Raw genomic sequence first — 72,089 nt, 5'->3', positions numbered from 1 at the left:
TTGGGATGTGTGTGCATAATTTCAGGCCATTCGGACGAGATTTGATAGACGTTTTGATCGGAAGCATAATTTAAGAGTTCTTGGAGTTCTTAGGCTTGAATCCTATGTTAAATTGGTGATTTGATGTTGTTGTGAGCGCTCCGAAGTTTTGAGAAAGTTTGAACGATGTCATGGGATGTGTTGGTGCAATTGGTTCGAAGTTCTGGGAGTTCCGGGTAGGTTCCGGGATGTTTTAGTGCAAAAATCATAGTTGTAGTAGGTCTACAGGGGTTGCAGGCCCCGGAACTCACTCATGCGGTCCGCACAAAAATAAGTGCGCCCGCGTTGAGTGCTGTGCGGACTGCACAAAAGCGGGCACGGCTGCGGTAGGCGTCGCGCGGACCGCACAAAAATGGGCGCGACCGCGGTAGCTGGAACCTGAGGGGTACCTATAAATACGAGGTCTTGGGTTTTATTTAATATTTTAACCTAGAGAGCTCGGATTTTGGCGATATTTCGAAGGTTTTTCAAGAAATTCATCGGGGTAAGTGATTTTAACTCAGATTTGGCTAGAATACATGAATTTATCACTAAATTCATGATTTAATTCGTGATTTGAGATGAAATTTGGGAAGAAAATTGTGAAACCTTTCAAAAATGTAAAATGATGATTTGAAGGACCAAATGGTATCAGAATTGGATAATTTTGGTATGGTTAGACTCGTGAGGGTATGAGGATTCTGAAAATGTAAATTTTACCCGATTTCGAGACGTGGGCCCGGGGCTCGGGTTTTGCTAATTTCGAGATTTTTGATATTTTTCGAATGTTTTCGCTTGGGCTTTGTTCCCTTAGCATATTGTGACGTATTCATTATGATTTTGGATATATTCGACGCGCGTGGAGGCCAATTCGAGGGGCAAAGGCATCGCGAGCTAGAGAATTAGCCAGTTCGAGGTGAGTAATGGTTGTAAATGATGTCCTGAGGGTTTGAAACCCCGGATTGCACAACGTAGTGCTATATTGAGGCAATATACGCGCTGGATGATGAGCGTGGGGTCTTTCACTACTAGGGATTGTGACTTGGTCCATCCCGATTGATGATTTTACCGAATATTTGATTGAAATTCGTTTGTTATCATCATGATTTGGGCCGATTGCCATATTTGGGCTTCATGCCAACTATTTGAACCCTTCGGGGATTTTTATCACTGTTTTCCTCACTGCTTGACTTATTATTTGAACTCAGTCCTATTGATATCTACTGTTTTACAAACTCAGCCACTTTTACTCAGATTTGAAACTTAAATGATATTTCTACATCATGTTTTGGGCTGAGAACTACTGTTTTACTAATGCCCAAGGGGGCTTGTGATGATTTTGGACTAAGTGAGGCCGAGGGCCATATGTGAGGATATGCTGAGTGATATGAGGCCGAGGGCCTGAGATACTTTATATGCCACGAGGTGGCTTGATATAGCGCTTGGGCCGTAAGGGGCCCCTCCGGAGTCTGCATACCCACAGTGAACGCGGGTACCCATTGTTCTGAGTGATTGATGTTATGCCCGAAGGGCTGATATGAGTGATTGTGAGGTAGCCCGAGGGGCTAATACTATTCCGAGAGCGAGTCCGAAGGGCTGAGATTGCACTGAGAGTGAGCCCGAGGGGCTGATACTATGCTGAGCGATTGATACTGTACCCGAGGGGCGGATTTCTACTAGTTATTTACATGTTAAATTACCTGTTTGACTTGTTTTAAAAGGGAATATCATTTGATTCTTCACTGATTTACTGCTTTAAGCGATTTTACTGCTTAATATGGAATTGCTTTGTGTCTTTACGTATTTTCATACTTTCAGCCATTATTTATAATTGTTACTCACTGAGGCGGAGTACTCACATTACTCCCTGCACCATGTGTGCAGATTCAGATATCGCAGAGTCCGCTCCTGAATGCTGATTTCTCCCAGTCCAGGCAGTGATTTGGAGACTACGAGGTAGTTGTTGGCGTTCGCAGCCCCGTGCCTCCCTTATCCTATCATTTTCATGTTTTTTCTGAACTATTGTATCGGATTTTGTGTTAAGTAGACTTGTATCTGGACTTCTTAGTTGCTCATGACTTGTGACACCCCGGTTTGGGCTGTGTCGGGATGGTTTCTGCTGTTGTTAATGTTAAAATTCCGCAATTTATGAGTGTTATATTATATGTTATTACTGTTTATGATGATTAATTGTTCAAAAGAGGTGTTCCGTTTTGGTCTAGCTGGCCTTGTCTTCACGAGAGGCGCCATCACGATCGGGTTCGGGGATTAGGTCGTGACATTCAATTTTTTTAGTTTTTGATTTTAACTATTAGACTTGAGTTATGTGGACTTATATTATGACTTTTCTTAGTATAATATAAAAAACTTTCTCATCTCAAATTTAAATAAGTTTTACCCTTTTTCCTATGATAAAAAATCTGAATTTTTATTTTTTCTCTATTTATTCTTTATTTTTAATTTTATATTATTCAATACCTAATATTTATACATTGTCATATGAATTTTTATTAGCCTGTTTGAATTTAGTATTTATTTTTACCACACTCATTCTAATATAATATAGATAAAAATTTAAAAACTTTCTCATCTCAAATTCAAATAATTTTTATCATTCTATTTTCTTAATTGGACTATATTTTCAAAAAATTATGTTATGCTTTCAAATTTAAGCTAACTGAACTTAATTCAAATATAATCATAGAAAAATATTTTCTTATTTGTTCGAACACATTATATCTAAATGTTTTAGTAATATTTACGTATAAAATATTCGTTTGCACGATTTATCAGTATTAATATGAATTTATTATTCTTGTTATTAAAATATCTTTTGTTAATTATTTAATTTTTCTCTTACCTTATAAATAATTTGTATACTTTATGTAAGATCTTATTTTGCTGCTTGAAATTATTTATTTTTTAAACTCAATAAATCCTTAATATCTTAAGTAAATTTATTTTTATTTTATATTTTAACTTACTCCAAAGTATAAATAGTTATAGGTTATCTCAATTTACGTCTTTATATATTTTCTATTATTTTCTATTATAGTTTTTAATTAATATGTTTGGTGTTTCTTCCATCAATCATCCGGATCTACGCCGTATATCAACAGATTATGGTTTCGAGGGTCATCCATTACGAAAAGACCTTCCTCTGAGTGGATATGTGGAAGTACGCTATGATGATCCAGAGAAACGTGTGGTTTCTGAACCCATTGAGATGACCCAAGAATTTCGCTATTTCGATTTTGCTAGTCCTTGGGAACAGCGTAGCGACGGATAATTCAGAATCAGAATAGGTCCAGTCCAGGGGACAAATCAATAGGAAATGCTATTTGCTTCGTAAGAATAAGAATTCACTTCTATGAAATGAAAGAGTTTCACGGGAATTGTCTTGATCGTCGGATATCATTGAGAAAGAAATAGGAAGAAGTGTTATCGAACGATTTCCTGCAATTCTTCCCAGTATGGAATGAGTAAAGAATCAAGCTACAAGTCTCGATCTATACGAAACGCACTGGTTTTTTTTCTTTCTTTCGGTTTCATTGATAACAGAATAAATTTTAGTTAATTGCTTTATAAGATATTCTTAAACATTTTTACTTATAAGTGCAATACTACATTCATAATTTTAGAAGAACATTACGTTTATTAATTGAATTTTTTGTTTAAAATAATATCTTTTACCATTATTATTCATGCTTTTCATAAAATTGTTTATCTTTCAATTTAAAATAATTCTTTTTATATTCCCGTACAAATTCAAAAACTTTATATATAGAAAGTGTTAAGTTTACTAATTGAAAACTTTTGTTTAAATAATATCTTCAACATTATTCTCATGGTTTTTTAAGAAGATGTTTATCTTTTAATTCAACATAATTATTTTTATATTTCAAGTGTAACCACCCGACCGGTCGTTTTGAGCTTTGGCCTGTCTTTGGCGGTTTGAGGCCATGAACAACTTCACTTAAGGTATTATGACTTGTACGCATCGTCAGAATTGGACTTCGGGAAGTTCAGAGTTGATTTGGAAAGAAAATTCTCATTTTAGAAGCCTTAAATTGAAAGAATTAGCTAAGATCAGATTTGTGAGTAAACGACCTCGGAATCAGGATTCGAAGGTTCCAGAAGGTTCGTATGATGATTTCGGACTTGGGCGTATGTCTAGGTCGGGTTTTGGATAACCCAGGAACGTTTTGGCGCCTATTGTGGAAGTTAGCATTTTGAAGAAATTTCTTAAGTGTGGGTCGAAGCGCATTTCAGTGTTATCGATGTCCGTTTGTGATTCCGAGTTTGGGAATAGCTCCGTATGGTGATTTTGGAGTTGGGAGTGCGATCGGAAGTGAATTCGGAGGTCCGTAGGTCATTTTGAAGTCATTTGGATAAAGACAGAAATTTGAAGGTTTTTGAGAAGTTTGACCGGAAGTGGACTTTTTGATATCGGGGTCGGATTTCGGAAGTTGGAGTAGGTCCGTAGTATCAAATATGACTTGTGTGCAAAATTTGGGGTCAATCGGACGTGATTTGATAGATTTAAACATCAAAAGTTGAAGTTTGAAATTCTAAAGTTCATAAAGCTTGGATTGGAGGTCGATTCATGATTTTAGCGTTGTTTGATATGATTTGAGGCCTCGAGCAAGTCCGTAATGTGTTTTGAGACTGGGTGGTATGATTGGTTGGGGATCTCGAGGGCCTCGGGTGGATTCCAGGTGGTTAACGGATCGAAAATGGAATTTTTGGAAGGCTTAACTTGCTGGTTGCTGTCATAACCGCACCTGCGAGAATTGGGCCGCAGGTGCGGAGCCGCAGAAGTGGCCAGAAGAGCCGCATATGAGGTTTTGAACTGGAAGTGAAGGGACCGCAGATGCGGGACCGCACCTGCGGTGGAGAAGACGCAGAAGCGGAAGAGGGGCAGCCTGGGAAGGACCACAGATGCGGTAGTTTGGCCGCACCTGCGGAACCGCAGAAGCGGTCGATGGACCGCATGTGCGGAAAGTGCGGGAGGCAGAGAGGTGTTTTAAAAATCGGTATTTGGCCATTTTCTCTCATATTTTCTTGGCTTGGGCGATTTTTGGGAGAGCTTCAAGCGGGATTTTTCATCATCAACGATAAGGTAAGCTAATCACATCCATCTTGAGTTAAATACATCGATTATGTATGGATTTTAGCATGTAAATTGGTAGAAATTTGGGGTTTTGGTAAAAAGACCTAGAAATTTATATTCTTGGAATTTGACCACGATTTTGGGTATGGAATTGCGAGTAAATTATATATTTGAGTTCGTGGAATTATGGGTAAGCTTAATCTTCGAAATATTTTGGAATTCGGCACGTGGGCTCGAGGGCAATTTTGTCAACTTTTCGATCGGGGTTAGAAATTGTTATAAATTGGATTGTAATGATTAATTGAGCGTATATTAATGGATTTGCATAATTATTGACTAGTTTTGGAGCATTGTGCATCAATTTGAGTCTTCGGAAGAGTGTGGAATGTCGGTTATGGATCTTCGGAGTGAGGTGAGTCTCCTTTCTAACCTTGTAAGAGGGAATTGTCCCCATAGGTGAGTTAATTGGTTATGTGCTCCTATTTGTGGGGCCTACATATGCACGAGGTGACGAGAGTCCGTGCGTAGCTACTATTATGCTATTGTCCGGGTAGTTTAGGACCCAAGAGCATGTTATACTTGGATTATTTGTGAACTTATTGACAGCTTGAATTACTTAAATCACATTGAATTAGTAAATGAATTTCTAAACTGATTAAACTTCATTTTTCTTAAATGGTTAAAAGAGGATTGGCTTTCTTTGAAAAATTTCTCCGTGTGGACTTCTTGGTTGTCAGTCTGTATGTGTTTATTTTGGAGTGGGCCGAACGCCTCGGCAGATTAAATAGATGCATCTATGGTTCGCGTCGTTCGACCCTCGGTAGTGCACAATTTAAATTTTGTTAGATTGGGCCGTTCGACCTCGGCATGATTTGCGCATGCTTGTATTGTTTGCCTTGAAACTCATTGAAGTCGTTGTTGCCTTCTCCCCGGCTTATGAAATTATGTTTAAATGATGAAGAGAAATTTGGAAATTTTCTATAAAATAAAGAATTGCTTACTTGCTTCATTCCATTGAATTTTAATCATGTCTATAAAAGTTCCAGATTTACTATATTATCGATATAACATTATTGGACCACTAGTAAGTGTCGAAGTCGACCTCTCATCTCTACTTCTTCGAGATTAGATAGGATACTCATTGGGTACACGTTGTTTTCGTACTCATACTACACTTGCTGTGCATTTTTGTTGCACAGGTTCATATGTGGCTAGTGGCCTAGTGGCATAGCGGCTTTGGTTGATATGGAGACTTAGGCGAGCTGCATTCCTCAAGGCGGCCCGCAACCAGTACAGTCTCTTTCAGTGTATTGTAATTACTTTATGTCCAATTTGCATTCCGAATAGTTGTTGTGCTTTCTTCGATTCCTTAGTAATTGCTCATGCACTTGTGACACCGGGTTCTAGGATGATCACGGGATTTTATTTCAGTAGTTAAATTTTGTAAAGACATCCTCATTTATTCAGTGGAGATTATCAATTATTATTTATTTGTTTAAAGGAAATTATTTCAAAATAATTAGATAAAATGAGAATTTATTAATACTTCTACGGTGGCTTGCCTAACAGTGGTGTCTAACGCCATCACGAACCTTAGTGGATTTTGGATCGTGACAACATGTTATTGGAGCACTAGGTTCCCTTAGGTCTCATGAGTCATGAGCAAGTCTAGTAGAGTCTCGTGGATCGGTACGGAGACGTCTGTACTTATTCTCGGGAGGCTGCAGGGCTGTTAGGAGTACTTCCTTCTTGATTCCTCGTCGTGCGATTTGATTCCTTGAGGCTTAGGTCGTTGTTTCCTTCCTACTCAATCTTACACGACCTGAATCGTTTGTTGTAAATTGAGAATTTAAGAATCATAATGGTACTACGAATGTAGTGCGGGTGTTTCTCCCTGCGTGGTTATTTGAGCTATTATCGTCGCCTTGTGGAAGGATATTCTATTATTCCGGCTCAGTAGTGGTACTTCTGAGAGCTCTGAGGCTAGGCAGAAATTGCCATGATGCTTATGAACGATTATTCCACCGTATTGATATGATGGTAGGATGTTTGCCTACGTGTAGAGGCAGTGAATGACTTGAAGGTAGGTTTACTCAGTGCATGATCTAGAGATTCGATATTTTATTCCCAGAAGGGGAAAGACAATCGGGCTGAGAATGTCCAGGTTTGGGTTGATGGGGTAACAAGATTTGGTGATTGCGGGCGTGGTGGAGTTTTCTTCTATAATGAGGTGTCGTTGTCCTTATTGAATGTAATAAATTCGCCGCTGATATGATCTTCTACAATTCACCTTTGGAGCAGAATATTGCGAGACAGTATTGAAGAAGCGACGATCACAGATCACGGGGTGCGGTGGTTCATGATTGAGTCGGTGTTTCTAATGTCGACGACTCGAGAAAGATAATCTTCGGAAAGGTTTAGAGTTAGTAGCGACTTGTAGGTTCAAGTTCTACGAAGGTAGATTTTATTTGAGGCAACAATTGAATAGCAAAGTATGAGGAAGGACATGTGGGAAGTGTCAGGCGGCGACTAAAATTTTTGGAAGGCCAGGTATAAGAAGCGCAGGTCAAGTAGTTGATTAAAGAAGCGAGTTTGCCCAAAGTGGGAGAGTGGTGAAGTTGCATATGGATTTTGTGGTAGGATGACTACGCACTTTAAGGAGAGTTCAGAACGACTTAGGGATTTTAGTGATTGGTGATTGGGGTCTATGGAGTTAATCTAAAGTATGGGCTATTATGCGGCAGAATATTTGATATAACGGGAAGGAGCTGCTTGAAATGAAGAAGGATACCACATAACTTCGAATCGGAAGGTTGTTACCGCACATTTAAGTGATGTCCACGAGGGATGAATGGATTTGTGCAGCTAGAGAGTGAGCTCAGACTTAGGATGGGTTATTGACATCTTAGTGGTTGTACTCCGTGCAATATCGTTGGAAGAAGTCGGGAAGTGATTTCCACAGGTGGGTTATTCCCTGTAAGCAGGCTAGCGGTCGCATAGTTGACGAAGTTTCTGCAAAGAATTCTATGGGTTAATCAGCAAAGAGATCGGTCGTGCAAATGTGGTTGATGATTCAGAGTAAAAAGGTGGTTTTTACAGAAGGATTCCGAGAATTTTGGCGGTTGATTGCGTAAGGTTATGTCAACAAGAGAAAAAGAGTTCTGGTGAGTTCCAGAGTTGTGTAATAGTGGCTTCAAGCTAAGTGGGAGAGTCCCACCACCTAATATTGGGTTGCATGGTTAACTACTTGCGAGGTTTCCAGTTATTAGCACATCGATGGGTTATTTCAGCTCTGGGAAAAGACCATAAGTGGTGATTTGAGCAAGGAATGGTTAAAGGTGTGCTATGATTGGCCTTATTGGCTCATGTTCAAACTTGGGGAAGGATTTAGGATTTATGCCTTGTATAGATGCAGGTTTTAAGGGAAGTAATTATGTTGGGTGCTTCGTCGAGAGGGTATTTGTGTGCTATTAGATTCATGGAGTTGATTATATTCGGGGCCAAGTCAGAGCGAGCGGCTCTCAGCAACGGTCCTAGTGAATTCAAAGGTTAAAGTGTGATGCTTAATGATTTCGAGCCTATAGGTATGGCTAAGAATCAAGCTTGGTAGCAGCCTATGAGAAGAGGCCCAGAATGATCTATGATGTGTTGGCTTGTAGTGTAGCACTTGGGAGGTATGAAATGGTTTGTGGAATTTGAGACAACATGGTCTCGTGATTCAAGGCCACTCGGGACGAGTGCGGATGGAGTGTGTTATGTGTTGAATGGAGTTATTATTATTACTAAGGCAATTAGGGTAAATCGAAGGAAGATAAATTGGTTAGCCACAGTTGAGTTGGCATATTAGTGGTAAAGATCAGTTCCTTCAGCGTGATCAAGTTATGCATGTGAATTGTGGCGGTACGTCTGAGGCTTGTCGGCCGCCGTAATTGATGTTATTCAGAAGCATTCTATGGTTATGGCCTATTATGTGTAGGCGGATCCCGGAAGGGCTATGGTGGCTTATACTACTACTTTGAGATATGCATATTCTACATCTATGAGAATTCTCTTGTGTGTTACTATGGTTCTTCTGAAGTGAGTTAAGTGAAAAGTTTTTATACGAGGAGGTGTTAACCTATTAGTGGTTCCGGAGTTATGATAAAAAGCGTGTTCTATTGTATAGTGGCATGTTAGGTGCATCGAGTAGTATGGAATTTGAAGTGAGGATCAAAGTTGCAGTTCGGTATTGACAAGGATGTCACGAGCTCGGATGAGAAGGAAAGGAGTTTCGATGTTTCAGGTAAGTTGGTATTGTCTTCAGCATCACCTGAGATCGGTGTTTCGCGGAAAAGGCCTTGCATCCTGGTTAAGGATTCTTGATTGCTTTTCAGCGTTAGTACGACCGGTGTTTTGGATGTACGGACCTGTTGTTTGTTATGGTAGGTTGTGGGAGCGTGTCCCACAGGAAGATTGTATAAGTGTGGCATGTAGTCACTTGATTGATTAAAGATTTAAACCAAGTATGAAGAATTTGGTGGTATCATTAATTTGAGAACTTATGCCTGAATGGCAGTCGGTTTATTGAGTTGTGGACTATGGAGGGTTTCTCCAGTTATGACGGTTGATCTTGTGTGTTACGAAAAAAAAGGGGTTATTATGGACCCATGAAAGGTCATTAGCCTAGTTGGTGCAATTAGAAATCGACTTGAGGCATGTGGATGGATTTAGTGTGAATATGGGCTCTATATCAGGTTAGATGTGTTCAATTCAGCAATGCACTGCTTATGGGAGAGTAGTCGGGGTGTTATTTCGTCGTCAGCTATTCCATGCTATGATGCATTGCGCTGTGTGAGTTGAGAGATGGCTTGGTAAATTGCTTATGTGTCAAGTTTCCGCATTGAGATGATGTTATTCGAGCAAAATGGCTCTTGAGATTCAAATCGTATATCGCACTTCAGTTATGCTTGAGTTTTGTAGCTTATAGCGCGATATGTCCCCTCAGGGATGGTATTATGCACTTAGCGTGCCCGTGACCGAATTTCGGTATTTTATTGTAATAAGCAATTTAGCTCGATGTGCATCTCCTTATGTGAGTTCTATGTGTGAATCGGGTGGCACACTGCCATGGGTATGTTATTTGGATCGGATGACATGCCGCCATGGTTGTGTTGTGTGGATCGGGTGGCATGCCCCCATGGTTACGCTGTTTGGATCGGGTTGCGCGCCGCAATAGTGTGATGTTCAATAAAGTTCCCCATATATGTTTTTATATGTTTTGTTTCCTATTTTCTGAGGAAAACTCGTATTAGCTATGAGCCCGCATCGCATGTATGATTCGCGAGCGGGGTGACTGTTTAGTATGTTGCCCGCCTCACATGTTTGATTCGCGAGCGGGGTAATCAAATTTCCTTTTCGGAGTTCGTTTTTCTTTCGTACCGCATTCGAATTGGTAGCCTATTGGCACATTGTGGCATCATATGAGACTTTGGATCATGTCCGGGGTGGCTTGTAGCCGGAGTAGTTCGTACTGTGTGAGACGAAATCATTGAATTTAGGATCAGTGCAATCTGATTATGTGAAGTACATTAAGAAGTTAAGACCAATATTCGGTTCATAATGAGGTGAGGGTTCTTGTCAGGAGTATAGACCCGATGATTTGTTGATTCGGCAGTTGGTTATGAATTTCTACGCCTATCTTCCATCGTGGTGGTATTGTAAGAGTTAGAGTAAGAAATATGTATATCCTGAGGTGCGTTGTGAGCATCAGATTCGTGGAATTTCGAGTACTATGCTCACAGAATGTTATTGTGGTCCTGTGAGTAAAATGGTACAAGGGGTGAATTCAACTAAGGTATGTAGTCATGTTCTGGCACATTGCGTAGTTATTTATACGGTGTTCTTGCATTGGGAGCAGGCCTGGTAAAGAATTTCGGATGTTGAAACTGGGCTCTAACGCTTATTTGTTTGAATAAAAGAGAATATCTTTAGATTTGCTCGAGCCAATGTGCTCAACTGAGTTGTGGTGGCAGAGGTAGGTGCATAAGGTGCTTAACTACGATTTCAGACGACTCCAGCGCGGTTCTTAGCACGTTCGAGGATAAACGTATGTTTAAGTGGGAGAGAATGAAACGACCCGACCGATCGATTTGAGCTTTGGCCCGTTCTTCGGCAGTTTGAGGCCATGAACAACTTCACTTCAGGTATTATAACTTGTACGCATCATCGGAATTGGACTTCGGGAATTTCAGAGTTCATTTGGAAAGAAAATTCTCATTTTAGAAGCCTTAAATTGAAAGAATTAGCTAAGATTAGATTTGTAAGTAAACGACCTCGGAATTAGGATTCGAAGGTTCCAGCAGGTTCGTATGATGATTTCAGACTTGGGCGTATGTCTGGGTCGGGTTTTGGATAACCTGGGAACGTTTTGGCGCGTATTGTGGAAGTTAGCATTTTGGAAGAAATTTCAAAAGTTTGGGTCGAAGCGCATTTCAGTGTTATCGATGTCCGTTTGAGATTCTGAGTCTGGGAATAGCTCCGTATGGTGATTCTGGAGTTGGGAGCGTGATCGGAAGTGAATTTGGAGGTCCGTAGGTCATTTTGAAGTCATTTGGCTAAAGATAGAAATTTGAAGGTTTTTGAGAAGTTTGACAGGAAGTGAACTTTTTGATATCGGGGTCGGATTCCGATTCCGGAAGTTGGAGTAGGTCTGTAGTATCAAACATGACTTGTGTGCAAAATTTGGGGTCAATCGGACGTAATTTGATAGGTTTAAACATCGAAAGTTGATGTTTGAAATTCTAAAGTTCATAAAGCTTGGATTGGAGGTTGATTTATGATTTAGCATTGTTTGATATGATTTGAGGCCTCGAGCAAGTCCGTAATGTGTTTTGGGACTGGTTGGTATAATTGGTTGGGGTCTCAAGGTCCTCGGGTGGATTCCGGGTGGTTAATGGATCGAAAATGGAATTTTTGGAAGGCTGAACTTGTTGGTTGCTGTCATAACCGCACTTGCGAGGATTGGGCCGCAGGTGCGGAGCCGCAGAAGCGGCCAGAAGAGCCGCAGATGCGGTTTTGGACTGGAAGTGAAGGGACCGCAGATGCGGGACCACACCTGCAGTGGAGAAGATGCGGAAGCGGAAAAGGAGCAGCCTGAGAAGGACCGCAGATGCAGTAGTGGGGCCGCACCTGCGGAACCGTAAAAGCGGTCGAGGGACCGCAGGTGCGGAAAGTGCTGGAGGCAGAGAGGTGTTTTGAAAATCGGGATTTGGCCATTTTCTCTCATATTTTCTTGGCTTAGGCGACTTTTGGGAGAGCTTCAAATGGGATTTTTCATCATCAACGATAAGGTAAGCTAATCCCATCCATCTTGAGTTAAATACATCGATTATGTATGGATTTTAGCATGTAAATTGGTAGAAATTTTGGGTTTTGGTAGAAAGACCTAGAAATTTATATTCTTAGAATTTGACCACGATTTTGGGTATGGAATTGCGAGTAAATTATATATTTGAGTTCGTGGAATTATGGGTAAGCTTAATCTTCAAAAAATTTCGGAATCCGGGCACGTGGGCCCGAGGGCAATTTTGTTAACTTTTCGATTGGGGTTAGAAATTGTTATAAATTGGATTGTAATGATTAATTGAGCGTATATTAATGGATTTGCATAATTATTGACTAGTTTTGGAGCGTTGTGCATCAATTTGAGTCTTCAGAAGAGTGTGGAATGTCGGTTATGGATCTTTGGAGCAAGGTGAGTCTCCTTTCTAACCTTGTAAGAGGGAATTGTCCCTGGAGGTGAGTTAATTGGTTATGTGCTCCTATTTGTGGGGGATACGTATGCACGAGGTGACGAGAGTCCGTGCGTAGATACTATTATGCTATTGTCCGGGTAGTTTAGGACCCAAGAGCATGCTATACTTGGATTATTTGTGAACTTATTGACAGCTTGAATTGCTTAAATCACATTGAATTAGTAAATGAATTTCTAAACTGATTAAACTTCATTTTTCTTAAATGGTTAAAAGAGGATTGGCTTTCTTTGAAAAATTTCTCCGTGTGGACTTCTTGGTTGTCAGTCTGTATGTGTTTATTTTGGAGTGGGCCGAACGCCTCGGCAAATTAAATAGATGCATCTATGGTTCGCGTCGTTCGACCCTCGGCAGTGCACAGTTTAAATATTATTGGATCGGGTCGTTCGACCTTGGCATGATTTGCGCATGCTTGTATTGCTTGCCTTGAAACTCATTGAAGTCGTTGTTGCCTTCTCCCCGGATTATGAAAATATGTTTAAATGATGAAGAGAAATTTGGAAATTTTCTATAAAAGAAAGAATTGCTTACTTACTTCATTCCATTGAATTATAATCATATTTATAAAAATCCTAGATTTACTATATTATCGATATAACATTATTGGACCACTAGTAAGTGTCGAAGTCGACCTCTCGTCTCTACTTCTTCGAGATTAGACGGGATACTCATTGGGTACACGTTGTTTTCGTACTCATACTACACTTGTTGTGCATTTTTGTTGCACAGGTTCATATGTGGCTAGCGGCCTAGTGGCATAGCGGCTTTGGTTGATACAGAGACTTAGGCGAGCTGCATTCCTCAAGGCGTCCCGCAACCAGTACAGTCTCTTTCAGTGTATTGTAATTACTTTATGTCCAATTTGCATTCCGGACAGTTGTTGTGCTGTATTCGATTCCTTAGTAATTGCTCATGCACTTGTGATACTGGGTTCTGGGATAATCACGGGATTTTATTTCAGTAGTTAAATTTTGTAAAGACATCTTCATTTATTCAGTGGAGATTATCAATTATTATTTATTTTTTTAAAGGAAATTATTTCAAAATAATTAGATAAAATGAGAATTTATTAATACTTCCGCGGTGGCTTGCCTGACAGTGGTGTCCGACGCCATTACGACCCTTAGTGGATTTTGGGTCATGACATCAAGAGCCCGTTTGGATGGGCTTGTTTTAAGTGACTTCTAAGCCAAAAGCCATAAGTTAGGAATTTTCGCTTTTGGCTTTTGGCTTATTTTTATCATTTTAGCTTAAAAATAAGTGCTTAAAAGTACTTTTTTACTTTGTCCAAATGCTACAAAATAATTTAAAAGCAATTTTGGTTTAAACTAACTCAAAATAAGCCAATCCAAACGGGTTCCAATTCAATTCAAAATCCTCATCTATAGATTCAAATACTTATGGACTTGGTATTTTGGAATAGAGCTGCAGTGGCAAAACACCTCTGGGCAGTGGCTAAAAAGAAGGACTACTTATGGATCAAATGGATCCATACTTTCTACATAAAGCATCACACACTCGAACATATGCCAATACCCAAGAATGCAGCTTGGGTAGTCAGGAAAATTTTGGAGTCAAGGAAGCTTATTGGGGATGTTCAAGGTATTCAAGGAAACCTGTTGAATAGGTTGGATCAATTACAGAATGACAACTCTTTTAGTATTAGGAAACTTTACAGGCTACAATTCCCCCAACTGCCAAAGGTTCCATGGAAAGGCATAGTATTGCAGCCAAGATTGCATCACAGATTCAACTTCATTATGTGGTTAGCATTACAGAGAAAATTAGCTACAGTTGACAGGCTACTGAAGTTTGGTGTTCAAATAGATCAACAATGTGCATTCTGTAAGCTAGCTGGTGAAACATTCGACCATTTATTCTTTGAATGCTATGTGACAAAGGAAGTGTGGTCGAGACTCTTGATATGGTTAGGACATTGCAGACCTATTCAAGATTGGCAACGAGAGGTGGAATGGATAAGTCATTATGCCACAAGAAAAAGTGGACAATGGGAAATTGTTACCTGTGTCTTTGGCATGATGGTTTACACTATATGGAGGGATAGGAACAAAGTTCGATTCCAGGGAGGTGCAGTAAATGTGAACAGCATATGCAGGGAAATAACAATTCATATACATACGAGAGGGCAGGAAATACAACACTGGCAAGGAGCACTTTCAACACTCAACAAATACCCATAAAGGATAGATAAGTTCTTGATGTATAGTTAGCCTTGATGTATTTCAATTAGCTGTTAGTCTAGTTAGTTACTTAGACTTCAGTGGTGAATTTACTGAATCTATAGATAGAAGACATGTAATGAGGAGTAGATGGTCTGCATCTACATGATCTGTAAATTTCTTTGGAATGAAATAGAGAAACAGCAAAACAAATACTTATCTTTTAATTCAAATTTAATTTTATTACATAGTCTAACAGATATTATCTCAAAATTATCAAGTGAATTTTTATTAGCTTGCCACTTAGCATTATATATATATATAGGATATTTTTGCTAATTCTATTATATTTTATTCTAAATATTATTGGACTTTACCCTAAATCTTATTAGATTTTGTCTTAAAAGTGCCATGTGGCTTAATATTGTTGTCCACTACTCTATTTTATATATCATAAATATATATTTTTCTTACAATTAAACTCCAGATATACCAAAAAAATTAATAACAGCTTTTGTTATTTGCAAAAACATCGCATAAAAGTGCATAGGAAGTTTTGAAGATAAGCAATGAGAATTAATCCATAGTAAAGACGAAGTGCAACTCAATTCGACATCCTTTTTAAATATGCTTACCATTTTAAGTCATGTTCTTTTGAGGCATACACTAATGAGAAAATGACTCAGAAATGAGCACCACCTTCCTTAGCTTTCTTAGTCAAAGATATGACTACATTTAAATAGCAAAACATTTGAAAACAAAAAGAATATCAATAAAGTTCTAAGTACAACAAAGAAAAAATTGAATGAAAATTTAGAATAATAACATATAAAGGTTACAAATTTTTTCAAAGTATCATAAATAAGAAAGAAAAAGAGAATACACAAATGGGAAAGGCAATACATAAGAGTTTGCACAAATTTTAGATAGATCTGGCGTGCTTTCTCATTTCCAGAAAGAAGAGTATATATACATGAGTTAAAGCTCATACTTACTAAAATCTCTCCTAAGAATATTCTCAAAATATCATATTCCTATAATATCTTCTAGAATACCACATCTCTAACAAATATAGATACACAATATACAGTTACTATATTTACACATTTACAAATTTGGCTTAATAAAAAGAGATCCAGCTCTCTAGATTCAACAATGAAGCACAAATCAAAATTATAAGGCCGACTAAATTTCTTTTTATAGAATCATAATGCTCCTTTCTTCCTCGTTAGTTTAGCTCATCAAATGTGGATACATAGAGGAAACACATGAACTTAATTGTCTAATAAAAAATCTACCATGATTAAACTAAAGTATGTCATATAATAGATAAATTATCAATGCAAAGCAAATTAAAACAAAGAGAAGAAAAAAATACACGCCTTTCATTCCTTTCTGTAGTATTATTTATACAAGTGTATTGATGTGCATTTGAAATTTAAATACGCTTTGCCATATAATATTACTAGTTGGAAGAGAAGCTCGGGCTGTGCCCGGGCCCAATTTTCACAAAATAGCTTGTTAAATTGATAGTGTTTTGAAACCTGACATCTAAACTCTGCTCACTTTGGAAGTTCTTCATTTCTATTGAGGATTTTTATATGCTATATAAATGTGTTCAACTATGATCTATGTTTAAGTGTGTAAGTGAAAACAAGAGAAAGTTATATAAATTCCCAAGTGTTTAATTTATGTACTCTTGATTTAAAAATATGTTACTGTAAAAATTCTTTACGCCAACAAATATAAGATGTGAAAACTTTAAACAAATTACATATAGAAAAGGATTTTTTTTTCAAAAAACCATACACCTAGCAAGTTGTTCATTTGGTAGAGATTAATGTGACATCTATGGTTGTAATTGCAGTAAGTACAAATTGAAGGAGACAAAACGTAAAACAGAAAATTGAATTTTCCTTCATTTTGTTTTTCCTTTAATTACATTCTTTCATTTTCTTGTTTCTTTTCCTGGAAGAAGAAACAAGAAAGGACCATGCATGTATACACCAATTCAGTTGAGCTGAATTATCAACATTAGGACAAGAAAAACAAAAAAATGTATATAATATATGAAAAAAAAAGCTTTACAGTAACATGAAGGAATGAAAGCACGGCCAAACTAACTCTGAGTTTTTCAATCCATAACATCTACTTTGCAGTAGGAAAATACAGTCATTAGAGTAACAAGAAGAATGACTCCATCTTTCAGAAGGATGAACACTCATCATCCTTGGATATAACCACATTGCCTTCTTATTCTTCAGTTGTACTACCTATGCACTAAAAGATCCCATTTTGTATTTTTCTCTTTAATCACTTTTAGTTCAAGAGCTTCAAAATATAATGGAAGAAATAAAAAAGATGGTTATAATAATGAATATAAGAACGATCGCAAAAGATTTGCACGTAGTGGTTCAATCTCTGGCAAATCCAATTCTAGAGCTGCGGGAAATAGAACATCTTTTCAAGATGATCCCAAGCCAGAACAGCTACAGCTGAAACATGGAAGAATTGTTTGAGAATGTGCTCTTGTCACAGTTAATCTACATGAATGCCAGAAACACCCATAAGACAAAAGTGGGCTTTGCCAGCAGGACATACTTAGCTTGAAAAAGCATACCACAACTATGGTTGTCTTGACCATTTTATCCTACACATATGAAAGGAACAAGCCGGACATCTACCCTATACCTTGAATAGAATAAGCAAATAAAATAACAAGACATGTAATGATAAAAGGTTATAATGTAATTAACAAGGAAAAAAATTCTGCTCCTAAATTATTCATATCATGTAATTAAGAACCAAAAAAGTTCTGGTCCCAGTTTATTTGATATCTTAAGCAAAGTACAAACATATAATATTACATAACAGAAACTATGTATGAACCAATAAATACAATAATGTTAAATGTATAAACAACTATTGGTACTGCAATAATATTTTCTTATTCCAGCGCTTGTCCGTCAACACAAGTCAACATAAGATTTGACCCTCTATGGCGATCATCGTTTGTCGAGGTGAAGTGGAGATGGAATTTCAGCAGCAAAAAGATGTTGATTATCACTCAAATTATCTATTTATAGTTCGATATCGTAGTGGTTTTGGCCGGTAAGGGCGTGACACACGCGTATCCTTGTAATATGATCCTTGTTACAATAAAATTTTCATCAGAAGTTTTGTCAAAATATAACACATTTCTGACAACTGCACCACATGGCTTTCAACTTCTCTAATGCTTGGTAGTTGTGAAGGCAGGCCTAATGAGAGATGATAATTTTAAGAATATCAAGAGGAAAATAAGTGACAAGAGTCTCCATACAAATGATTATGCCCATCCCCAATTGATTCCTTTTATCCCGCAAAGTCCCAGTTTGCATATACAACAAAATCGCAAATGACCAATAACATGAAGTTCTAGGTAATTTAAATCTCAAGAATTTTCATCTCCATAGTGAGCTGCAACCAAGGTTATAGTGTCTACCCCAACAGATTGCAGTATGAAAATACCGAAGTATCAGGTAATTTAGAAACGTTAATCAATTTATATAGTTGACAACTGTACGTAAACATGTTAAACATACACGCACAGTCTTTGCATTATATCCATTGTTTATTCCACTCTATAGAACAAGTATAAGTGGACATACCTAGAGAACACTCACATCCAAGTAACTAAGTTCAGGACATTCTGTTGCTATGGCTATTATTTCAGCATCCCCAATTTGGTGGGAGCCACTTACATTGAAATGATGCAGAGAACAACCTTCAGTAATAGCCCCAAGTGCTTCATTCCCTACATTGGTAATCAAGTAGAGATTAATGACTTATTTGAGCGAAAATATCAGTAAGCAGGTAGCTAAGTAGCGAGCACTTGATCAACAAAAAAGTTTAAACTATCTGCAGTGAAAGAATATACTGGTGAATATTAACGAAAGAGAAGTTGTGAAGGCAAGGACCAACTAAATATAATTATTTGTCGAACGTCGCAATATGGAACATTTTCAAGGGACTCAGCCAGGAAGGTGTTAAAAGAATATGAAAATTGTGCCTAGCAAACTTCATCTTCAATGGACAAGCAACCACTTGCAGCAGCAAAGGCAGCAATACAAACCTAATCATGTCCAAAAGGATAAATGCTTATTTCAAAGAGCATTCAAGGATAGATTTATATGACAATTGAAGAAGAAAGTAATGCAAGCAATGGAGAGGTTGTCCCCAATCTTATCAGCAGAACACTTGGTTAAGACACAAACTAAAACTAAGGTAACATTATTTGAAAAAGAAAAAGTCACATACTTATCACAAAACCAAAGGCTAAGATCTGTAAATTTTCTTACAATTCTCAGCAATAACTATAATTCTCTTATTTCCAATCTATCAAATGAGATGTGAAGACCGCTATTATCAAACAAAATAATTGAGTTCCAAAAGATATTGCACAAGCCAGATTTCACTAACAAAATATTTAGGGATAATTAACAACTGCTAGAAAAAAAATCGCTTTCCATCGGATACTAATAATGCACATGTCTCTACAGGAAACCCCATTCCACGGCTAAAGTGGTTCTCGGAAAAAATATAATAGAAAAGCTTGTCTAAAAGCTTGACCAGCTAATGGGTCAATTATAAGCATGAAAATATTTAAAAACATTATCAAGCAAACTAAAGAAAAGGATAGTTTTCAGATTTAACTCCAAAATCCAAATCAGATACTATTTTGAATTCATTAAGCAGTGATCTTACATGGTTTATAAAGTTAACCTTAGTTGTATAACTTTTACCTCAGTTGCAAATGAGCATTCGCGTCTTTCTGTTTTTATAATTATGTCCACCACAAGTAACCAAAATAGAAAATATTGATGCAAACTTAAATAATTCCGTAGCTGATTAGTAAATATGTTGGATTGATTTCAGACACGACGATAATATCTTTTGACTTTCAAAAATTAAGTTTAAAATGAATAAGTAAATGACCAAGCGTGATACAGAATTCCAAGTAACTTTAAGAAAATGTTGAAATAACAAGATATAAGCAACTGGGAAAATAAGTGTCACGACCCAAATTTCCCACCCTCGGGAGTCGTGATGACACCTACTAGTGAAAGCTATGCAAGCCAACCAACTGAACTATCTACCTTATTTCCATTTTTAATCCGATAACGGTTAAGAGCCAACAATTAGATAACAACAGAATTGAATAAGCGGAAGACTGCATTGTAGAGATTTAATAATACTACTAATACCAAACCATAACAAATCTACCCAAGACTGGTGTCACAACTTAACAAACTGTCTAGGAGTACTACAAATAAAGGTCTAAAAGAAATAAATACAATACTGTCTCTGGAAATACATGAAAGAAACAGGAATAGTAGATAGAAGGAGACGCGCCAAGGCCTGCGGACGCCTGCAGGACTACCTCGGATCTCCTGATGAACAAGAAAACAACAATCTCACTGCGGTCCGAAGTCTACAACACTGGGATCTGCACAAAAGAGTGCAGAGTATAGTATCAGCACAACCAACCCCATGTGCCGGTAAGTGCCTAGCCTAACCTCGGCGAAGTAGTGACGAGTCTAGGACCAGACTACCAAATAAACCTGTGCAATATAACGTACAAAAATAATAGGAAGCAGATAACAATGATGACAACAATGACCAACCAGTGATGTAAATAGCAGGCCACAAGAACACCATAAATGTTTCTCAACAAATAATAGATACAAGTGTAATCAATTCATCAAGTCCTTCAAATATAAATTTTCGCCTATAAATCCTTCAAGTAATAATCTCCAAGATAATATGCTTTCAATGAATATATATCGAATATATTTCCTTTAAATAAAATATCTTTCAAATAAGCATCTTTCGAATATAATTCTTTCGAGTAAATGTCACCTTGTGACGCCTCATTCACTTAACATAAAGTAGAGTACAACTTCCAACCCAATTAGGAAATCAACAAGAAAATATGAAGTTATTTTTAGAAATCATTTGATAAAGAAGATACCCTTTTCAATTAAAGTACAATATCGAATGAATCCTTCACCTTTAATACGAGAAATCAATAAATCAAAACATAGTAGAAATTCCTTTTTTTTGTAAAGTACAACCTCAAACGGTTTAAGGAAAATTTAGTTGAGAAATCAATTGAGTTAAAAAAAATGTAACAATTGTCGAAATTTGGAGTATTGAACATATAAAAAAAAGTAAAAAATAGAATATCAAGAGAATTATAAAGGAATCAAAATCCAATCACTCACAAGAATAAGGGAAACAAAAGCATATTTCACTTTCTTTTCACATCTTGTTGCAGGCGTGCAACCCGCTCCCATTTCATGTATCTCGTGGCAGGCGTGCCACCCGCTTCCATTTCATGTATCTCGTGGTAGGCGTACCACCCGCTCCCATTTCATTATGTCTTCTGGTAGGCGTACCACCCGCTCCCATTTTATTATATATCTTGTGGTAGGCGTACCACCCCCTCCCATTTCATTATATATCTTGTGGTAGGCGTACCACCCGCTCCCATTTCATTATATATCTTGTGGTAGGCGTACCACCCGCTCCCATTTCATTATATATCTTGTGGTAGGCGTACCACCCGCTCCCAGTTACAAGCCAACAATAATTACAAGGAATCCCGGCAAGGGAACAAGAGCAATATAAAAACTTTCCGGCAAGGGTACAATAATATTTCAACAACATCCCGGCAAGGGAACAATACTATCAAAACAAACATCCTAGCAAGGCAACAATAATATCAAACAAACATCCTGGCAAGGGAACAATGGTGATAATAACATATGAAGCGCAATAAACCACAATGGAGTCATAACAAATATAATACAAAACTCACGGACATGCTTGATACCAATGTATAGATACTCGTCACCATGCCTATACGTCGTACTCTACAATTAACATGTAGCAATTAAGACACAACTCCTAATCCTTCAAGCTAAGGTTAGACCAAACACTTACCTCGCTTTGCAACCAATTCAAAATTCCAACAAGCCTTTGCCTCGCGAATTCGTTCGAAGCTTCAAATCTGCTCATAATAATTCAATATACTCAATATAAAGCGTACGAATTAATTCCATATGGAAATACTAATTTTCAAACAAAATCCGAAATTTAACTCAAAATCGCTCGTGGGGCCCACGTCTCGAATTCCGACAAAACTTACAAAATCCGATAACCCATTCAACCACGAGTTCACCCATACAAATTTTATCAAATTCCGATAACAACTCAACCTCCAAATCTAAAATTTTCATTTTTGGAAGATTTTGCAAAAATCTTGATTTCTTCCATTTAAATCCGAATTAAACGATGAAAATAACCATAGATTTATGTAATATAAACACTTTCGAGTATAGGACACTTACTTGAGTTGAAATCGTGAAGAACACCTCAAAAATCGCCCAAAATCCGAGTTTGAAACTCAAAAAAATGAAAAAAAAAACGTGTTGTTCGTCCTTTAACTGCCCAGAATTTTCGGGGGCACTATTCATGTATTTTTACTGTTCACGGGTACTGTACACTGGATACTGTTCATTGGTACTGTTCACGGGGTACTATTTCTGCAAATTTTCTGCTATTTTCCCAAGTCCGAAATCACTCCGTGACACCTCCGAAACACTCCGGAGCCCTCGGGGCTCCTAACCAAATACATGCACTAACTCAACAACATCCTACAAACTTAACCGTGCGATCAAATCACCAAACTAACATCATATACCACGAATTAAGCTTTAAAATCCAAGAATTCTTTAAAATTTCATAAAACATCAAATTTTCCATTTTGAGTCTGAAACAAGTCAAACGACGTCCGTTTTCAACCAAACTTTACAGAAAGTGCTTAAACCATATATAAGACCTGTATTGGACACCGGAACCAAAATACGGGCCCAATACCATCACTTTCTAATCAAATTTCCTTTCCATTTTCCTTAAATATTTTCAGAAAACAATTTTACTCAAAAATTCATTTCTCGGGCCTGAGACCTCGGAATTCGATTCCGGGCATACGCCCAAGTCCCATATTTTCCTACGGACCTCCTAGGACCGTCAAATCTTGGATCCGGGTTCGTTTTCTCAAAATATTGACCGAAGTCAACTCAGTTGAGTTTTAAAACTCTAATTCATAATTTAATCCATTTTTCATACAAAAACCTTCCAGAATATTATACGGACTGCGCACGCAAGTTGAGAAATTATTGATAGCTCTTTTCAAGTTCTTAAAACACCGAGATAATTATTTAATTTAAAGATGACATTTTGGGTCATCACATTCTCCACCTCTAAAACAAACGTTCGCCCTCGAACGTATTAAGAATTATTCTCAAGTTACCAAATTGATGATTTTACTTTTACACAATTATTCGCGGTTGATCCCACATTATCGCATTCGACATAAGTCCGATAACACCATTTCAATTGAGATCATTTCCTTTATCCATATTCGTAAACTTCAAGACCAAATTTCTTACACTCCAATCATTTCTAGAAAGGTCCGATTTTTACGTCAACACACGATATTAGTCCCGACTGGCTATAACAACTCGTGCCTACGCACCCATCAAATACGGGGTATTACATTCTCCCCCACTTAGGGTCATTCGTCCTTAAATGAGAAGTAGAGTCCGTCTTCAAACACATAATGTAACTTATCTCTTTCTTTGCACATCTCAATATCCCAAATTTTTCTAACTCCCAAATTTTTCAGAAATTTCGGCAGAGTCTCCCCTGTAATTGGGCCTATCCACCTGTCAGAGTAACACCAAAACAACTCCTAACAACATGTCCACAACCCAACAACGCAACACAAAGTATATATCAATAACACTAATCTCCGCATTACAAGCACGACATTATCACAATGATATCTTGACATAAAACGCACCATATGTATGACCATAACCACATCTCTGGTCTTAATGGTTGCTCATAATAGATTACAACATCGCCAATTAACCTCATGTTAACAAAATTTTGTTTCAAACCTCCAGATTACTAACAACAAGGCATGGGGATCTTATAATTACTTACCCGAAGTAATCACAATTTAACACCACCTGGGCTCTCATCTTGTAGGCTAAAACTCAATAGTTACAATACAATTTTGGCAAATTATGCACAGAAATATTCATACAAGAATTTTCAAATAAGCCTAATAGGCATGACTCCCTACAAGTGCTACAACACAAATTTTAATTTCACAAAAGGAGAATTTAAACACATAAAATTTTTACCACCAGGACCTCGTCCTTATATAACATCCACCGCAGCTTGTAGCCCGATTTAAATATTTCATATCATATAAAAATGTGAGGATCTCATCCTCAACTCTGAATCACAAGTATTTTGCACATTGTGCCAACTAAAATTTTCCATTTCCTTTCTTCCTTCTTTCAAATTAATTTCGGTTAAACAAAATCACAACATACAATGATCCCTCTTACCGGTAGGGCATATAATTTACAATGGAAATCAATTATTTAGAAATTAAATCAAACTCATCGAATTAATTCACAAAAGTCACTTTTAGCCTCACAACTATTTTTAATGACCAACACATAATGATAGACATGGCTATCTCCATATAATCTCCCAGCAGAAGTATTCACATATGTAGGTTTAAGAATTATGAAGCTCACTCATAAGTGGAGTACAATAGGAGAACTTTCCTCGATACTCAAAACCGAATCAAGTTAAGGAAATTTTGAGTTTTTAATAATTCGAGACCGTACTTATAACGATACCGTCTGGTGTAGCAACCTCAGCCATACTATAGAAAACATATCAACGGACTGGGTCTCCACCTTTAGGAGTCTCACCTCCACCTCTAATATCCTGACCCCTACCTATGGTTGGTCATGTAAGTGGAGTAGTAACTGCAATGGGGCACGTAGCCTGAGTGCTTTGACGAAATATGTCTCTCCCAAGTCTAGGATAATTTTTCAAGATGTTCCTAGTATCTCCATTTTCATAACAGCCCGTTCGCAGTTCGGCTGCTCATACTAGGTCTGTACCGGATAACTTAAATAACCATTGCAAGAAATTTCATTCTACTGGTACATTAAAAGATGACTGCCCCACGCGAGTGTTGTGATTAACTTAAGCACTACGAGTATACTAAATATGTTTTCATGACCCCGTTAATACTGAAATGTAGAATTATTAAGGACGCGGAAATATCTCATGTTTCATCATCATCCCATTCAAATCTCATCTCTTGATCATATAAAAGTTTTGGAAAACCTTTCAATACTACATAAATACATCTCAGGCCAAAATCGGTACAACACATGACCCTGCAATTTGATCGTAGATAGTTGTCGCGACCCAAATCCCGGTCGTGATGGCGCCCAACATACTACTAGGCAAGCCCGACCATTATTCAACACTTAACCCAATTTATCAAAAATAGCGGAAAGAAATATCAATTAAGCAAGATTAAAGTACTGAAGATTTTAACAAAATACACAATATAATCTCACTAGGACCCGGTGTCACGAATCTGAGCCTCTAGAATACAGAATATCATCCTAATACACGGTATATCCAAAGTACGATAATGCGGAAATAAAGAGATAGGATAGGAGGGAGAAGATCAATGGCTGCGAACGCCGTGCAGCTACCTCGATACTCCCAGAGGCTGGATCTGCTGATCAACTGGATCTACTGAGCCTGAGACTGCCCTGGATCTGCACACAAGGTGCAGGGAGTAAAGTGAGTACTCCGACCCAGTGAGTAATAAAAGTAACTACAGTCCGAAGATAAGAAAATCCAGTAAATACACAAAGTAAGCTACAATCCGAATATACAGCAACATATGGAACTGAGCAGCTAAACACCAGTATAAATACAAATACATGAATGCAATGCAATGCATATGATGGTACATTCCAGTACCCACTGCGGCGTGCAGCCCGAGCCATCCATATTTATTTATCGTCGACGGCGCTCACTGGGGGTGTGTACAGACTCCGGAGGGGCTCCTACAGCCCAAGCGCAATATCTTGGTCAGTCATTGTTACCTGACCGGTCAGCCATTGTTACCTGACCAATTTATATCATACAGTGCCATTGTTACCACTGTTCAAGTATATCATCCAGTGTCATTGTTACCACTATTTCAAGTATATCACACAGTGTCATTGTTACCACTGTTTCAAGTATATCACACAGTGTCATTGTTACCACTGTTTCAAGTCACTTTATAATCAGTCCAGAAAATAATATAATAAGCCCCTTGGGCATTTACAAAACAGAAGTTCCCAGCCCGGAATACATTTAAAAATATCATTTAAGTTTTCAACACTTAGAATTATGGCTGAGTTTGCAAAACAGCATTTAAAACCTTGGACTGAAATTAAATGATATGCAAATCATGCTAAGCAGTAATATCAATCCTCGAAGGATTTTACAAATCGGCACAAGGCCCCAAACATGGCATCAAGCCCAGTAATATCAATGAAGTATGTGTATCAATCACCAGTATAGTATAAACATCACACGGGATGGACCAAGTCACAATCCCCAATAGTATCCGACCCCGCACTCGCCATGGAGTGCGTGTCACGCCTCAATATAGCATTACGATGTGAAATTCCGGGGTTTCAAACCCTCAAAACAACATTGACATCTATTACTCACCTCAAGATGGCCAAAAGTCTACTCCGCGATGCCCTTTCCTTTCGAATCGACCTCCTCGCGCATCAGATCTTGCCAAAACCACAAGGAATATATTACAATAGGCTAAGGGAATACAACCCAATCGAAAAGACTCGAAAAATATCGAAAATCACAAAATTTGAAAAACCCGAGCCCCGGGCCCACTTCTCGAAAAATTACGAAAGTAACATTACCAGATTCCTCGTCTCGCCACGAGTCCGTACATATAAGATTTACCAAAATCGGAGTTCATTTGACCCCTCAAATCACCAAATCTTATTTTCAAATCCCTAGGCCTAAATCCTCAATTTTTCTACAATTTTCATGCTCAAATCCATACATAATTGATGTACCTAACTCAAAATAGGTGGGGATAACTTACCTTCACATTGATGATGAAAATCCCCTCTTTAAGCTCCCCAAAAATCGTCCATACTTTGAAGAAATGAAGAAAAGTGAGCTAAATCCGTGTATAAAAGAATCTGCCTGTGCTTCGTCGAGTTGCACCTTGCACTTGTGCTATACAAGTTGTACATCCTATTAAAATTGTTCCTTGTCGGACACCTTCTGTTTAAACACACATAAACTCTTGTATAAATATCCAAATGACAAACGGTTTGAAGATTTAGAAACTAGACTCAAAGATCTTTAATTTGATAGTTTGTACACCATATAACTCTTTATATATCCCGAGATATGAGCTTCTAAAGTGCATCATAAATTCTGCCAAAATTGCTCCAGTAGCCCTTTTCGATCCATTGTAACTTTCTGAGATGATATCCAAATCGCGAATGGTTTAACTTTCCAAAAACTAGAATGTATGGGATACAACTTTCGTGTTTTGCGCTTTTTCTGATTTCTTATAGATTACAAGATAGGAGCTTCCAAACTGGACTACTCGCACCTAAAATTTTCTGGGCACAGCAGAATTTTCTGCAATTTTTCCTAAGTCCGAAATCACTCCGAGACACCTCCGAAATACTCCCGAGCCCTCGGGGCTCCAAACCAAATATGAACACTGACTCTAAAACATCACACGAACTTACTCGAGCGATCAAATCGCCAAAATAACATCAAAATCAATGATTTGAGCCTTAAATCCAAGAATTCTTTCAAATTTCATAAACTTTCAAATTTTCCAATTTAAGGCCGAAACCCGTCAAACAACGTCCGTTTGTAACCAAACTTTACAGGAAGCGCTTAACCAACATATATGACCTGTACCGGGCGTCGGAACCAAAATACGAGCCCGATACCATTACTTTCTGATCAAATTTCATTTTCATTTTCCTTAAACATTTTCAGAAAACAATTTCACGAAAAAATTCATTTCTCGGGCCTGGGACCTCGGAATTCGATTCCGGAAACACGTTCAACTCCCATATTTTTCTATGGACCTTTCGAGACAGAAAAATCACGGGTTCGGGTCCGTTTACCAAAAATGCTGACCAAAGTCAACTTTAACAATATTAAATATCAAAACTTTTCAAATTTTTCCCATAATTCATATATTTCAACACAAAGATATTCCGGACACACTCCTAAGTCCCAAATAACCTAACGAAGCTATCCAAACCATAAAATTTGCATTTCGAATCCGATATCAAAATTTCCACTTCCGGCCAAATTTTCTCAAAAACCTTCAATTTTCCATCTTTAGCCGAACGGCTCCAAAATGACCTACGGACCTCCGAATTCACTTCCGATCGCGCTCCCAAATCCAGAATCACCATACGGAGCTACTCCCAGTCTCGGAATCCCAAACGGACATCAATAACACTGAAATGCATTTTAAACCAAACTGATGCAATTTCTTCTAAAATGCTATCTTCCACAATAGGCGCCAAAACGCTCCCGGGTTATCCAAAACCCGATCCGGGCATACGCCCAAGTCCGAAATCATCATACGAACCTTGCTGGAACCTTCGGATCCCAATTCCGAGGTCGTTTACTCAAAATTCCAATCCTAGTTCATTTCTTCAATTTTAAGCTTTCAAAATGAGAATTTCCATTTAGATTTGACTCCAAACTTCCTGAATTTTAATTCTGACCATACACACAAGTCAATATACCTGAGATGAAGCCGCTCATGGCCTCAAACTGCTGAATGACGCGCCGGAGCTCAAAACGACCGGTCGGGTCGTTACAATCTCCCCCACTTAAACATACGTTCGTCCTCGAACGTGCTGAGAACTACACTGAAGTAGTCTGAAATCACTTGTTTAACACATCATGCACCTTCCCATGCTACCACTACTCCGTTGAGCACATTAGCTCGATAATTCTGTAGATATACTTATTTATTCAAGCAAATAAGCCATTAGGCCCAATTCCAACATCCTGAATTTCCCTGCCAAGCCTGTTTCCATCATACGACCACCATATCAATCTCCACACGCTGTACCCAAACATGACTGCATAACTTTGCTGAATTCACACTTTGCATCACTTTACTCATAGAACCACAATAACATTCTTTAAACATAATAGTCGAAATTCCACGAATCTGATGCTCCCATTGCATCTCATGATCTACACAAGTCTTGCTCTAGTTTTTTTTTCAACAGCGATACGACTGAAGAGATGTGCCGAAATTCACAACCAACTGCTGAATCAACAATTCATTGGATCTACACTCCTGACAAGTTCCATTACCTTGTCCCAAACCAAAGAATGATCTTTGCTCTATAATATACTTCATATAATCAGTTTGCACTGACCCCAAATCTAGTAACCTCGTCTCACCCAGTACGAACTGCTCAGGCAATAAGCCACCTCAGACATAATCAAAAATCCCACAAGACGCCACAATGTGCCAGTATGCTATCAATTCGAACGCGATACAAAAGGAAGGCGAACTCTAGAAGGAACTACTCAACTCGCACACTAACATAGACTTCCTCAGAAAACAGGGAAACAGAACACACAAAAGCAAATATGGGCACTGAACTGAACATCACACTGTTGCGGCATGCAACCCGATCCAAACAACATACCCATGGCGGTGTGCCACCCGATCCACATATAGAACTCACATAAGGAGATATACGTCGAGCTGAATAGCTCATCACATCAAAATACCGAATATCGGTCATAAACACACTAAGGTGCATAATATCATTCCCAAGGAAACATATAGCGCTATAGGCTACAAACTCAAGCACAACTGAGGTGCGATACATGATCTAAGTCTCATCCTGCTCATATAACATCACCGCTGAGCGGAACCTCAACACATAAGGAATTTACCAAGCCGTCTCACAACTCATACGGTGCAATATATCTTTACATGAATTAACTGACCACGAAATAAGACTGCGACTATCCTTCCATAAAGAGCGCATTGCTGAAATAAACACAACTGGCCTGACGTAAGGCTCACTTCCACATTTAAATCTATCCACCGACCTCAAGTCGATCCTGATCGTGCCAAGCTAGGCCAATAATCTTTCAGATGTCCATAACCCAATAAACAGAGTGCCCTCCAGGCATAAATTCTCAAATGGATGATATTACCATAATCCTCATACTTGGTTTAAATTTCTAATTAATCAAGTGACTACATGTCACACTTATACAATATTCATGTGGGACAAGCTCCCACCATCTTCTGAAATAATTAACGGGTCTGCACATCCAAACCACCGGCTGCACTAACACTGAAAAGCGATCAAGAATCCCTAACCAGGATGCAAAGCCTTTCTCACAGAACACCGACCTCAGGTGATACTGACATCAATACCCATCTTACTCAAAACACTGAAACTCATATACTGCTCATCCGAGATCATGACATCACAGTCATTGACCAAACTGCAACCTTGGTCCTTACTTCAAATTCCATACCACTCACTGCACCTCACGTGCCAATATACGATAGACGCGATTTCCATCACAACTCTGGAACCGCCGATAGGCTAATACTTCATCACATAAGACTTTCCATTTAACTCACTTCAGGAGAACTATAGCAGCATACAGGCGAATCCTCATAATCGTCGAATATGCCAATCTCTAAGTAGTTGTCCAAGCCACCATAACACTTTCTGGGATCCGCCTACTCATAATAGGCCCTAACAAAAGAATGCTTCAGAATAACATCAATCACTGTGGCCGACAAGCCTCACATGCATAACTCGATCACGCTGAACGAACCGATCACTGACACCAGTATACCAACTCAACTATGGCTAATCAATCTACTTCCTTCCAATTTATCCTTGATTGCCTTAGAAATAATAATATCTCCCTTTAACACCTAACTTATTTCAACCAAACTCACCCCGAGTGACCTTAAATCACGAGACCATGCTGTCTCAAATACCATGACCATTTCATGTCTCTCAAATGCTACACCGCAAGTCAAAACATCATAGAACATTCTGTGCCTTTCTTCATAAGCTGCTTCAAAAGCTTGACTCTTAACCGTACTTATAGACTCAAAATCATTAGGCACCACACTTTACCTCTTGAATTAACTAGGACCGCTATTGAGAGCCACCCAGCTCTGACTTGGCCCCGAATGCAACCAACTCTACTGAATTTTATAACATATGAATACCCTCTCGATAAAGCACCTAGAGGGATCACTTCCCTCGAAGCCTGCACCTATACGAGGCATAAATCATGAATCTTCCCTCAAGTCTGAACATGAGCCAATAAGGCTAACCATAGCATGCATCCAACAATTCATTTACTCAAATTACCACTCATGGTCCTTTTCCGTAGCTGCAATAACCCACCAATACGCCAATAACCAGAATTCACGCAGGTAATAAACCGTGCAATTAGCTAATCAACAACAAGCTCCCCAACTTGGCTCGAAGCCATAGATCACAACACATATACTCTATTGTTGTCGTAATATCATGGTGAGATTAAACTCACTCCATCATAAGCTCATGGAAACACGAATCATCTGGAATTTTAACTCTTCTGCAATTCTTGCATTTACTCACACAACAGTTAAGCCCACTCTCTAGGCGACCAATTTTTTTTTTTTTTAAGTCCTAAATTTTTCAAATATTTCGGCAGAGCCTCCTTTGTAATTGGTCCTATCCACCTGCCAGAGAATCACCAAAACCATCCTAACAACACATCCACAACTTGAAAAAGCATCACAATGCATATCAATTACATAAATCTAAATTGATACATGGACATGCGTTGCACCTATTTGAATCATAAAACATAGAAAATACCCTTCAACCCTCCATTATTGGGCCATTCAACCAAGTAGGAACATATTCTTCCTTTAATATTTTCGACCTTCAAGGTGGTCTCCTTGACTCAACGATTTTGTCATAATACATTTACGGAAGCGATCTCAGCTCCCAGACTTATCTAACTAGGAGACATGAAAAATATTCTTCACGCACCCATAACTCGGGCTACTCAACAAATCACAATAAGAAACGAATCACTTAACAGTTCATCTACTATCCAGTAGGCTTCTTTGCCACTACCAAGTCGTACAAATACACCTCGCAACACTAACATACTCATCACGTGGATATCCAACCGCCATTCCGGCTAACAAGGACAATAATGAACATATGAGTTCAAAACACTTGCTCACAAAATCAGCACCTCGGTGCTCAAGCCATTGGCAAAGATTTGGCCTCAAGTCCTCCAGACTGGTCTAACTTCAAACTCACAGAGATTACACCTCGCCCCTCGATTGGGGAATCAAAAGCCGTCGAGACACATCTGATACTGAGCGCCCGTTGGTGCATACGATCACGCAGAAGGAATTTCAAAAGTTTCTTTTCAAGCTGAATCAAGGGCGCACGATAAGAATTCAAGAATGTGAAGTTTTCCTAAAGGTTCGGCAGCCTCTCGAGGATAAGTACAGATGTCTCCGTACCGATCCGCGAGACTCTACTAAACTGGCTCATGACTCGCGAGACCAAGTAACCTAGGCTCTGATACCAACTTGTCGCGACCCAAATCACGGTCGTGATGGCGCCCAACACACTACTAGGCAAGCCCGACCATTATTCAACACTTAACCCAATTTATCAAAAATAGCGGAAAGAAATATCAATTAAGCAAGATTAAAGTACTGAAGATTTTAACAAAATACACAATATAATCTCACTAGGACCCGGTGTCACGAATCTGAGCCTCTAGAATACAGAATATCATCCTAATACACGGTATATCCAAAGTCCGATAATGCGGAAATAAAGAGATAGGATAGGAGGGAGAAGATCAATGGCTGCGAACGCCGTGCAGCTACCTCGATACTCCCAGAGGCTGGATCTGCTGATCAACTGGATCTACTGAGCCTGAGACTGCCCTGGATCTGCACACAAGGTGCAGGGAGTAAAGTGAGTACTCCGACCCAGTGAGTAATAAAAGTAACTACAGTCCGAAGATAAGAAAATCCAGTAAATACACAAAGTAAGCTACAATCCGAATATACAGCAACATATGGAACTGAGCAGCTAAACACCAGTATAAATACAAATACATGAATGCAATGCAATGCATATGATGGTACATTCCAGTACCCACTGCGGCGTGCAGCCCGAGCCATCCATATTTATTTATCGTCGACGACGCTCACTGGGGGTGTGTACAGACTCCGGAGGGGCTCCTACAGCCCAAGCGCAATATCTTGGTCAGTCATTGTTACCTGACCGGTCAGCCATTGTTACCTGACCAATTTATATCATACAGTGCCATTGTTACCACTGTTCAAGTATATCATCCAGTGTCATTGTTACCACTGTTTCAAGTATATCACACAGTGTCATTGTTACCACTGTTTCAAGTATATCACACAGTGTCATTGTTACCACTGTTTCAAGTATATCACACAGTGTCATTGTTACCACTGTTTCAAGTCACTTTATAATCAGTCCAGAAAATAATATAATAAGCCCCTTGGGCATTTACAAAACAGAAGTTCCCAGCCCGGAATACATTTAAAAATATCATTTAAGTTTTCAACACTTAGAATTATGGCTGAGTTTGCAAAACAGCATTTAAAACCTTGGACTGAAATTAAATGATATGCAAATCATGCTAAGCAGTAATATCAATCCTCGAAGGATTTTACAAATCGGCACAAGGCCCCAAACATGGCATCAAGCCCAGTAATATCAATGAAGTATGTGTATCAATCACCAGTATAGTATAAACATCACACGGGATGGACCAAGTCACAATCCCCAATAGTATCCGACCCCGCACTCGCCATGGAGTGCGTGTCACGCCTCAATATAGCGTTACGATGTGAAATTCCGGGGTTTCAAACCCTCAGAACAACATTGACATCTATTACTCACCTCAAGATGGCCAAAAGTCTACTCCGCGATGCCCTTTCCTTTCGAATCGACCTCCTCGCGCGTCGAATCTTGCCAAAAACACAAGGAATATATTACAATAGGCTAAGGGAATACAACCCAATCGAAAAGACTCGAAAAATATCGAAAATCACGAAATTTGCAAAACCCGAGCCCTGGGCCCACTTCTCAAAAAATTACGAAAGTCACATCACCGGATTCCTCGTCTTGCCATGAGTCCGTACATATAAAATTTACCAAAATCGGAGTTCATTTGACCCCTCAAATCACCAAATCTTATTTTCAAATCCCTAGGCCTAAATCCTCAATTTTTCTACAATTTTCATGCTCAAATCCATACATAATTGATGTACTTAACTCAAAATAGGTGGGGATAACTTACCTTCACATTGATGATGAAAATCCCCTCTTGAAGCTCCCCAAAAATCGTCCATACTTTGAAGAAATGAAGAAAAGTGAGCTAAATCCGTGTATAAAAGAATCTGCCTGTGCTTCGTCGAGTTGTACCTTGCACTTGTGCTATACAAGTTGTACATCCTATTAAAATTGTTCCTTGTCGGACACCTTCTGTTTAAACACCCATAACGTCTTGTATAAATATCAAAATGACAAACGGTTTGAAGATTTAGAAACTATACTCAAAGATCTTTAATTTAATAGGTTGTACACCATATAACTCTTTATATATCCCGAGATATGAGCTTCTAAAGTGCATCGTAAATTCTGCCAAAATTGCTCCAGCAGCCCTTTTCGATCCATCGTAACTTTCCGAAATGATATCCAAATCGCGAATGGTTTAAATTTCTGAAAACTAGAACGTATGGGCTACAACTTACGTGTTTTGCACTTTTTCTGATTTCTTATAGATTACAAGATAGGAGCTTCCAAACTGGACTACTCGCACCTAAAATTTTCTGAGCACAGCAGAATTTTCTGCAATTTTTCCTAAGTCCGAAATCACTCCGAGACACCTCCGAAATACTCCCGAGCCCTCGGGGCTCCAAACCAAATATGAACACTGACTCTAAAACATCACACGAACTTACTCGAGCGATCAAATCGCCAAAATAACATCAAAATCAATGATTTGAGCCTTAAATCCAAGAATTCTTTCAAATTTCATAAACTTTCAAATTTTCCAATTTAAGGCCGAAACCCGTCAAACAACGTCCGTTTGTAACCAAACTTTACAGGAAGCGCTTAACCAACATATATGACCTGTACCGGGCGTCGGAACCAAAATACGAGCCCGATACCATTACTTTCTGATCAAATTTCATTTTCATTTTCCTTAAACATTTTCAGAAAACAATTTCACGAAAAAATTCATTTCTCGGGCCTGGGACCTCGGAATTCGATTCCGGAAACACGTTCAACTCCCATATTTTTCTATGGACCTTTCGAGACAGAAAAATCACGGGCCCGGGTCCGTTTACCAAAAATGTTGACCAAAGTCAACTTTAACAATATTAAATATCAAAATTTTTCAAATTTTTCCCATAATTCATATATTTCAACACAAAGATATTCCGGACACACTCCTAAGTCCCAAATAACCTAACGAAGCTATCCAAACCATAAAATTCGCATTTCGAATCCGATATCAAAATTTCCACTTCCGGCCAAATTTTCTCAAAAACCTTCAATTTTCCATCTTTAGCCGAACGACTCCAAAATGACCTACGGACCTCCGAATTCACTTCTGATCGCGCTCCCAAATCCAGAATCACCATACGGAGCTACTCCCAGTCTCGGAATCCCAAACGGACATCAATAACACTGAAATGCATTTTAAACCAAACTGATGCAATTTCTTCTAAAATGCTATCTTCCACAATAGGCGCCAAAACGCTCCCGGGTTATCCAAAACCCGATCCGGGCATACACCCAAGTTTGAAATCATCATACGAACCTACTAGAATCTTCGGATCCCAATTTCGAGGTCGTTTACTCAAAATTCCAATCCTAGTTCATTTCTTCAATTTTAAGCTTTCAAAAATGAGAATTTCCATTTAGATTTGACTCCAAACTTCCTGAATTTTAATTCTGACCATACACACAAGTCAATATACCCGAGATGAAGCTGCTCATGGCCTCAAACTGCTGAATGACGCGCCGGAGCTCAAAACGACCGGTCGGGTCGTTACAATCTCCCCCAACTCCCCTCACTTAGCACGAAGCCATATGTCACAACATCCGATAATCCACAATATTTGACCTTCACAACTCAAATAAATCAACCAGATGTCAAGGTACGTTGAACCCCAACATGATTCATTAGGTGATCTTTTGATACATCTACATCTTCCGTCAGAACCACAACTGGTCTAGTAAATACATTATCTTTCCACTACCCCTACTTGTCATCTCCAACACAGCAAAATCAACCCCATCACTTTCGACTATCTTCACGTTCTGCAATACTTCATAGCAACGGTCAAGAAAATCTCGCGGGTCCTCAAAAGATGCACCGCTGAAAGTGGTAGCGAAAAGCTTGGTGAGACTTATCCAGCCTCTGCAAAGTCTTCGAAGACGTAATTGATATATCATCGGTCTGTGACATTGTTTGGTTGAAAAAGCGGCACGTGACCTCGCCATTTATTAAAGGACACAAGTAGAGGTTTCAATTTAGCAATGAGAGAACAAAATTGCACGGCAGAGAAGAATGGGAGTGAAACTTTTCCTAACTCTGTAGCCTCTAGGGGATAAATACAGACGTCTCCGTACCGATCCATCAGACTCTACAAAGTTTGTCTATGAATTGTGAGACCTATGTAACCTAGAGCTCTGATACCAACTTGTCACGACCCGAATTTCCCACCCTCGGGAGTCGTGATGACACCTACTAGTGAAATCTACACAAGCCAACCAACTGAACTATCTACCTTATTTCAATTTTTAATCCGATAATGGTTAAAAGCCAACAATTAGATAACAACAGAATTGAATAAGCGGAAGACTGCATTATAGAGATTTAATAATACTGCTAATACCAAACCATAACAAATCTACCCAAGACTGGTGTCACAACTTCACAGACTGTCTAGGAGTACTACAAATAAAGGTCTGAAAGAAATAAATACAATACTGTCTCTGGAAATACATGAAAGAAACAGGAATAGTAGATAGAAGGAGACGCGCCAAGGCCTGCGGACGCCTGCAGGACTACCTCGGATCGCCTGATGAACAAGAAAATAGCAATCTCACTGTGGTCCGAAGTCTACAACACTGGGATCTGCACAAAAGAGTGCAGAGTGTAGTATCAGCACAACCGACCCCATGTGGCGGTAAGTGCCTAGCCTAACCTCGGCGAAGTAGTGACGAGTCTAGGACCAGACTACCAAATAAACCTGTGCAATATAGCGTACAAAAATAATAGGAAGCAGATAACAATGATGGCAACAATGACCAACCAGTGATGTAAATAGCAGGCCACAAGAACACCATAAATGTTTCTCAACAAATAATAGATACAAGTGCAATCAATTCATCAAGTCCTTCAAATATAAATCTTTCGCCTATAAATCCTTCAAGTAATAATCTCCAAGATAATATGCTTTTCAATGCCGATAACAACTCAACCTCCAAATCTAAAATTTTCATTTTTGGAAGATTTTGCAAAAATCTTGATTTCTTCCATTTAAATCCGAATTAAACGATGAAAATAACCATGGATTTATGTAATATAAACACTTTCGAGTATAGGACACTTACTTGAGTTGAAATCGTGAAGAACACCTCAAAAATCGCCCAAAATCCGAGTTTGAAACTCAAAAAAATGAAAAAGAAACGTGTTGTTCGTCCTTTAACTGCCCAGAATTTTTGGGGGCACTATTCATGTGTTTTTACTATTCACGGGGTACTGTACACTGGGTACTGTTCATTGGTACTGTTCACGGGGTACTATTTCTGCAAATTTTCTGCTATTTTCCCAAGTCCGAAATCACTCCGAGACACCTCCGAAACACTCCCGAGCCCTCGGGGCTCCTAACCAAACACATGCACTAACTCAACAACATCCTACAAACTTAACCGTGCGATCAAATCGCCAAACTAACATCATATACCACGAATTAAGCTTTAAAATTCAAGAATTCTTTCAAATTTCATAAAACATCAAATTTTCCATTTTGAGTCCTAAACAAGTCAAACGACGTCCGTTTTCAACCAAACTTTACAGAAAGTGCTTAAACCATATATAAGACCTGTATTGGACATCGGAACCAAAATACGGTTCCGATACCATCACTTTCTAATCAAATTTCATTTCCATTTTCCTTAAATATTTTCAGAAAACAATTTTACTCAAAAATTCATTTCTCGGGCCTGAGACCTCGGAATTCGATTCCGGGCATACGCCCAAGTCCCTATTTTCCTACAGACCTCCTGGGACCGTCAAATCTTGGATCCGAGTTCGTTTGCTCAAAATATTGACCGAAGTCAACTCAGTTGAGTTTTAAAGCTCTAATTCATAATTTAATCCATTTTTCATACAAAAACCTTCCAGAAAATTATACGGACTGCGCACGTAAGTTCAGAAATTATTGATAGCTCTTTTTAAGTTCTTAAAAACTGAGATAATTATTTAATTTAAAGATGACATTTTGGGTCATCACAATAAGTAGATGATCAATTATATTTGATCAAATAAGATCTTATAAGAATTAATATTAAACTATGATGGTGAACTATTACTGACCTTGTTTTGTAGGTCGAGGTAAGCAAAGGTCCAGTGACAACCTTATCGCCTAATCGGGGAAAAAAGCAGATATGAGTACCGATAAGCATTTAAAAAGTAAAATAAAGTGTACGTGAGTAGAAAGACAGAATAAAACAAAAAAATTATTCTATTTTAGGATAACAAGAAGACTTACAAGGATGCTCTTTGGATAATTTCATCGTAAAAAATATTATATGTAAAAGGATCATCACGGTTGGCTAGTGTGGACGACCGGACCAGCACTTTGACGCAATTTGAACTCTTTGCTCTCGATAAGGCGACATAAAGTTGACCGTGGGAAAAACAGGTTCTCGCAAATATATTCCAACGAAATCCAGAGTCTGACCTTGCGCCTTATTTATAGTCATAGCGTAGCATAATCTTACTGGGAACTGTGTTCTTTTAAATTAAACTGGTAATCTTTCATCTTGCGACGATAATAATGGTATTCTTGGGATAAATACGTGTTTATTTTTAAAATCACCTGTCACGATATTAGCACTAATAACATGTGTCTTAATATCGCAGCATATCAATCGTGTACCATTGCATAAACATTCATATGGATTCAAGTTACGCAACAATATAATGGGACAGTTCTCCTTTAAAGTTAATTTATAAGGAGGTAAACCAGCAGGATTCAAAGTGTGTAATAGGTCTTCAAATTGACTTTGATCATTAGGTTCAACTGTTTCGTCAATAGCAACAAATGTAGTTGGTTTTTCTGGAAATTTTGCTATTAGAATATCATTGATTTCATTCACAAAATCATTCTTTGTCGTTAGGATAACGTGAGAATCTGTCGAACAAGAATTAGAGGAGCATGCTTGTGCATTTGAGAATGTCATAGTGAATAAGTGATCTAGAGATTCTTTTTCAGTTGTAAAAGGAATAACTAAAGAATCTGGAAGTTCAATTTTGTTATTAGAGTTTACCCTTTCTTGCCTATTTTCAATTCTCATCAAGTAATCACAAAAAACAGGATCTGTTTTTGTCCTCATATTCTCAGATAGTTGCAATTTTTCAAGTTCGTCCCAAATGGTAGAATATAGTAAACATTCATTAATAAAATATTCTTTTTTCCCGTTTCAAACAACTGGAAGAGTTTGTCTAAAGTCACCTCCAAAAATGATGACTTTTCCCCCAAATAGCATATTTGTATTCATAAGATCTTTTAAGAGCAAGTCAAATACATCAAGCATTCTTTTTTTAGCCATAGACACTTCATCCCATACAATTAATTTTGCATCACGAATCAGACCTGTAGTTGAGCTTTGTTTGCTAATATTACAGCTGAAATTTTCATCAATGTATATAGGTATTTTAAAATGTGAATGTGCAGTTCACCCACCTGGAAGAATTGAAGCAGCAACACCAGAAGTAGTTGCTAGAGCTATATATCCTTTACTACGTACGGTCGCTAATAAGGCACGATATAAGAAAGTTTTTCCAGTTCCTCATGGACCATCAATAAAAAAAGCTCCTGGTTTCTTGGAAAATATTCGGTCAATAATCACATTGTATGCTTGCAATTATTTTGCGTTCAATTTTTTGTGTAACAGTATATCCTCTTCACTAACCGTGATGGTTCTTTCAAAGAATACCTCCTTTGCTTCTTTTTCCAATATAGATGCTCGAACTGTTTCTGGGATAAGCTCGTATTCGTTTACATTATGACCCATAAAGTGTAAAATATCATTAATATGATTTAAAACTTGATATTGAATATCTTTCGTTCCAACATTATGTAACACTCTGAAATCTTCAGACATTGATTCTTCAAATTATTTCCATATTTCTTTTGGATTGACTGGATTACAATACACTAATAATGTAGCAAATAAATGTCTTAAACTATATGGCATTTGGTAACCTGCTGCCTCTGACATGCAATCATTTAAACTATTATCACAGTGTAATAGTCCTTTTTTTTTCTGCGGATTCTCTAAAAGTATTATAATGTTCCCCATTTATAGTTCGAAGATCTTTATATGATTTCGGTCCCCTCACATTTAGCAATATTAGTCTCAGATAATATCGTTCTCCTTCAGTTGGGTGACATGTTACGATACGGCCAACGGTGCAACGTTGTTGTCGCCATGTCCATGTTTTGTCTGTAGTTGACCATACAAAATATTCAGGAAATTCTTTGTATAATAAGTTAAGCTTTATGGAATCTTTGTTAGTTCTGTTCATCTGGAAAAATTCTGTCAGCATTGTTTTATTAATCATAGGATAATTAATGATTGTGTTTGTATCTGTATTGCCTTTAAAAGAAACAAATTGTTGCCCTTTAAGATGCAACTGAAGGTGATAAACGCTTGGATACATCTCACTAATAGAGAAACTAAATAAATGCCATATAGCTTCAGGTGGTGATACCCATCTAGCAGATTGATACTCTTTTATTTCATCTATTTCTTTGTGTGATTCATTATCATGTACATAAAATGCAATTTTGTCATGTCCTTTACAAATATATTTGTAAAGATATTTAACAACCTTTATATCAGAGCAAACTTCAACATTTATATGACAGTTGAATTTACCAAGTAAAAAAGGATTGTATGGAACAACCCAAGAGTTATCTAAATATTGCTCCCGTACTTTCACAACCTCTCCTGTGTTTCGTCTTTTATAGATGGAATAAGAATCACTTCCTTTTGATGTATGTTCAGCAAACTTTTTTGGATAATTAAACTTGAAAAGAACATTTTTTTTCATATAGGAATTTGTTGGATTCAGATTACCGCATGGACCGTGCATCATATGTTTAAGAACAAGCGAATGTAATTTTTTTATCCAAATTAGCATCTGGTAGTAGGGCTGTTCACGGTTTGACGAAAAATCGATCCAAACCGAAAACCAAACCAAACCGATTAAGTAAACCAATATTTTTTTTTATTTGGATTGGTTTTGGTTTTAAATTTTAAAAACCGATAATATTTGGTTTGGTTTTGGTTCTATTATAAAAAACCAAAAATTAAACCGAACCAAACCGATTAATTATATAAAAAATTTAATAATTATTTATATACAATATAATATCTTTTTTAAATAATTTTAAATATTTTATGCAATTTAATTATTATTTTGAATTTTTGTTTATCCTACTTATATCTTAAAAGATTGCCTAAGCCCAAAACAATAGGAATCAACCAATTTTTTTCCTTAAGAGACTTTAATTCTCTAACCCTCCGCACATACCTTTGCCTAACAGAAGAGTTAAAAAAAATCCTACCATAAGAGTAAAGAAATCAAACTCAAATTGCAAGACTACAATGGCTAAAGCTTGAGAAAGCAAACTTTTAGTTGTTTTTTTGTTCATTCTTTTCATATGAAGAGGTAAATAAACTTTCAATTCCGAAAGAAATATATAAAAAAGTATAAATTTAGCAAATTATTTTCAAATTATTGTCTAGTGTTGTTTCACTATTATCGATTTATTATTAGCTTACTACGAACCGAAAAACCAAACCAAACCAATGACAACCAAACCGATGATTTGTATTTAATTTGGTTTGGTTTTGGTTTTAAAATTTTAAAAACTGATTAAATTGGTTTGGTTTTGATTTTTATCAAAAATCGATCAAACCGAACCGTGAACACCCCTATCTGGTAGTTCAGCACTAATAATTCCATCGTAAGCCTCCGATGTCAATAACTTATATCCATTAGCTAATATTATAAGGAAATGAGCATTTGGTAAACCTCGTTTTTGGAATTCAACAGTATACATATAAGCAACAACTTTTCCAAAGATATTTCTCTTGCTTATATCAGTTTTCAGTTCTTCAACTTTAGCCCTGAATACTCGACTAATTAAATCAGGTCTATTTTGCTCCTCATCAGTTGTCCACAGATGTTCTTTTATTTCTGGCCAAGTCGGATTACAAGTCATAGTTATAAACAAATCTGGTTTCCCAAAACGTTTTACTAATGCAATTGCATCCATATATCGTTATCGCATATCTCTAGGTCCACCTATAAAAGAAGCTGAAAGGAATTTTTGTTTACCAATGTTAGAAGAATCTCGTTTGCCAAGTCTTAAAATATCTAGAAGTCCTTGCAATATATCCATTCTAAATAAATCTTGATTGAACGAAGCAAAATCCAATCTTTGGGTTTCAATTTTTATGTATTCGTCAACTGAATATTGCTGAAATAGTCTACTAGTGTGTAGTAACTCGTCTTCATCATCATTTCTCATTTGAGGTCTATAACAATAATATTCACGAGCAAAAACTGTATCTCTTTTTTCTTTCCTTTTTCTAAAGCTTGAGCTTCTATTTGAAGATATGAATCGAGAGAGCAAAGATTTCGTATGCTTGATAACTGTTCACATTCATGAGTATAACTTCCACGAATATTTTTTGCTTTAGGAATTTTTTTAATACCACAATGCCAGAATTTTGTCCATATGGAAACAACAAAGGATATTGTAAGGCATCATAACATCCGTAATAATAGTTCACAATTTGTGTTATGTTGCTATGAGTATAAATTTGAATATGTGGGGCATGAGTTATATTATTGTCATTGTCCTCAACCCATATTGCAGCAATTTCTGATGAAGTTGGCAAATTATATACTCGCTGATCTAAACCAGGATCACATTTGAGTCCAATATGGAAGTTCTGTAGCTCAGGAATATCTATCAAAGATCGGATAAAAAAGGAGTATGGGTTAACTTTCAACATGTCCATCAGTTCACTCACTATAGATTCATTGACTTTGTTAGAGCATGTCATTCTATTTGTTAACTCATTGTTGTTGTCATAAAAGTACAACTGTAGATTTTTTGGTTTTTTCCCTCCAGGATACAAATCATCTATTAGGTGATACATTCGTCCTTGAACTCTGAAAGTATAGATACCACGATTCCTTCACGCTAAGTCTGTATCATAATTTACACCAAGTGATGTAAATGCAAACGAATTATTATATGTTCTGATGTATGTTCGAAAGTGTTGGGATTTTTCGTTATTGTCGAAGTATAGATTATGAAGCTTAGCAAGCATTCGATGTGAAATTATTTTAACTGTACCAGTGCCACAACAAAATCTAGGAGATTCATATTCAAATCTTTTTGTAGAGCAGAATTTAGAGTTTTGAGTCTTTTTTAACGGTACGTAGTCTGACCGTAGCTTAATATTCATAGTAGTTTTGTTATTTTGACTACGACCTGCATGTTCTAGAGTTTGTAAGGAGTGAAACAGTAAGCACAAAATGATATTATTCAAAGAAGACACAAATACAAACCTTTAGTTATCACTATCTCAGCTGTGTCATTTTGTTCATTAGGTGCAACCGATGTTGAACGTACCACATAAGTAATTTTTTAATTAACATTAATATGTCTTGTATATTAGTGTAGACTTATGCCAAATTTCAGCAACTTGCCTTTCTCATAAGTGCAAAGAGGATTTCGTTTGTCGAAAGCAGGAAATGATGGAAGCAATATAACTTTACTCTCTACATAGTAAGCATAAGCGCAACAGATGTTTATAGTATTGAACTTAGACAGATATTCATGCAGACAAAGAAATTATATTTGTGGTAATAGTGAAACAGTTACTCATGTTGTATACAGTACGATATAGAATTAATATACTAACCTGTTTTGGAAGTATAGCAGGAGTCCATTATATTAGGAATATACTGTAAATGTCCTGATGATGTTATATCAGTAGAGATGGTAGAAGTCATTCTCTCAAAGCGTCTACGTTGTAACACTTGACTTGTGAGCACTTCATGTAGTGCTAGTGCACTCTTTTTATTGGCCATCTTAACTTTATATTGTTCGCGTCGTCTAACATTCCTATCAAGACATTTCTTTTCATAGGGACGTTTGTTTGTTTGTTTGTCCAGAGTCCATAAATATTAAAATTTATTGCTCCCAAATATCTTTTGGTATAAAAGTTCTACAATTGTTAAACATTATAAAATCCATCATCAGGAAACAAATAACACTACAAGTCTACAACCATACTAAAACATAGTTGTTACAGTTGCTATTCAAATCAATTAAACTTTGCCAAAATAAAAATGCAAATCAGGAGCTGAACAGTCACTTTGTGCAAAGTAAACTATAACTATTTCCATATTAAGAGCACACCAAAAATCTAAGAAGCACAAATTTTTAATCAAACAGTAGTAATTACATGAAACAACAAAAATACAAGCATGTTGACAATTAGAGCAAGAGAAGAAAACATGGCTAATACAAATAAGCAGAAATAAGCACAATGTAATAGTGTTTATATGTTGCAGAAGTTCATATTCTATCAGCAGAAAGAACACCGCAGAAAGGACAAATCAACAACACTACAAGACATTTGTTATACTCCCTATTCATATCAACCCGCTCAACACTCAGAGCAGTGAAGAAGGAACGACCTATGGCAAATTGAAGAATAAAATAATGCTGCTTTGTTCTTTCTCTGTTACATTAAATTTTTTCCAAGCAACATTTCTGATTAAGCATTCTTCACCCATCATCTCTATCCGAACAAACAAATTAACCAAAGAAAAAGAACAAAGCAACTAAAATTAAATATTTAATTTCCTTATATTATTCTACATATTGACTATGGACTAAATGTTATTATAGTTATGTAATATGATTGTTGTTTTCTTGTATTGTAGCTTACTTCATTCAACGAAAGAGAAATTCAGCAGAACTATGAAATTGTTATAAGAATACGATATCCCAAATTCACAATACCAAGGTTATCATAGAGAGATATAATTGTCTTAAGTTTCTCAATTTATTACTATAAATTTTTAGTTTGTTTTCTAACTCATTATCACTAATCTGGTTTCCTACATATTTCATTCTCTTTGATAGACTAATAATAAATATTCTCAGAACAATTCAATTGTGTTTTCCTCCAAAAAATGGCCTCACTTTAGTTAAAGTCTTTTAAGTCTTTCATCTTGGCCAATATAGTCTATTCTCTGCTTCAAACTAATTCTTCATTGCATTGACTGGCTTCTATTTATAGTTTCCTCTTACTGGTAAATCAACATATTACTAATACTTTCTATTTTTTTATATTAGTATTATAACTCCAATCTCAATATTGCACTCAATTTTTCAAACTTCTCTGAACACATAAATTTAACCCCAGCCAAACTTCTCTTACCTTCTGTCAGTTTCTTCGTTTTTTCACTGGCTAAGATTCAATTTTAACATGTATGCCCTATACTAAAACGATATTATAAGCAGAGTAGTTGAAACTTTTTTTTATTGATGAGGTAAGATTTTCTTAAACATAAAACAACGTTGAGCTGATATTAAGAAATTACGAGCAGAGTAGTTGATACTTTGTTACATCAGCACACAGAACTTCACTAATATGACCACATCTGAGTTTCTAAAAACTATCTATGTACCATAAAAAACATAAACCATCAAATTTACCAAAGCTATGAATCGACAAAACAGACAATTTACAATATTTTTTTTTGGTAATTAACTTTTTTCATTACCAGGGAAGTATTTATAAGTAAATCAAAACCCTTACATATGATCCTGCTTTCCTATACTTCACCCCTCCCCATTTTCCTATTATTTACACATTTCTTATCTATTGCAACAGATACCAGTCTAGGCTATGTAGGATATTCTCTGTATGCCTACTACTTCGACAATGCAACTCTTGTATTATCTTCTTGCATATTAACTCCCACCCTTTTGTCTTAGCTTGGAAAGTTCGAGCATTCCTTTCTTGCCACAAATAGTATACTGTTGCTGCTAATACCATTTTATATAGCTCAGCTGCTGCTGTTTTCCTCTTAGTCCACTTCTCAGCCCATCTTAGTTCCTCATCCCATCTATTTACTGATCTTTTAATCCCTTGTCGTGCTAACAATATGCTCCATAATGCATTTGCATATGAGCATTCAAAGAACAAATGTTATATGGTTTTATTAGCTTGCTTGTATAGAACACATTCTTGATCCACTTGTACTCCCCAACTCTGTAGTCTATCTCTCGTGTATAATTTGCCATGTGCTGCCATAGTTAGAACAAAAGTCCACCTAGGGCATCCTGTGTTGTGACAAACGACTCTTCTCCAGCTGACTTTGTCAAATCTTCCTCGCAGTCTGTGGTATATGTCTTTTATCGAACAGTTGTTCATCTTTATAATATCATCATAGCTGAATCCTGCCTCCATAAATGTCTTCTTTGCTTTAATGATCTTACTTACTATCCAGGATGTTTGTTTCAGTTGAATTTCCTATATGTGTCTCTTTGATATAGTAACTGTACATCCATTGTATCCACAACTTCTTCTTTTCTTTGCAAAGATTCCAGTATTGTTTACATATGGCAGCTTTGTTCCAGATGGCTATGTTTATAATGTTAAATCCCCCAGCTAATTTGGGTAGACAGACTTTCTCTCATGCCAATAGAGCCTTCTTTGAAATACTGCCTTCTCCTGTCCACAAGAAACTTCTACAGATTTCTTCAATTAGCTTTGTGATTTTTTTAGGGAGCACAAAGATTTGTGTCCAGTAGGTTTGGATAGAGAATAGAATACTCTTTATCAGTTGAATCCTTCCAGCATAGGATAGAAATTTGGCAGTCCATGAAGTGATTCTGCCCACTGTTTTATCAATTAGAGGTTGGCATTGTACTATGGATATTCTTTTTGAATTTAGTGGGGCACCTAGGTATCTTACTGGCAGTTCCCCTCTCTGAATTCCTAGGAATTTTAGGATTTCCTCCTGTGCATCTTGTGAGACCCCTCCAAAGAATATAGAACTCTTGTTTTTGTTAATCACCAGACCTGCAGCTTTTGAGAACTCCATAAAATAATGGAACAGTAGTTTAATTGACCCTATATCACCCCTGCAAAACAATAAAAGATCATCAGCAAAATCAAGTTGCAAAATTTGCATCTTTGCACACTTGGGATGATAGTTGAAGTCTGGGTTTTGATTTAGTGTCTTTAATCTCCTTGTTAAATATTCCATTGCCAGCACAAACAGGAATGGAGACATTGGGTCCCCTTTCCTCAACCCCTTCTTGGCTTCAAAAGGCTTTGTCAGAGCTCCATTAATCATAACTGTATATATAACAGTTTCCATACAAGCCATGATCCATCTCACAAATTGGTCTGGAAAGGCCAAAGCATTCAGCACCTGTTCCATGAAAGGCCATTCAATTGAGTCATCATACATCTAGGTGATACCCCTTTCCTTCCATATCCTTTCACTAGTTCATGGCTCAGGATAATGTTATCAGTAATTACTCTACCAAGCACAAATGCAGAATGTGTGTTGTCAATTAGTGTATCCATAACTCCTTGCAACCTCTTAGTTAATACCTTGGAGATCACTTTGTATAATACAGTGCAGCATGAGATAGGTCTGTATTCTTTAACATTAGCAGGGTTCCTGACTTTAGGGACTAAAGTAATTGCTGTATAATTGGCAGGTCTGTACATATGAGCTATTTCAAAGAATTCCATTACAGCCTGTGTTATATCCTCTCCTACAATTTGCCAAGCTTTCTTAAAGAACATAGCATTAAACCCATCATAGCCTGGGGCTTTTAGGTCACTAATATCCTTAAGTGCTGCCCATACTTTTTCCTTGGTTACTGACTTGATAAGCTAAAGCTGTTGATCCCTATTTAATTTTGCACCTAGTTTCATGACATTTGGGTTGATAGCTGGAATACTTTCAGCTCTTGACCCCAGTAACTTCTTGTAGTACCATAATATTTCTGTTTCTATATCATCCTCCATTACAAGCTGAGTTCCCACATCATTTGTTAGACTCTGGATTCCATTACAATGGCTCTTATTCTTCATTTGTGCAAAGAAATAGGCTGAGTTTGAATCTCCCAGCTTCAACCATTGTACTCTAGATCTTTGTTTGTATATACTCTCTTCAATCTTTCCCCATTTTTCTAGTTCACACTTCAATGCTTTCTCTTTCTCAATCAGCTCTTTATTCTGTAGTCTAAAGCTCATTTTCTCTTGCACCGACTGTAGCTCCTTCCTAATCTCCTTTCTCCTTTCATCAACCCCTTTATAGTGTTGTATGTTTATTCTTTTGATTGCCTCATTTGTACTTTTAAGATTGTTCCATACTACCTGCATTATCCCTTTTGTACTCCTTTATTTCCAAGCTATCTCAATTTGTTGCATGAATTGTGGGTGATCGGCAATGCAATTGAAAAATCTGAATGGCCTGCTCTTCTTTCCTTGTGCCTGAGTGATCACTAACTTTAGTGGTGAATGGTCAGATACTAGCGGCTCTAGGACCTGCACTTTCACATTTGGCATTGTCATCATCCAGTTGGCATTCACAAGCCCCCTGTCTATCCTACTATAAGTATGATGGTTAGTCCATGTGTAACTCCTTCCCACATATTGTAATTCATTCATCCCTGTGTCACTCATATACTCCTTGAAGTCTTTTGTTTCCATCTCTTGTACCTTAGATCCATATTGTCTATCTTGTGGATGTAAAACATCATTATAATCCCCCATAGCTAGCCAAGGACCTTGCTGAATACTATGAATCTGTCTCATCTTGCTCCATAGCTTCAATCTGTCTTTAATAGTATGTATGCCATATATTGCTGAAAAGCCAAATGTGACTGCTTTTGAAATAAGTCTGATTTGACCATGTATCAATTGTTCATCTACTTCCACTGGTTCAAAGGTATATATCCTAGGGTCCCAAATTATCCATATTCTACTCTTATGACTTGCACTAGTGTTGGATGCCCATTTCCATCCAGGTGCAATCTTTTTGATCACCTCATTTGTTTTGTGCTCTTTTACTCTATGCTCCACTAATGCTATGACTGCTTTATTATTCCTTTTTATAAACTCCTTTACCTCTTTTTGCTTATATGTTTTATTCAACCCCCTAACATTCCATGTTATCACACTCATACAGGTATAAAGTAGGGATGATGATACAGTTCCTGCACCTCTGGGCTCCTTATCTGCATTTTGCTTGTACCTGGCTCATCATGTGTTTGGTCCTTTGCCAAGATTTGTAATCCATTGCTCCCAGCTAATTTCTGCTCCTCAAGCTGTTTAGACTTAGCTCCCCTAGCTGTTGATTTTCCAAGGACTGTTATCCACCCCTCATCCTTTTTTTGTGCATCTTTGTCTTTTGATTCTGGCTCTGACTGTTGAGTAGGCTCAGTTATTTCTGTTGTTCATTCACCTTCTTTTCATTTCAACCATCTCTATCTATTTTGAGCCAAACTTGCTTGTCGTTGATCACCTACCGCTGTTGAATCATCCGTTGTGATTGTGCTGTTTTAATCTCAGCACAATCATGTCCTATTTTCAAACACTTTGTGCAGTATTTTGGCTCTCAATCATAAGTAACTTCCTGTAGGATTAACCTCCCCTTAGGGTCTTGTAGCTTCACAGACCTAGGTAGAGGTTTAGTGATATTCATTTCAATTAGCGTTCTTGTATAAGAAATCCTAATTGAGCCAGTAGTGCATTCATCAGCATACACCGGATTCCCCAATGTACTACCTATCTTTCTTAATGCTTTCATACTCCAACAATTGATAGGTAGGTTAGGGAATCTCACCTATAAGGGAATAGTTTTCAGAACTTCATTTTGTACATTGAACTCTTCTGACCATGCTTTCATGATTATAGGCCTGTTGTTGACTGTGTGAGGTCCAAAATATAGCACCTGGTTTCTTTCCTCCAAATTGCTAAATCTTATCACAAAATAACCTTCATTATGGTAATAGATCTGTGGCTTAACTGAAAACTTATCCACTGAGCTCAGGAATCTATCCATTGCTCCAATAGTAGGCGTTTCCCCAATTACATACATGACAATAACAGATCTCCATTTCTCAGTTTCTTGTTCAACATCTTCAATTTCTAATTTCGCTATTTTCTCGCCGTTTTGGACTATCGGAGCTATGAACTGTAAATTCATACCTTTCATGGCCAATTTGTTACCTACCACCATATTTGCCCGGGACTGATTCCTCTGTTCATTCCTTGTCTCACCATTTTCCGCACTTTCAACAGTACTTGAGCTGCATAGTACTGTTCCATTTTTGATCGGCTTCATTCCTCGTGTTTGAGCTTTCTCGCTACCAGATCCACCACCTACAGCTTGCACAACTACAGGTGTAACATCAACTTCCTTCGATTTGCCTTTATCTATAGATGGATATGCTTCCTCCTTGCTCAGCTCACTCTGTATGCTCCTAGGAGTACAATTTCCAGTTGGTTCTTCAATTCGTATCCCTTTGGTGATACAAACAATTCTAATACTGCATTCCTCGCTTCTGTTGATCGATGGTCGTTGATTGAGATCTTCATCTGGTTTTTCTTAGGTCTGCCTCTCCCTCCCATGGCTTCAAAGCGCACGTTAGCTAGGCCACGTTAACGTGCGCCGAGAGAGAATGTTAGAGAGAGAATTGACAATTTACAATATTACAACTACCAAAATGACCTTTATAAAATAACCAAAATTCCTAGCACCCATTACCCCAAAATGGATTTAGGAAACTCAAATTGGAATGAAGAAGCGAAAACCAATTTCAACAACCATTTTGATATTCCCTTTAAAGAAATTGTCTTTTCAATTTTTTTTAATGAGAACCCAATTGAGAAAAAATCATTCTCTCTTATTTGCAAGTAATCTCAAACCCCCTAAGATCAGAACACCTGACAAAGATTCTCATGAGAACTCTTGATATTTTTCTCATTCCCTAGAATGACAGTGATAAGAAACAATACCAAAGCTCCACCCAAAAAGGGGGGAAAACACAGACGAAGAAATTGAGTACAAAATAAGACCCTTATGCAGAATTACTAACGCAAAATTATGAATGAAAGAAAGGAAAAAGTTATAGAAAATGTATACTCACCAGTTCACGGGTGTAGCAGCGAAGAACCCAGCGCCAGGTGATCTCAGCCTGAGTTTTTCCTTACTTCAATTTTTCACAAAGATAAGAACAAAGGAGTGAGAAAGTAGCACAGAGTTTCAGAGACAGTGCAAGCTAACTAAGTTGCAATAACTATCCTGTGAGATATTATTTGGTATAAGTTATCAACTTTAAGATTCTTACTTTTCCTAGGGGTCTGTTGAAATGCCAGAAAAGCATGTCATAGCCAGACAGACATGTTGATGACACAGATAGGTTAAAAACCCCAACTGCTGCTTCTAATATAAGAGAATTCCAAATATGGTAATATAAATCAAGAACAACTATACAATTTCCCAACAGTTATTTTTTTCAATTATTAATTTGATATTCCATGTCAAAAAAGATACCTATAATAATTATATTGTACACAGATCACGTTAGATACATCAAAGCTTGTACTACTCTTTATTGCAGTATTTATTTTCCAAATAAAGAATTATTATTTAAACTCAAAAGGAATGAGTAAGCTACAAAATTAAAATTTTGATTAATTCTTTGTCAATAAAAAAGAGACATACCATAACTGAATTATACACAAAAATTTAACTAAAGATACCTATTGTACACAAATAAGGTCAGATACAAAGCTTGTACTAAATAAATAATTTTTGTTGCAAATAAAAAAGAATGTGTAATATACTAAACGTATATTTCAATTGATTCCTTGTAAAAAAAAAGAGATCTACCATAATTGAGTTATAAACAAAAGGCTAACTAAATTATATTATTCTATATTAATATAGAATATAAATTTATGAGTGGATCAATAAATAGATATAATTATAGATATAGATACAAAATTACCCATAAATATAAATATTGACATATAGATTAGATTTGTCTAAGATCTATTTAAATTATGTATAAGATTAATTCAACTACTTTCATTAATTATGTTTCTATTTATAATTCATAATTATTAATGTTGTCTTAAAATTGCCAAGTGGCTTTATTTTAGCTTGCCACTTGACTTAACCTCATGCTTCACTACTCTCCTTTTAATATAATATAGATATAGATATATCTTTAATAACTTAAGTAAATTTTAATTTTATTTTATATTTTAACTTACTCCAATGTATAAATAGTCATAGGTTATCTCAATTACGTCTTTTTATATTTTTTTTTATTTTTTCCGATTAGAATTTTTAATTAATTTTTACCTCCATATCTCTAGCTAAATATAGAAAACAAATCTATGGGTGAATCAATATAGATATAAATATACTTATAAATATAAATTTAAATGTAGATATATAAATTAAATTTGTCTAAGATCTATTTAAATTAAGTATAAGATTCATTAAACTACTTCCATTAATTATGTTTTTATTTATAATTCAAATTTTTAATGTTGTCTTAAAATTGCCATGTGGCTTCTTTTTAGCTTGCCACTTGGCTTAACGACATGCTTCACTCTCTCCTTTTAATATAACTAGTATCAGTACCCGCGCGATGCGCAGACAAATCATTTTAAATTGCGATATAGGTTGTTTGAATCATGTACAAATAACCTTAAAATATAAACCTCTCAGATAAAAATTATATAATATGAGAATTTAATTATGAAACATGATATGAAATTATTGTTCAAATCTCATAGTGAACAACCAATCTTTTTAATATATTTGTAGCAACCTAACCCCTTGATTTTGGTACTTGTATTTCGTTCCGCTGTCGATATTAAAGAATACGAAACATGCCATATTGTGATCTATCTTGTTCGAGCACACTAGATCATATTATCTTAACAAAATTCTTATTATCACTTTATTTTTATCTGGAAGTCAAATATATCTTATTCATCACATCGCTTTTACATAAATTCTTTTTTTTGTTCTTTTCTTATAGTTATTGTATTATTTAATATTTAATCATAATATTTTAATTATTTAAATTTATCAGTAATATTTATAAATATAATTTAATTATTTTATTTTATCTATTTTTAAATTAATTTAAAGTATAAGTATCCTCACACTACCTCTATTTTTTTTATGTACATTCTCTTCCCTACTACAAATGTTAATTAGTTTTTATATTAATGTTTTACGTAGAGCCAAAATAATGTCATATTTTGTTTTAAATTGTAAGTTTTAATTAGTTTAAAACATTAATACATAAGTTATTTGATTATCATGTTCCAAATGTATTGAGTTCTCCTATAATTAATTTTGTATTAGATGCAATTAAATTTTCTTTCTTTTTTAGCTATAATATACAATTTAATTTTTAATTTTCATTAGTAAGATTACCAATATTAGAAATTTATTTTGTATTTTTAAAATTTTACTTAATCATAGAAAAAAATTTCTTAATTGTTTGAACACATTATTTGTAGTTATGGTAGTAATATTTTTACTGTTATTTTAGTTCTTTACGTAATATTTTAAAAAACAAAAAATAATCTCATCTCAAATTCAAATAAATCTTATCATTTTATTTTCTAAATGGACCACATTTTTAAAAAGTTATGCTATGCATTCAAACTCAAACTAACTGCACTCGATTCAGATATTAATCATAGAAAAATATTTTCTTAATTGTTTGAACATATTATATCTAAATGTCGTAATAATATTTTCACTGTCATTTTATTTCTTTACATAAATTTTATTTCATTTTAGTTTTAAGATACAAATTTAATTTTTGTAAAATTACCTATATAAGAAATTTATTTTGTAATTTAAAAATTTTATTTTTTATTATTGTTTTATTTTTCATAAGTAAGATTTCAATTTTATGGTATTAACCATAATTTGAGCATTCACATTATAGTTTTAATAACTTTCTAATCTCAAATTCAAATAGTCTTTTCTTTTAATTTCTAATAGCAAATTTCTAATAATTTAACATAATTTTGCTATTTTTTAATCTAATATATAGTCTAATTACATTTTATGTGGCTTTTCGTTAACTTGTAAATTTATTTAATAACATTATCAACTACTTTTGTTTAATAATATAAGATAAATATATAATTTTTTTAATTATAAAATAAATATTTATTTTGTTTTAAAAACATTGCTTGAAAATTTTAAATTATTTAAAATTTAATAATATTTTTAAGTATTGTATATTTATTTTATTTTATTTTCTAAACTTATGATTTATAAATGTCCTTAAATAATCTCTATTTTTTTTATTGTTCAATTATTTTAGTTTTTGATTTTAACTATTAGACTTGAGTTATGTGGACTTATATTATGACTTTTCTTAGTATAATATAAAAAAATTTCTCATCTCAAATTTAAATAAGTTTAACCTTTTTCCTATGATAAAAAACCTGAATTTTTATTTTTTCTCTATTTATTCTTTATTTTTGATTTTATATTATTCAATACCTAATATTATTACATTGTTATGTGAATTTTTATTAGCTTGTTTGAATTTAGTATCTATTTTTACCACACTCATTCTAATATAATATAGATAAAAATTTAAAAACTTTCTCATCTCAAATTCAAATAATTTTTATCATTCTATTTTCTTAATTGGACTATATTTTCAAAAAATTATGTTATGCTTTCAAATTTAAACTAACTGAACTTAATTCAAATATAATCATAGAAAAATATTTTCTTAATTGTTCGAACACATTATATCTAAATGTTTTAGTAATATTTACGTATAAAATATTCGTTTGCACGATTTATCTGTACTAATATGAATTTATTATTCTTATTATTAAAATATCTTTTGTTAATTATTTAATTTTTCTCTTACCTTATAAATAATTTGTATACTTTAAGTAAGATCTTATTTTTCTGCTTGAAATTATTTAATTTGTAAAATCAATAAATCCTTAATATCTTAAGTAAATTTTAGTTTTATTTTATATTTTAACTTACTCTAAAGTATAAATAGTTATATGTATCTCAATTTACGTCTTTATATATTTTTATTTTTTTCTATTATAGTTTTTAATTAATTTTTTACCTCAATATTTCTAGCTAATATAGAAAATAATCTATGAGTAGATCAATATATAAATATAGATATAGATATAGATATAGATATAGATACAAATATACATATAAATTTAATTATAGATATATAGATTAGATTTGTCTAAGATCTATTTAGATTATGTATAAGATTCATTAAACTACTTCCATTAATTATGTTTCTATATATAATTTTTAGTTATTAATGTTGTCCTAAAATTTCCAAGTGGCTTCATTTTAGCTTGCCACTTGGCTTAACCACAATGCATACTACTCTCCTTTTAATATAATATAGATATAGATAGATAAATAAGGTAAAAATATAGTTGAAGTTGAAGTCCTAAATATTAGGATTTCATACCTAGTTCAAATAAGGAAGAATTAGATACACAAAATATAATTAACTTTTAACTCCTAAATATTAGGAAAGTAATTTAAATGACTATTTTGTCCAATATAAAATTAACTTTTAAAGGGTAAAAAGGCGAACGACATTTTGTTAAGGGCCTTCGTGCTTTTAATGTAGTACTAGTTTTAGGGTACGCGCGTTGCTCGTGTACTTTCGCTTAATGAGTATAAATTTTTAAAGAATTATATATATATATATATATATTAAATATTTTGTTCAAATTATTATAAAATAAAAATAAAAAAATATATAAAGTTTTAAATATAATGATTATAGATCTTAATATGAAGGTGTGGAGGTCGGGCATTAGGGTTGTAGGTTAGGGTAGTTGATTGTTTCTTCTTGCTGCACCGGCTAGCCTAATAGTGTCACGACCCGGATTCCCCCCCATCGGGTGTCGTGATGGCGCCTACTATCGGAGCTAGGCAAGCCAAATATTTAAAATGTTTTTCCTGCTTTCTTTCAAACAATATAATAAAAGAGATAAAATTTAAGCAGAAGACTTTAAATCTAAAGCAATTGAAAAAAATCAAAAGTGCTGAAGTTTAATACACATCACTACCCAAGGTCTAATGTCACTAGCTCACGGACTACTACAGAATACTACAAACAATGTCTGAAAGGAAATACATCATGTTTGTCTGGTACAAGATGAACAAACAAGAAACATGGAAAGGGACTTCGGCCTGCGAACGCCAGCTAGGCTACCTCGAGAGTCCCTGGACTGAAGATAGCTCCCAGTAGTCCTACTGCTGCGGTCCGTAAGCTGCTCCCTGATCTGTGCACAAAATGCACAGAGTGTAGCATCAGCACAACCGACCCCATGTGCTGGTAAGTGTCTGGCCTAACCCCGGCAAAGTAGTGACGAGGCTAGACAGGACCTACCACAATTAACCTGTACATATATATATAACGAGTGCAAGAAAACAATAACAAGATAATACAAAGTAAGGCTGGGAGGGAACATGCTATCGGGGAGTAACAGATAAAAATAAAATATCGGAAATAAACAGAAGAAACTCCGGTTTCCATGATATATATATATATATATATATATATATATATATATATATATATATATATATATAGTGGACGGCGTGCCACACGATCCCATAATATAGTATGTAAGTGGACGGCGTGCCACACGATCCCATAATATAGTATATAAGTGGACGACATGCCACACGATCCCATAATATAGTATATAAGTGGACGGCATGCCACACGATCCCTTTTAACAATATATAGGTGGACGGCGTGCCACACGATCCCTTTTAACAATATATAGGTGGACGACATGCCACACGATCCCATAATATAGTTCATACTATCTGACTTCATATAGTAGACCCCTTCAGGGGAGAATAACATCTCAATACCTTTAACCCGGCAAGGGTACAGCTAACAGCCCAAAATATCCCGACAAGGGAGAGTATATATATCAGTCTACACATCCCGGCAAGGGAGTAATCACAACACATTCTCTTTTTAAATCACTTCTTCCTCAACTAACACATTCATGTTCGAGATAACGCTCCAAGAGTACACCAATCACAATTCTACCTCAACCGTTCACATCATATGAAAACTCATCAAATAAACAAGGAGCTTGTGTCACATTATTCGAATTAAAAGAAATCAAGACTCACAGTCATGCTAGACTCCGGTGCATAAATAACTGTCACCATGCCTATACACCGTACTCCACATTAGCAAGTAGCAAATATCATCCTAATCCTATTCCCTCGAGCCAAAGTTAGAACAAACACTTACCTCGATGCCTTGAACACTACTCAAGTCTCAATTATAGCTTTACCTCTTGATTCCACCACCAATCCGCTCGAATCTAGTCATAAGTTACTTAATCCCATTAATAATTACTAAATGAATCACTCCCAATGCATGAAAATAATTTTACAAGATTTTTCCCAAAAAGGTCAAAAACACCCCCAGACCCACGTGGTCGAAACTCGAGGTTCGGACCAAAACCCGGTTACCCATTCTCCCACGAATCCAAATATATGCTTTGTTTTGAAATCGGACCCCAAATTGAGGTCCAACTCCTAAATTTGTAGAAAACCTAGGTTCTACCCAAAACACCTAATTTCCCCCATAAAAACTTTGTTTTGAAGTTGAAATCATGTTAAAAGATGTTAAGAAGTGAAGAAAATGAGTTAGAAATAACTTACCAATCGTTTTGAAGAAGAAAAGTTGTTTGGAAAATCATCTCTTAGGTTTTGGGTTTTTTGAAAAGTGGAAAAATGACTGAAAATCCCGAATTTATTCATTTTGCTGGGGGCTGGCGCGGACCGCACAGAAATGGCCGCGGCCGCGCCGAGGGAAGGGAGAAGTGGGCTTTCTCTGAACCCACCCAGCGCGGACCGCACTGATTTGGTGCGCGGCCGCGCTGGTCGACCCTCTGAACCCCACCACGCAGACCGCACAGAAAAGCACCGCGGCCACGTGGCTGCCAGTGCGAACTGCGCGGAAATGGCCGCGGCCGCGCCGGACCTGCAACACCTGAACCTGCATTTTTTTTTAAGTTTAAGACCTCTCGGCCCCCACTCAAAGCTCACCCGAACCCTCGGGGCTCCAAACCAAATGTGCACACAACCTTTAAACATCTTATGGACTTACTCGTGCGATCAAATCGCCAAGATAACATCATATACATAGAATCAAGCCTCAAAACACATGATTTTCTCTCAACTTTCATAAAACTCAAATTCCCCATTTTATGTCCGAAACACGTCATATGACGTCCGTTTTTTTGCCAAATTTTACAGATAGTGCTTAAAACATATTTAAGACTCGTATCGGGCGTCGGAACCAAAATACGAGCCCGACACCACAGTTTTTCGATCAATTTTCTTCTTCATTTTCCTTAATTAATTTCAGAAAACAATTTCACATAAAAATTCATTTCTCGGGCTTGGGACCTCGAAATTTAATTTCGGGCACACTCCCAAGTCTCATATTTTTCTACGGAGCCTCTGGGACCGTCGAATCACAGGTCCGGGCCCGTTTACCCAAAATGTTGATCGAAGTCAATATTATGCATATTAGTATCAAAATTCATCAAATTTCTCACAAAATTCGCATATTTCAACATAAAAGCTTTCCGGCTTCGCGCCCGGACTGCGCACGCAATATCGAGGCAACTAAAAGTGAGGTTTTCAAGGCCTCGGAAGCACGGAACAAGGAATAATTACGGTGATGACCCAAAGGGTCATCACATTCTCCACCTCTAAAACAACCGTTCGTCCTCGAACGGACAAAAGAAGGAAGTACCTGAGTCGGAAAATAAATGAGGATAACGGCTTCGCATATCGGGCTCGGACTCCCAGGTTGATGCCTCAGGAGGCTGACCTCTCCACTGAACACGCACCGAAGGAAAACTCTTCGACCTCAACTGTCGAACCTGCCGGTCTAGAATAGCCACCGGCTTCTCTTCATATGATAGATCTTTGTCCAATTGGACAGTGCTGAAATCTAACACATGCGCTGGATCTCCGCGATACTTCCGGAGCATAGATACATGAAACACGGGATGCACAATTGTCAAGCTAGGTGGCAAGGCAAGTCTATAAGCCACCTCTCCCATACAATCAAGAATCTCAAATGGACCGATGAACCTAGGGCTGAGCTTGCCCTTCTTCCCGAATCTCATCACGCCCTTCATAGGCGATACACAGAGCAATACCCGCTCACCAACCATGAAAGCAACATCTCTAACCTTGCGGTCTGCATAACTCTTCTGTCTGGACTGAGCTGTACGAAGTCTATCCTGAATAATCCTGACCTTGTCCAAGGCCTCCTGAACCAGATCCGTACCCAATAATCGAGCCTCTCCCGGCTCATACCATCTAACCGGAGACCGACATCGTCTACCATACAACGCCTCATACGGAGCCTTCTGAATGCTGGACTGGTAGCTATTGTTGTAGGCGAACTCTGCTAAAGGCAAAAACTGGTCCCACGAGCCTCCAAAATCAATGACACAGGCTCGGAGCATGTCCTCAAGGATCTGAATAGTCCTCTCAGACTGACCGTCCCCCTGGGGATGAAATGCTGTACTCAACTCAACCTGGGTGCCCAACTCTCGCTAAACCGCTCTCCTGAAATGCGAGGTAAACTGCATACCCCGATCCGAAATGATAGATAGCGGCACCCCATGAAGGCGAACAATCTCCCTGATATAAATCTCGGCTAACCTTTCAGACGAATATATGGCTGCAACAGGAACAAAATGCGCTGACTTGGTCAGCCTATCAACAATAACCCAAACCGCATCAAACTTCTTCCGAGTCATCGGAAGTCCAGTAGCAAAATCCATAGTAATCCTCTCCCACTTCCACTCGGGAAGCTCAATCCTCTGAAATAAACCACCGGGCCTCTGATGCTCGTACTTAACCTGCTGACAGTTCAAACAACGAGCCACATATGCAACAATGTCTTTCTTCATTCCTCGCCACTAATAGTGCTACCTCAAATCCTGATACATCTTCGCGGCGCCCGGGTGAATAGAATATCGAGAACTGTGGGCCTCCGCTAAGATCAACTCTCGAATCTCATCAACATTGGGCACACAAACTTGCCCCTGCAATCTCAATACACCATCATCATCTAAGGTCACTTTCTTGGCACCTCCACGCTGCACCATGTCCCTCAAGACACACAAATGGGGAGCATCGAATTGCCAATCACGGATACGCTCCAATAACGAAGAACGAGCGACCGTGCAAGCTAATACTCGACTAGGCTAAAAAATGTCCAACCTCACAAACTGATTGGCCAAAGCCTGCACGTCCAAAGCAAGCGGTCTCTCACCGACCGGAATATAAGCAAGACTGCCCATACTGGCTGACTTCCTACTCAAGGCTTCGGCCACCATATTGGCCTTTCCCGGATGATATAAGATAGTGATGTCATAATCTTTCAACAATTCCAACCACCTCCTCTGCCTCAAATTCAACTCCTTTTGCTTGAACAAATACTGAAGACTCTTATGATCCGTGAACACCTCACACGCCACACCATACAGATAGTGTCTCCAAATCTTCAATGCGTGAACAATGGCTGCCAACTCCAAATCATGCACTGGATAGTTCTTCTCATGAACCTTCAACTGCCTCGAAGCATAGGCAATGACCTTGCTATCCTGCATCAACACTGCACCAAGTCCAATGCGAGATGCATCACAATAGACTGTATAGGGCCCTGAAGCTGTGGGCAAAACCAACACTGGTGCCGTGGTCAGAGCTGTCTTGAGCCTCTGAAAGCTCGCCTCACACTCGTGACCATCTGAACTGAGCACCTTTCTGGGTCAATCTGGTCATAGGGGCTGCAATGGATGAAAACCCTTCCACGAACCGACGGTAGTAACCTGCTAACCCCAGGAAACTCCGAATCTCCGTAGCTGAAGCTGGTCGAGGCCAGTTCTTGACTGCCTCTATCTTCTTCGGGTCTACCTGAATACCTACTGCTGATACGATATGACCCAGGAAGGCGACCGAACTCAACCAAAACTCGCACTTTGAGAACTTAGCATACAACTGACTATCCTTTAGGGTCTGAAGGACCACTCTGAGGTGCTGCTCATGCTCCTCCTGACTGCGGGAGTATATAAGAATATCGTCAATGAAGACTATCACGAACAAGTCCAAATAAGGTCTGAACACTCGGTTCATCAACTCCATGAACGCTGCTGGGGCATTAGTCAATCCGAATGACATGACCAAAAACTCATAGTGCCCATACCGAGTGCGAAATGCTGTCTTAGGGACATCAGACGCCCTAATCCTCAACTGGTGGTAGCAAAATCTCAAATCTATCTTTGAAAACACCCTCGCACCCTGAAGCTGGTCGAATAAGTCGTCCATCATCGGCAGTGGGTACTTGTTCTTAATCGTCGCCTTGTTCAATTGCCGATAATCAATGCACATCCTCATCGAACCATCCTTTTTCTTCACAAATAGCACCGGTGCGCCAAAAGGCAAAACATTGGGTCTAATGAAACCCTTCTCAAGTAAATCCTGAAGCTAATCCTTTAACTCTTTCAATTCTGGCGGCGCCATACAATACGACGGAATGGAAATGGGCTGAGTGCCCGAAGCCAGATCAATAAAAAAATCAATATCTCTGTCGGGCGGCATGCCCGGCAGGTCCGAAGGAAAGACCTCGGGAAACGCCCGAACAATAGGAACAAAATCAATAGACGGGACCTCACCGCTGGAGTCGCAAACATAGGCCAGATAAGCTAGACACCCCTTCTCGACCATGCGTCGAGCCTTCACATAAGAAATAACGCTGGGAGAAGAATGACCAGGAGTCCCTCTCCATTCTAAACGGGGCAAATCCGGTAAGGCTAAGGTCACGGTCTTGGCATGACAATCCAAGATCGCATGATACGGGGACAACCAATCTATCCCTAATATGACGTCGAAATCCACCATATCCAAGAGCAACAAGTCAACATGGGTCTCAAGATCCCTGAATACCACAACACATGAACGATGAACCCGGTCCACCACTATAGAATCCCCCACTGGTGTAGACACGTATACAGGAATACTCAAGGCCTCACTAGGCATAACCAAATAGGGTGCAAAATAGGACAACACATATGAATACGTAGATCTGGGATCAAATAGCACAGAAGCATCCCTATCACAGACCAGAATAGTACCTGTAATCACAGCATCTGATGACTCAGCCTCTGGCCTGGCTGGCAAGGCATAACAACGGGGCTGGGCCCCACCTCCCTAAATCATATCCCTAGGACGATCTGCTGCTGGCTGACCCCTACCTCTAGCGGTCTGAGCTCCACCTCTAAGGCCTCTACCTCCACCTCTATGTCCTCTACCCTCGCCTCTAGCTGGCTGGGCAGGCTGTGGGGCAACTGGTGCCTGAATCATCGGGCGAGGACCCTGCTGCTGCGAGCTGATGGAAGTTCGAGGGCAATATCTGGCAATGTGACTCACATCGCCGCAAGTATAATAAGCCCTCGGCTACTGAGAATAACGAAGTGGTGGTGCACTGATAGGTGCTGATGGTGAACTGAAGAGCTGCTGGTCAGAATACTGCAGCTGAGAACCACGACCACCTGGTTTACCATGAGAAGCCTGGAGAGCTGACTGAAAGGGCCTCGAAGGATGGCCTCTACTATAAGAATCCCTACCTCCAGATGAGGTACCACTGAATCTACCCGAATGACGGGGCCTCTTATCAGACCCATGACCACCTCCCTGAGAAAGTGCCAGCTCTATCCGACGGGCACCATCTGCCGCCTCCTGAAATGTAATCTCACTCCCGGCACTCATGGCCATCTGAACACGGATTGGTTGAACCAACCCATCGACAAACCTCTGCACCCTCTCTCTCTCGGTAGGGAGTATCACAATGGTATGACGAGCGAGATCAATGAACCGGGTCTCATACTGGGTAACCGTCATAGGACCCTGCTGGAGACGTTCAAACTGCCTGAGAAGAGCATCTCGCTGAGTAACCAGAAGAAACTTCCCCAGAAATAACTCTGAAAATTGATCCCAGGTCAATGATGGCGACCCTTCTGGCCTGGCTACACAGAAATCCCTCCACCAAGTCTTGGCGGATCCTGCCAGGCGAAAAGTGGTGAAGTCGACCCCATTGGTCTCTACAATGCCCATAGTCCGTAAAACCTCATAACAGCTGAAGATGAATTCCTGAGCATCCTCTGAGGGAGTGCCACTATATGTAGTAGTGAAGAGCTTGGTGAAACGATCAAGCCTCCATAAAGCATCCGCGGACATAGCCGCACCATCACTGGACTGAGCCGCAATACCTGGCTGGGCTGCCACAGCTGGCTGAACTGCTGGAACCTGAGCCTGAGGAGCTACCGGCTCTGGAGTATGAGTATCGGGAGTCCGAACTCCTCCCCCAGCCTGAGATGTGGCTGGAGCTACGGGAAGCAAACCTGCTCTAGAAATGCCCTCCATAAAGCCTACCAGTCGGACCAAAGCATCCTGAAGACTGGAGTGGCTATGAAACCCTCTGGGACCTGAGCTGGGCCCACTGGAGCTGCTAGAGCTGGAACCTCCTCGTCATAGTCAACATGAGGTTCCACCTCTGGGAATGCCTCTCGGGGCTGAGCTCTGCCCCGGCCTCGGCCTCTGGCACGGCCTCGGCCTCGCCCTCTAGCACGGCCTCGGCCTCGCCCTCTGCCCCTGATAGGAGCTGCTGCTGGGGGCTCGGGCTGCTGCGCGGTAGAAGAGGAAGCACGTGTTCTCGCCATCTGCGAAAGAATAGAGTGGAAAGACAATCAGTACTTGAGAAACAGAATCGCACGACAAGAATGAACAAAGTGAAGTTTTCCTAACTCAGTAGCCTCTGCGGGATAAATACAGACGTCTCCGTACCGATCCCTCAGACTCTACTAAGTTTGTCCGTGAGTTGTGAGACCTATGTAACCTAGAGCTCTGATACCAACTTGTCACGACCCGGATTTCCCCCATCGGGTGTCGTGATGGCGCCTACTATCGGAGCTAGGCAAGCCAAATATTTAAAACGCTTTTCCTGCTTTCTTTCAAACAATATAATAAACGAGATAAAATTTAAGCGGAAGACTTTAAATCTAAAGCAACTGAAAAAAACCAAAAGTGCGGAAGTTTAATACACATCACTACCCAAGGTCTGGTGTCACTAGCTCACGGACTACTACAGAATACTACAAACAATGTCTGAAAGGAAATACATCATGTTTGTCTGGTACAAGATGAACAAACAAGAAACATGGAAAGGGACTTCGGCCTGCGAACGCCGGCTAGGCTACCTCGAGAGTCCCTGGACTGAAGATAGCTCCCAGAAGTCCTACTGTTGCGGTCCATAAGTTGCTCCCTAATTTGTGCACAAAATGCACAAAGTGTAGCATCAGCACAACCGACCCCATGTGCTGGTAAGTGTCTGGCCTAACCCCGGCGAAGTAATGACGAGGCTAGACAGGACCTACCACAATTAACATGTACAGATATATATAACGAGTGCAATAAAACAATAACAAGATAATACAAAGTAAGGCTGGGAGGGGACATGCTATCGGGAAGTAACAGATAAAAATAAAATATCGGAAATAAACAGAAGAAACTCCGGTTTCCATGATATATATATATATATATAGTGGACGGCGTGCCACACGATCCCATATTATCATATATAAGTGGATGGCGTGCCACACGATCCCATAATATAGTATGTAAGTGGACGGCGTGCCACACGATCCCATAATATAGTATATAAGTGGACGGCGTGCCACACGATCCCATAATATAGTATATAAGTGGACGACATGCCACACGATCCCATAATATAGTATATAAGTGGACGGCGTGCCACACGATCCTTTTTAACAATATATAGGTGGACGACGTGCCACACGATCCCTTTTAACAATATATAGGTGGACGGCGTGCCACACGATCCCATAATATAGTTCATACTATCTGACTTCATATAGTAGACCCCTTCAGGGGAGAATAACATCTCAATACCTTTAACCCGGCAAGGGTACAACTAACAGCCCATAATATCCCGACAAGGGAGAGTATATATATTAGTCTACACATCCCGGCAAGGGAGTAATCACAACACATTCTTTTTTTAAATCATTTCTTCCTCAACTAACACATTCATGTTCGAGCTAACGCTTCAAGAGTACACCAATCACAATTCTACCTCAACCTTTCACATCATATGAAAACTCATCAAATAAACAAGGAGCTTGTGTCACATTATTCGAATTAAAAGCAATCAAGACTCATGGTCATGCTAGACTCCGGTGCATAGATAACCGTCACCATGCCTATACACCGTACTCCACATTAGCAAGTAGCAAATATCATCCTAATCCTATTCCCTCGAGCCAAAGTTAGAACAAACACTTACCTCGATGCCTTGAACACCACTCAAGTCTCAATTATAGCTTTACCTCTTGATTCCACCACCAATCCGCTCGAATCTAGTCATAAGTTACTTAATCCCATTAATAATTACTAAATGAATCACTCCCAATGCATGAAAATAATTTTTACAAGGTTTTTCCCAAAAAGGTCAAAAACACCCCCAGACCCATGTGGTCGAAACTCGAGGTTCAGACCAAAACCCGGTTACCCATTCTCCCACGAATCCAAATATATGCTTTGTTTTGAAATCGGACCCCAAATTGAGGTCCAACTCCTCAATTTGTAGAAAATCTAGGTTCTACCCAAAACACTCAATTTCCCCCATGAAAATCTTTGTTTTGAAGTTGAAATCATGTTAAAAGATGTTAAGAAGTGAAGAAAATGAGTTAGAAATCACTTACCAATCGTTTTGAAGAAGAAAAGTTATTTGAAAAATCGCCTCTTAGGTTTTGGGTTTTTTGAAAAGTGGAAAAATGACTGAAAATCCCGAATTTATACATTTTGCCGGGGGCTGGCGCGGACCGCACAGAAATGGCTGTGGCCGCGCCGAGGGAGGGGAGAAGTGGGCTCTCTCTGAACCCACCCAGCGCGGACCGCACTGATTTGGTGCGCGGCCGCGCTGGTCGACCCTCTGAACCCCACCACGCGGACCGCACAGAAAAGAACCGCGGCCGCGTGGCTACCAGCACGGACCGCGCAGAAATGGCAGCGCCAGACCTGCAACACCTGAACCTGCATTTTTTTTTAAGTTTAAGACCTCTCGCCCCCCACTCGAAGCTCACCCGAGCCCTCGGGGCTCCAAACCAAACATGCACACAACCTTGAAACATCTTACGGACTTACTCGTGCGATCAAATCGCCAAGATAACATCATATACTTAGAATCAAGCCTCAAAACACATGATTTTCTCTCAACTTTCATAAAACTCAAATTTCCCATTTTAAGTCCGAAACACGTCATATGACGTCTGTTTTTTTTGCCAAACTTTACAGATAGTGCTTAAAACATATTTAAGACTCGTACCGGGCGTCAGAATCAAAATACGAGCCCGACACCACAGTTTTCCGATCAATTTTCTTCTTCATTTTCCTTAATTAATTTCAGAAAACAATTTCACACAAAAATTCATTTCTCGGGCTTGGGACCTCGGAATTTAATTCCGGGCACACACCCAAGTCCCATATTTTTCTACGGACCTTCCGGGACCGTCGAATCACAGGTTCGGGTCCGTTTACCCAAAATGTTGACCGAAATCAATATTATGCATATTAGTATCAAAATTCATCAAATTTCTCACAAAATTCGCATATTTCAACATAAAAGCTTTCCGGCTTCGCGCCCGGACTGGGCACGCAATATTGAGGCAACTAAAAGCGAGGTTTTCAAGGCCTCGGAAGCACGGAACAAGGAAGAATTACGGTGATGACCCTTTGGGTTGTCACAGATAGTGTTTTGTCTAGGACTGCTAGCGGTTTTTGTTTTGTTTCACATTTTTGTTGTCTTTTACATTTTGGCCTTTCCATTTATTTGTTGTACTTTACGATGTTGATATTATTTTTCTGATTTCTGTTGTTGTTACGGATCTATTGTCTCTGAGCCGAGGGTCTCCCGAAAACAGCCTCGCTATCCCTTCTAGATAGGGTAAGGTGTGCGTATATTCTACCCTTCCCAGACCCCACTAGTGGAATTCTACTGGGTTGTTGTTGTTGTTAATTACTGATCTTAATAATTTAATTACTCAATAAAGTAAGACATTCTACCCTGTAGAAGTCTGATAATTTTCTATACATATGCGATATTTCTCTATTATCAATTTGTACACGAATATATTTTTATTTTAGCATTCCTATATGACATATATAGCTAGACTATTTATATATGGTTCCTTATTTATTTAATTATATAAGTAGGCCTACATAAGTATTCACTATCTTTTAATGATTACTCCATCGTCCATTGGTGTATATGTGTAAGGTAATTTGCATAAAAGTTGAGATATTTAGGTTAGTGTTCAATTATATATGTTTATTCTACGTTTGTATTTAATTGAAATGGTGAAATCTGAGTAGACTTTTAAGTTTTAAATATTAGGATTTTGTACATAGTGTAAATAAGGAAGGAATTGGTAAATAAAACTTAGTAGATTTTAAATAAAATTAAAAAAATAATTAAATGATCATTTTATCTAGTGTGAACTCTATTTTTAAAGAGTAAAAAAGGCGAACGATATTTCACTAAGGGATAAATATAGATATTCTATAATCACAAGTCAAGACGAACACTAATAAAAATTTATTTTCTCCTAAATTATTTTGTGAAATCGACTAATCTTTTGTAGGTGTGCGTTCGAAAATCTTCTTTTACCTACAGAAAAGATGAACACGTATTATTTTTTCTTTCCTTGTGAGTTCTGAAAAAGAAAGCTAAACTAATTGAATTTTAAAGAGCTAACTATTAAAACTCCTTTCATAGTTCAAAATTCAAATAAGGCAAAATATAGTTCAAATAAAAAAAAGGTTTGATATATAAAGTTTAGTTGATTTCAAACTACTAAATATTAGGAAAATAATTAAATAACTATTTCTAAATATTAGGAAAGCAATTAAATGATTATTTTTAAAATTAGAAAAATAACTAAAGGACTATTCTGTCCGGTATGAACTCTCATTTTAAAGGGTAAAAAAGGCGAATAACATTTCGTTAAGGGTCTTCGTGCTTTTAATATAGTATAGATATAGATAGGTGTGGCAAACGGACGGGTCGGATCGGATATGAGCGGGTCAAAACGGGTAATCTGATCCGACCCATATTTAAATATGTTCACTTATGAGAGAATTCCTAGTCTTCCAAATTTGAGGAACCCTAATTTGAGGCTTTACAAATGTAAAAATTAAACACATTAGCTATCAATTAGTTATCCATTTGGTTAATCATTTTCTAAGTGGATAATATGGTTCTTTACTCATATTCGACCCGTTTTTAAATGGTTCATTATCCAACCCATTTTTAATAGATAATATGGGTGGATAACTATTTTTTTAACCATTTTACCACCTCTACCCTGTAATATTGAAAATCTACTTCTATGCAGCTTCGTTTGCTCATTATTCTTGTTATTTTTCAAACAATTCTTGTCGTTTATTTTGTCAACAACGCTCAACTATGGAATGGAGAAAATTAATTAGATAAAAAAGGAACAACTTAATTAGTTGATCACCAAAAGATAGTACGTAGAAATTAACGTGTTGATTGCCTATTTCTTCCATAATTTTGAACTATTTCCTCATTTGATTCCTCAACATATATCATTTCATAATTCATACCAAAGCTTAGACCCTGTTTTGATTAGCTGAGTAACGTAGCCAAGCACTTGGTGCTTAAAAGTACTTTTTAAGTATTGGATTTAATTATGAATAAACAAATACGTGTTATTTGGATATAAATACTGAAGCTTTTAGTAATAAAGTGTTTTTTGTGTTAAAATGAGCAAAATGTCCTTAAAGCTATTAACGACTAAAAATGAGCTGGTAGTGCAATATTTTCAATTTTAGATTAATTCACATACATAATAATTTAAGTCTTAATTCACTTTAAGTTAAAAATTGATTAAATCATATTTTGTTAATGAATAAAAAATCAGAACTCGGAGAACAAAAGGGAAAAGAAAGCTGGAACAAATACGATACAATTTTCTCGCATATTTGATCTTCGAACAACATAGAATTAGAGTAGAATAGAAGTCGTCAAATGATGAACTCAGCAGCGTCTTATGCTAACAAAACTCTTTACTGTCAACTTTTTTTTTTTTTGGGATTTTTACATATTTATACACTATTGGAAACTTTATTATCCTCCCTACTCGAGTTTCACTTTAATTATCTCATATATACAAAATTACCAATTATGTACATTTTTAGGATTTAAGGATAATTAATCAATTCCTACAATCACTGTAACGTACAAATCTCACTCCCCCCACGTTTCTCTTTTCTCTCTCTGTATCTCACTCCCCCCGCGTTTCTCTCTCCATATCTCACCCTCTTCCCCACGTATCTTGCACAAGAGAGCAGCAATACCACCATTGACAACCACTAAAAAGTTTTGAAGCTTTGAATTCGAATTTGAGTTTTAAAAAAATAGTATTTGTTTGAATTGGGTGTTGTTACAAAGAATTGGGATTCTCTCTACGTCTCTCTCAATCCCTAATTTCAGTAATATAAAATAAAGGAAAAGAGAGCAGCAATTCCACCATTGACAGCCATTAAAAAGCTTTGAAGCTTTGAATTCGAATTTGGTTTTTAAAAACCACTATTTGTTTGGATTGGGTGTTGCAAACAATTGAGAATATGGTTTGGAGTTTTATCTCAATTTTGAGGGTGTTTTGGTGAAGATTAAACTTGATTTGGCTAAATTAATTTCAGATTAAAACTCGAAGAAGAAGAAGACATGCCATATATTATACTGTAGAAATTGTAGTAAAGTTATAGTAAAATTGTAGAAAAATTGTATTCTGTTGTTTATATATATATATATATATATATATTGTATGAAAGTTATAACAATATTGTATAAAAATTATATTTAATTTGTATGATATTGTAGTTGTATATAACTGGGTAGAAATAATGTATGAAAGTTGTAGATAAGTTGTATAACATATAATGTGTGAAAGCTGATCATTAGGGGAAATTATTTTTTTCAACATTTCTTTAAATTCATTGCACAAATCAGTAAATTGTCTCTCTTTGTAAGCTACAAAAACATTACATAACTTAGACATAAGTCTTGAGGTTCGAGGTTTTATTTTATGTGGATTTGATTATTATTTGGAAATGTTATTCAGTCGGTAGGCTTTTTTTTTTTTTTTTTTTTTTTTTTTTTTTAGCTATGTCTCTGTCCATTCTCGATTTCTCGTAATATGTCCACTCCCAATCTGATTCTGATTTATCCGTTTTGAATAACAAAAGAAAGTTGAAGGGAAATTGTGTCCTGATGGATTCAAAAGTGGGAGTAGAGTTTTTAATGTGCCTTGCTTGAGAAATGACGACAAATAACAACATTTGTGATTTATGTTATCCGATTTTTACTTCATTTTCTGGATTTCTTATTGTTCATATGAAGTGATTTATATGCAGTGCTTTTTTTCTCTGTATAGATTGCAATTGGAAATAAAATTCTTTATTTACCAAATAAATGTTTATCGAATTCACAACGGGAAAATGCTCTTATAATCAGTTCTGAACTTCTGATCTACTAATTTTAAAATATGGGCCAATCTTGTATTATAAGAAAGAGAGAAGAGGGGAGAGGAGAGAAAAAAGGAAAAATGTGTAACTAAATCCCTTGATTGAAGGCACAAATAATGGATTGGGAGCCTTTTAAGATGGATTGCATATATTTTATAAACAAAACTTATTTATGCCGGGTAGTTAATTAAACATGAGCATTAAGGATAATAAAGATTCAAATAGTATATAGGAATGAAAAAATCTTTTTTTTTTAATCTCCAAAAATAAGGAGTTGTTCTTGATTTCGACCATAGCTAGGTTATTATGTGGGGGAAGTGCATAGTTAACCACTAATTAGAGATGTCTTTACTTTTTAGCCACTGTTTAAAATATATTTACTCTTTAGCCAATGCTTAATAATTTTTTACCCGCCCGGACGAAAATATCCCTATGCTAGACATGGGTGTTGTATAAATATTAAGGACATGATGTCGTTTAACTTCATGAATGTTGTGTAAATATTAATGACAACGTGTTGTGTATTTGCACCTTCCGTTGTTAAACTTTAGGACATCATGTCCTTAACTTCATATGTGCAGTATAAATGTTAAGGACATGGCGTCCTTAACTTCATGTGTGCTAATGTCCTTAACTTGTATTTGCATTTTGTTGTTAAACTTTAGGACCCCAGGTCCTTAACTTCATATGTGCAGTGTAAATATTAAGGACATGATGTCCTTAACTTCATGTGTGCAATATAAATGTTAATGACATAGTGTCCTTAACTTTATGAGTGTTGTG

General features: G+C 37.3%; 3 protein-coding genes across 3 annotated transcripts; 1 reads left to right on the top strand and 2 right to left on the bottom strand.

Moving 5' to 3' along the window:
- The first annotated feature begins 14,321 nt into the window (after window positions 1–14,321).
- LOC104210281 (uncharacterized) lies at window positions 14,322–15,122 on the top strand. Its single transcript, XM_009759140.2, has one exon. It carries the CDS (start codon window positions 14,322–14,324, stop codon window positions 15,120–15,122), a length of 801 nt encoding a protein of 266 aa, XP_009757442.2.
- Window positions 15,123–17,590: 2,468 nt separating this feature from the next.
- LOC138887950 (uncharacterized) lies at window positions 17,591–39,820 on the bottom strand. The gene is made up of 3 exons (XM_070169743.1): window positions 39,304–39,820; window positions 18,767–18,897; window positions 17,591–17,644 (listed from the first exon to the last, which is right to left on the bottom strand). The coding sequence occupies exons 1-3, from the start codon at window positions 39,818–39,820 to the stop codon at window positions 17,591–17,593; spliced, it is 702 nt and encodes a 233-aa protein (XP_070025844.1).
- A 907-nt stretch (window positions 39,821–40,727) lies between these two features.
- On the bottom strand, window positions 40,728–42,774 carry LOC138887949 (uncharacterized). Its single transcript, XM_070169742.1, has 3 exons — window positions 42,415–42,774; window positions 42,027–42,032; window positions 40,728–41,519 (listed from the first exon to the last, which is right to left on the bottom strand). The coding sequence occupies exons 1-3, from the start codon at window positions 42,772–42,774 to the stop codon at window positions 40,728–40,730; spliced, it is 1,158 nt and encodes a 385-aa protein (XP_070025843.1).
- Window positions 42,775–72,089: the final 29,315 nt, after the last annotated feature.

Source organism: Nicotiana sylvestris, chromosome 3 (assembly GCF_000393655.2).
Source record: "Nicotiana sylvestris chromosome 3, ASM39365v2, whole genome shotgun sequence".
Classification (NCBI taxonomy): domain Eukaryota; kingdom Viridiplantae; phylum Streptophyta; class Magnoliopsida; order Solanales; family Solanaceae; genus Nicotiana; species Nicotiana sylvestris.
This window is presented reverse-complemented; position numbering and strand designations above follow the sequence as displayed.

Bases quoted from the DNA above. Each gene is read 5' to 3' on its own strand.
- LOC138887950 (XM_070169743.1), bottom strand. From the start codon at position 39,820: ATGAGGACAAAAACAGATCCTGTTTTTTGTGATTACTTGATGAGAATT. The intron at 18,898-39,303 runs GTGATTTTAAAA...TTACCAATGTAG, and splicing joins TAGTGCTAATATCGTGACAG to GGAATGAAGCACTTGGGGCT. The intron at 17,645-18,766 runs GTGAGTGTTCTC...GCATTCATGTAG, and splicing joins CTGAACTTAGTTACTTGGAT to ATTAACTGTGACAAGAGCAC.
- LOC104210281 (XM_009759140.2), top strand. From the start codon at position 14,322: ATGGACTTGGTATTTTGGAATAGAGCTGCAGTGGCAAAACACCTCTGG.
- LOC138887949 (XM_070169742.1), bottom strand. From the start codon at position 42,774: ATGGATGCAATTGCATTAGTAAAACGTTTTGGGAAACCAGATTTGTTT.